The 72,089-nt window shown below is 45.0% G+C and overlaps 1 protein-coding gene across 1 annotated transcript; it reads right to left on the reverse strand.

Annotated features, from left to right (window-relative positions):
• Window positions 1–6,061: 6,061 nt before the first annotated feature.
• LOC147709395 (uncharacterized) lies at window positions 6,062–31,396 on the reverse strand. Its single transcript, XM_086925974.1, has 3 exons — window positions 31,103–31,396; window positions 29,354–30,351; window positions 6,062–6,136 (listed from the first exon to the last, which is right to left on the reverse strand). The coding sequence occupies exons 1-3, from the start codon at window positions 31,236–31,238 to the stop codon at window positions 6,062–6,064; spliced, it is 1,209 nt and encodes a 402-aa protein (XP_086782100.1). The 5' UTR covers window positions 31,239–31,396.
• Window positions 31,397–72,089: the final 40,693 nt, after the last annotated feature.

Consider the following 72,089-nt stretch of genomic DNA (forward strand, 5'->3'; position numbering starts at 1 on the left):
TGTTCAGGATCTCAGGGCAAAACAGTCACAATCAATTGGAAAGGGAAATTAATTTATAACCTTTCCATCAATACCGCTGATAGCGAGAGTTTCATGCAAGATCACACAGGAGAGTTGCATGGTAGTTCTTGTGGCACTTGTGTGGCCACAAAAACATTGGTATGCGGATCTGCTAGCAATGTCCATAAGCAAACCAGTACGGTTCAGAGTGAATGCGAACATGCTGACCAAGGACAAGGGCCATGTGTTCCATCCCAATTCAGAATCATTACATTTGAAGGCATGGCTCATGAAGTCTTAAGAGGTCAGACGCTTGAATTTGCCAGGAGATTGTAGAGATACTGTAGACGGCACAGGCGTGTTCGACAGTAAAAACCTATGATATGAAGTGGAAACATTTTGTGCGTTGGGCACAAGACCATCCGTTAGACCCAACAGGCATGGAGGCGCATTAATTTTTGCCTTTTTATATTGTAATTAGCTATATTTGGGTTAATGTACACATCAATGAAGGTTCATCTGGCAGCGATCTCACATTATCTTAGGAGGCAGAATAAAATGTCATTATATTCTCAGAGGATAATCAAAGAATTTATGAGGTTTGATTAGAGAATTTCCTCCAACTCAAAGGTTGGCACCTGAGTGGGAGCTTAATACAGTGCTAGCATGACTGCAGAAAACTCCATTTGAGCTAATTACAGAGCATCTTCAAAACATTTAACTTGAAAACCCTTTTTCTTTTGGCAATAACTTGTGCAAGGAGACTAGGAGAAATGCATGTATTAAGTTACAGAGAGCCATATTTAAAGTTCACAAAAAGTAATGTGACACTCATGAAAAATCCAAACTTCATACCTAAGGTACTAACTGTTTTTCATTTAAGACAGAAGGTAACGTTACCAATGTTTTTTGAAAAGCCAATATCAGTAGCAGAAAAGGGCCTTGCATTGCTTGGACATAAAAAGGTGTCTAAATCTTTATTTGCAAGCTGCAAAAAGGACATATGACAAACTGAACAGTTATTTGTTGCATACAGTATAATAAATAAAGGAAGGGCAGTACTAAACAGACAATAGCGAGGTGGATTGTTTCATTTATTAATACAACTCACATGTTGATGACCAGGCCAATGACAAGGAGAGTCAGGGCACATTCCATAAGGGCAATTGCAGCGTCAACAGCTTACTTTGCAGGAATATCCTTGGAATATATTTGTAAGGTTGCAACAAGAAATACAACTTATGTTTTTACAAGGCATTATATTGTGGATTTGCAAGGAAGCATCGATGGGCAAGCACTTTTACTACATTTATTTGTGTATGGTAAGCCTGATTATAAGGTAATCCTAACTATTTTCTCCGTCCCAACACCGAAATGTAACAGTTGTAAATTGTGCACTGCTATGTTAATCTGTTATTCTAGCATGTGAATCTATGAAAGATCCAATGCTGGAGATGGAAATAAGTTACTTACCTGGAAATCTGGTTCTCCAGTATTTGTATCTTTTAGAGATTCACTTGCAGCCCTCCCTTTAAATGAGGCTTTCAAAGGTCACAAGAAAAAGGTAGGAACTGTAGTTCTGCAAATCTGACAATTGGAAGGTTCAGTGGGAGATCAGCTGGAGGCACAGCATTATAATTGGCTGAAGTTTAGGTCATGATTAGGGGTTGCCAAAGATGCCTGTTGGTTTACAACAATATTATAGGCTGAGTATGCACTACTGTTGAAATACATGGGGGTTCCTAGTCTGACAACAGGGAATTATTCTAGTAAGTGAATCATGAAAGATACCAATGCTGGAGAACCGCAGTTACAGGTAAGTAACTTAATCCCAACTTTATTACCTGATCCATAATATGCAGGGCACACATCCAGGCTTGTATGAACATATAATCTATAGGACCTCTATGCTGCCCTTAGGTAAAAGTTAGGGAGACTGCCGAATTTGTTTCAAAATTTGAATTTAGGCAGATAAAACTCCAATCTTTTATACACTATTGGATTTGCTGACCCATGCTTGTTATTGCACATTTGGGTAATTCTGTCAGCCGGATGTTGTATGTAGCCAGCATATCGACTGTGATGTTATCATCTAGGTTACAATTCAAGCTGAGATTAAAATTCTGCAAGGCTTTTTTATCTTCTTGGTGAATATTTTTTTTTCTGGCTCTAGAACTTCTTGTACTTTACTCCTACTTAATAGTGGTAAAGTGCTTGCGGTCCTCATTTCAACATGATAAAATTGGTATATTGATTTATTTAACCTAACTATAAGTCCCTAGTCTATAGGACTAAGCATACCCAAAGCCTGTATGTTAAATGTCACTACTGGGCTACAACGCACTTTGTGCCACCCCTTGCACTGACAGTGTACAGCATGTCTCCAGGCGGACCATTGCAGCTTGGCGGTGCAGTTTTAAACTACAAATTTGACCTGTCAAATTTATTCCTTTTGACAGGTCAAAAACTTCCTTTAATAAGTGAACCCGCAGCACAGCTTATTGCCCATAAGGCAATGTGAATGGTATTAAAATGAAAAATATAAAAGTAGGGCATGTAAACGTATACTGGAAAACATGTCCTTCTAGTGAAAAGGCTCCAAAAGCAATTTTTACTGTATCAAGGTGGCTGCTCGACAGGGAAACACAGAATTACTTTAACACATTTAATAATGCTAATTTCCATTTGGTAGCTGCACAAAAATAATTCAAGGACTCTTTTTAATAGTTATTCACAATCCAATTAACTGGTAAAATTGAATTGTATATACTTTTAGAAAGTTACCTTTTACATGACCAAAGCCTCTGGAGACATATTTGTAAGTATTCAACTGTCACCTAGCCTCTTGATGGCTCCACTATGGTAAGGTGTGAACTTTTCCCAAGACAGAGACAAAATGTGTTGGGTGGGGGATAGTGTTGCCCTTCAATAGACAGGATGTCCTGGGGACTGTGCCCCGACCACCGCCATCACTTTCATGAACATTCGAGGGGAGGTGGTGAGGCCAAAGAGAAGCACTGCAAAGTGAAAGTGCTAAAGGCTGACCTTGACCGTAGGTATTCTTCCAGTCCCCCAAGTCTTAAGCAGGCAAGATGCAGGCTGGAATGAGAAATTTGGTTGTCCTTTCGCATAAAAGCAGTCAGAGGTCAAGGGTTAAAAAGTAGCCCAGTGGCGCCCTTCCTTTTTTTCATAACAAGGAAATAACCAGAGTAGCACCCTTCTCGAGTCCAGAACACTCTCAAGAGCAGCTTTAAATAGAAACACTTGCACCTCCTCTAAAAGAATGCTCGTCTGAAGATTCATGTGCTGAACAATTTGAATGATGTGCCTATCGGACGTTAAAATTAACTCAATATATTTCTTTTAAAAATAGAACAAAAGAAAAAATATTACATTAAATAAAATCTTTTATTTATTTAAATATATTAAATTTGAAATATTTTGCGGGAGTTTAAATCAAAAAATAAGTGCCCACTTACAGTAAAAAAAAAAAATTACATACCTTGGATATCAACATCAATGATGCATGGTATAATGTATTGCGATCACCCCACGCTTTTGCTCGATAACAATTGTATGTGGCTGTTGACAATAAAAATATTTCTTAAAATAAAAACCTAATATGTGGGATATGTGATCGAGAGATTTGGTTCTAGAGCTTGACTCTTTTATTTACCTAAAACCCAGGCTTTATTATATTAGCAGTTACGGGAAAGTTATGCTCATAAATCCTAACTAACTGAGTTGTGTCATGGTTTTATGTATATGAACAGAGAACCTTCCCAGATGCTCTTTAATGAGAATTTATTTTTCCTCATTAATATTTCACTTTTCCTTTCCATCGTCAGATTTATTGTTGGATATGTGAAATTTAGATGGATAGTAGGTTTTGTATTGTGAAACAGGCCCGTAGCCAGGACTAAACTGATTGGGGGACCTATATCCCAGTATTGACAACAGCAAAAAATAAAGGAAGTGTTTACATGAGGAAAGAAAATATTTGAAACACTGCTACAATATACGTACACAGGGAGCTACACAATTGATTTTCTTTTCTCGTTTTTTTAGTTGTTAATGTTTTCGCCAGATGTAATTTTGACAAGATATATGAACAGTAATAATTTGTAAAGCGTACTGGGCCACTAACATTGGTAAAAAAAAAAGAATAGAATTTAAATATAACTTGGGAGTTGTGACTCCAATGTCCAGATGAGAATAAAGCACATCGACAAGTCTTGATCAAAACGGAATTAATTTATTAGAGAGATATACAAACTTATATTTTCATGCAAGGGCAAAGACAATGCGACACTGAGGTGACATATCAATATACATTTGAAATAGAATAGCATTGTGAATGCTGCCATTGTAATATGTACTTTATATGTTGGGACACTGTGAATGCAGTCATAGATCCAATATTTCCTGTGGTGGTGTGTAGACTGAATCTGTGCACCGCCGTGGATAAATGATGTATTTAAAAACACATTTATGAGGCTAATAGTCCGAGGTTTGACGAGGCAGCAATAAAACATTCCAAAAATATTTAGGTTGCCAGGCACATTTCTCGTGGGTTGCCTGCTCTTTCATCGTTCTCACTCCTCAATATATCTGTTCCTCTAACACTTCATCAATCTCCTTTTGACTCTTTCCTTCTCCTTCACTTGCCTGTCTTCATTCTTACTATTGTCTCTCACTCTTTTGTCTCAATCACCGTTTCTCCTCTCACCTGCTCACACCTCGTTCCTCCCCCACCCCCTGCTTATGGTGAACCCAGCACCTACGACATGCTAACACGTAGTGTGAAAGGCTCTGTTACAGCAAGTAGCCCTGGCCAGAGTGCATTTTGACAGCGACACATAATAAACACAGGACAGTTTGGAATTTAACATTTGGCAAATAAATTTGCATCTGTCACTTTCAACATATTTACTGGACTGCGGGGCGTGCAGAGGGAATCTCCAAAGTGAGCCAAGAGTTCGGTGAAAGGGCCATGGTCATTTCTGTGGCTTCATCTCACACCATCTCTTTTCACTTCATCTCATAATCGCCATTTACGTATCTTTTACAATTACTTCAGGGGCTATAGAAAAGGCACGAGACGTTAATTCGGTATCAGTTTACAAAGTGTTTCTCTCCCGCTCGCGTTTGGGTACAATTGAAATTAAAACGGCTGCATTGCTTGAGTAATCTCGTTCGACAAAGTAGGGTGATATACGAAAGAACAATGGACAGCGAGTTTTCGAGCGTTTCGTTTCTGTCTGAATAGGCCTATTTTATTTTATCACTACAATGTAAATATGACCGTATTGGGCACGATCGAGAAAGCATTTTACGCAAATCAATCCTGTATTATCTTTCAAATATATCTCAGAGCTGCCGATATATATTGTTTAATCCTTCAGTGTTGCCTCATCCGAAGTGCTGAGCGGCCGCCTCCCGCTCTAATGGACAGACTGTGGAAACCGAGAAAGGACTGCTATATCCGCCAGTCTTGCCAGATTTTTTTTCACAACTTTCAAGCCCAAAAGCAACCAAATACTAGCCCAAACTAGCCCAATGCTACCACTCCATTAATTTATGTGTAGCCTTTCAAAATTCAACAAGCAATGGTAAATGCATTACATTTCGTCTATGTAATTAATAATAAATTTTTGGGGTAAGTTTTAAGTTGGTGAGCAGTTGGGTAATATAAGTTTAGAGAAACTTTGTAAAAGTGTTATGATTTGTTTTTTGAGAAAGGCAATATATGGTGCTGATTATATAAAGCGGTCCTGTACCTTTGGGTGCTGTTGTGAAAGCCAGATTGTCAGTCTTTTTATTGAAAAATGGCTTTACACATTGCCCACATTAATTTAATGTCTTTTCTTTCTTGTTCAGCAATAAAAGTTGGTGTCACTGTGTACACGGTGCTTGGGATTATTATGTAAGTATTTGATTTTGCCCTGCAACACTAGACCTGTTGATACTGCCAATGCTTGTTTAGCATGGATTTCCTCCACAAGCACTTTAAGAAAAAGGATGAATTGCCATATTTCACAGTTTTCAAACTGAGCCCTGTTTAAGACCCTGTTACTTCCACTCTTTTTCTCTGTTCGTTCTTGTCCCTGGATACTTGATGTAACTTCAGGAAACACTGTAAAATAAAATAAAAAAACGAAACATGAAGTCAAGAGTAAGGTCTAGAGAGAGAAGCGCACTTTAGTCATGCAGCGAATAAGAGTTGAGGTTTATTTCCTCTTATGGCCCCATCAATGTGCATACTAGGTTGTATCACTGGTATTTACAAACCAGATTCACAAACCCCCCCTAAAAGGCAATTTTTAAGTGTTCTTCGAAAGCCTATAGGTTTTGTCTACACGACATGACACAACATGACTTTGTCAATGTTTTTTTACACCTTGCACAAGCTGCTGAGTAACATGGCTTAAAGTAAAAAAACAAAAGAGCTAGGACGCAGGCACCATTGACAGCATCACAGCGTATTTTAAAACTGTAGGCCATGTTGCACATCATCTCCTGTTGCTGTGCAATGTGTGAAAAAACATAAGCAAAGCCACTAGATCTCGTAAAGGCAAAGCCTATTGGCTTTTTCAAAGCTTTCTGAGAATATAATTGCAAGTTTACTTGCCTGTAGTGCTGGTTTCAGGATACTCTCAGTGTGAAGTCTGATTCTGTGCTGACGATGGGTAGAATAGTACAGCAAGTTAGAGCCTCAGCGTCCGCTCAACATCCTGTGATCCTGGGCAAATCACGTCATCTTCCCTGTGCCATAAAAAACGAAATTGTGAAATGTAACTAGTGTCTATATAAAGTGTTGCAATACCTTGAGATCGAGTTGAGCTGGACAGGGTGTTTGGCAGTGGCGGAAGGCATGGTTCATGGGTGGGGTGGCAGGCGCGGGTAATCGCAGGGGGGAGAAGTGCGTGGGGGCATGTGGGGGGTCACAATTACGGGAGGGAGCTTAACAAAAAAATGTTTTACAAAAATGACTTAATTTTCCGCCGTGTCCCATGTCTCTGCTCCTGCTCTCCTGCCTCCGACTTTAGGAACAGGAAGCAGGCAGCCAGGCGCCCTCCCCTAAGCCAATCACAGCAATGCAACATTGTGATTAGTCTGAGTGCCATGACACAGCGCTCAGCCAGGGGCTGGAGTAGTGGGCATGTTCTGGAACACCCTCCTCATCTCCCTATGGCAGACCCAAGACCTGCTGATCTTCAGAAGACTCCTCAAGACCTGGCTTTTCGAGCAGTAGCAGCATTCTCCCCTTTGCCCCCCCTCCCCAGCGCCTAGAGACCCTCATGAGTAAGTATTGCGCTTTACAAATGCTCTGACTGATTGATTGATTGATTGATTGTTCTCCATGCAGGTTGTAATGCAGCCTGCATGGAGAAGGAGAAAGTGTGCATGACTGGTTTGGGCGGCCCTAGTGGCCCGACCAAACGGTCATTGCACACTTAGGAGTGGGTAAACCACATCTCCCCTCCTCTGTTTCGAGAGCAGAGCAGTCCCAACCACCTGCCGGCACACAAAGCAGCACAAACATAAAATGATAATAACAGAAAGTTATCTTAATTTTATTCATTCAAATACTTTATTTCAGTAAGGATGCCATAAAACTTTTCCACATTCACAGTTTATCACCAATGTACAGTATATGAATCTGCAAAAGTAAGCTATTGATGGGTATCTGATGGAGCAAGGTGGAGAAACAAAATTTTGTATACCCTTATATATTCATAACTTGAACTAATTGAGTGACGTGTGGAACTAATCAACCTAGAATAAAAATTGCACCTACACAGACATACGTGGGAACTAATTATGCTTATGTTGCAATTATAATTTACTAATCTTGTGATTCTGTCATGGACTAAACTAATAAGCGGCTTTAAGATAATGGAATGCGGCATAAATGTGCTTTTGTTTACATATTTTGTGGCAAAATCCGAAGGATAAGTGAGTATAAAATGCTTAAATGTGGCTAGGTCGCTAGGTAACTACTAATAGGGAAAATCTTAGAAAAAGGGAGGTAAACAGAAGGGCTACAATTCCTAAATTAACGTTCATTTGTGTTTGTTTCCATTTTTGACTCGTGAAGCCTAAGAAAAATGGAGTCACTCGATTAAAAGAAGTACGCATGCGCGAGCAAAATCCGAGTCCGAATGCGAGCTGCTTGTGCCTGGAGTGACTGAGTAGCCTGGAAGAATAGATGGCTGCCAAGATGATGAGCACAATGGTTCAGAACGTGAGAACTTTCAGTAAAGTTGCGAGTGGAGAACAGGACTAGGGCCTTGGGCCAAAGCAATGGACCCATTAGAAACCTGCGGACGGAAGGAAAAATAATATTTCGATGACGAGATGATGCTCATCCACCCCTAAATTGTTCAAACAGAACTTGAATTTAAGCTGAAAGTTACTTTTTTAGATGGATAGAGCGAGTGAAAAAGGTATAAGAAGTGCTAATTTTACTGAAGAAAAAAACTTCTTTTCGATTTCCACCAGAGATGCTGTCGGAATGCAGATTTTCCTGAGATGCAAGACTTTGAATAACTTTTCTATTTCTTTGAGGGAGATCTAAACTTAGGTGAGGCTGTTAGTCAGGGAAGTTAGGAAGTAGGAGCAAATACATTTTGGAAACTATCTGTCTTTTGCTAATACTTTCATTTCTGAAATTTAAATAAAATGCATATTTCTGAACTTTACTAAATAAATGGAATTAACTGTTTTGAAATTAAAAATCCATGATTTCCTTTTAAATGTCGTCTTGAATAAAGAAATAAATAAAGTGAATAAACTTTTAGGCAAGTTAAATTTGCTTTTAATAAAAATTAAATAAATGGAGAATGAAGCTGGTCTTGAGTTTTCCTACGCCTAATTTTTTACTAGCAGATTCGTCGACCACAGTGGCGGCGTGTCTAAAATAAATGTTTTGTTAAATAAAACCATGGTAAACTCATTCAAACTGCAGGTGTAAATAGTATAAATATTCTGTTAGAGTTTTAGGCACCCGCTATGATACAGCAGCTCTCCTTTGAATATCACTGATCCATGAGGTAGGATGAAAGAGTTTTGTGAGTGGCTCGCATTGTTATGGGCCCTACTGACGAGTAAATGTATGATTTTGTGCTTCAGGGAAAGGTGACATGGTATTAAAATGTATTTCCGGAATAGCGCTGCATCAGTAAATTAACTTGGTAGCAGAGCATTGGTTGCTATAGAATTAGCTAGGATTATGTATAAAGTGATATAAGGGTTTTATGTACAGAATTATGACTAACATCTGTTGAGTTTTGTATTACGTTATGTGTAGTCCTGGAAAAGCTTTCGAAGTTGTGGGAAGCTGGTGCCTCTGTCTGCAGGCAGAGGAAGTGTGGCAAGTGAAGTTGCACAGTGCATTAGTCTGTTTCAAAGGGTTGTATCGTCATTTACTACAGTGGTATTTGCACATATCACAAGTGGTGTCATTGCACATCACAAGTTTAGGGACCTTAGGTGTGAAAGGATAAATGTATAGTGAGGGCAGTCTATGAAATTTCAGCTTTCAAGTATAGGGATCATTGCGTATTCTGTTTTAAAACTTATCGCTGGGAGAGTAGTAGGACTTAACCACAGCTTGAAAGAAGAGTAAAGTGGGTGTGCTACTTTACTAACTATAGACAAATTCTGTGGTAGGGTAGAGGTAAGCGCTGCCTAATGGAAATACAGAATTATTGTATAAATGAATAGGGATTTTTCCGTGTGAACTTGTGTAAATGAAATAGCAATATGCGTTCTTGTGAAACTCTGGATTAGACTCTAAGGAGCATTGAAGTCTCTGTATGTGTCTTATTCCTAGAGAAACTGGTTCGTTATTGCCTGACAGAAGGGTAAGGTAGAGGGTTGTGCTACTCTATCGACGAGTCTAAGATCCTGTGGAGGTAAGCGTCGTCTACTCCAAATACGGGATACTTGTGCGATTGAAAATCTATCACTTTGTTTTAGCGAAACAGACAAATGGAATTGTTTTGTGTAAGTTACTAACTGATTCAGTTGAATATTTTGTAAATACGGCTTCACGAAAAACCCTTGTAAGGGAGGGGTCAGTCGCGCTGCTGGGGCCGGAGCACTGGTGACGTCAAAAGTGTCGTGCTGGGATTGGTCCTCGTGACCAAGACAGAGTAAGAGCTGATTGGTGCATCACGAAAAAGCAGCGAAACTATTGGTTAAGCACTAAAGAGACATATATTGTTCTAATTGGTACGCTAGTGTGAACAGCACTGTGATAGGTTGGTGTTATGGAACAGCAACAAGGAAGTGCGCGATCTTTTGAAAGACTGGAAATTTACAGAAAAATTGATTACTATTACGAAGAAAAGAAGAAACCTTCATGGTTTAAGAAATTGAAAAGTGTGTTTGTAAAGGATAAGGGGATAGTCACAAGAGAGGGAAAATTGCATCCTCCGCCGTAAACGCCTGCTTCCTATATGTTGTCAAAATATGGTTACCATACATGTTTTTGGTTAGAGAATTGGGCAAGGTATACTAGGAATGATGGTGTACTAGCGTTTCCAGAAGGAGGATCTTTTGATTTGGCAGTTTTGAGAAATTTGAGAGTAAAGATGATGAATTTTGTACCAAAAACCTAGACCGACTCAGTTTGAAGCTTTAGTGAATTGGGAGGATGAGATGCATGAATTGCAAAGTGAGAGATTGAGAGGACGTATCTGACCAAGAGGTAGATTTCGTAATTTATGGGGAGAAACACATGAAAGTAGAATGCCTAGATTGAGAAACGCTAACATGTGTGATGGCATGTATCCGGTCAGACTAGTCGAAGAATATGAAGTGCGGAAATGCACAGAAAAGAGGAAAAATACAGAAGCAGGGAGAGAAGGGTATGGTGACAGTGAATCAGAGGATGCTGTATTAGAAGAAATATTAAATAGAAGACCGCCACCATATCACCAGGTTCTTCATGGACTACACCTAATGCTCCGCCAGTAGAAGGTAGAAATAATGAAACCCCAAGACAATTTTCAAATTTTAGAGATGTACAAGAAAGAGTAGAAGTGAGATACAACCCAAATACCTCAAAGACAGAAACAAGACTTACTGGTACTCCCAAACAGAATGATGAAAGAGGAAGTGTGAGTAGAGCAGAAATACGAGTTGAGGAACAAGCTAGTACTACTGAGTATATACGATCTGCAAATGAATTAACAGAAAAGATACAAGAGCTTACGAAAAATCTGGAAGCGGTAACAGTCCCAGTAACAGTAGGACCTGTAATTCCAGTGTTTGAGAACAAAAGAATAAAAGAGCCAAGCTTAACAATCCCTTTACAGCAAAGTTTTCAAAAAGTAAAAGAAAATATTTATCCAGATTTGTCAGAAATCAGACGAGCAAGTAATGTAAATCCGCCTGACTTGACTTTCAATCAGAGTTCACCGTATAAATTTGCAACTGGAGCAGAATCTGATTCACCTGCTACACCTGAACGAAGTACTGAAAAAAAAGATTTGACACAAACCCCGATAGGTCCGTCAAAACAAGAATTAAGTGATTGGCTTAAAACTTTGAAATTAAAAGAAAATGAACCCAAAGTATTAGATGTTGCAAGATTAAAAGTTGATATGGAAGAATTAAATATTGGAACCATTGGAACAGACAGATTAAAAGCCTATCAAGATCACCTAGAGTGAATGTGAGTCCCCAGTACTGGTTACAAGAGGAAAATGGGAGTGAGTCGGATGAAAGTTTCTGATAGTGCCTAAGAGAGGGAGAAGAGTGTGTGCTTGGAGCCACTCTTGAGGTAGATCAGTCCGGTCCATTTGTAAACGGAAAAGTGAATGATGTAGAAATAACTTTCCTAGTTAACACTGGTGCTTCCCGTTCTACTATTAGATCAGTGAAAGTTCAGAATCTTCCTCTCTCTGGAGACCGCATCCAAGTTGTAGGTGAAGCTAATAGACAGATTAAAACCTCACTAACACAACCAGTTGAGGTAGAAATTGGAAATTTTAAAGACATGCATCGATTTGTTGTGAGTGATAGTAGTTCCGTTAGGACGAGACATTCTATGTAAAATTAACTTTGCCATATACTGTTCACCAGACGGCATAGAATTGCAAACTCCAGATGAAGACAGTCTGTATAAAATGACCATGCTCATGATTGAGGTAGAACAAAAGAAATTGTTTCCTGTGTTTGATCGGGAAAAGATACCGGATGAGTTGAAAAAGGTAGTGACAGTAAAGGTATGGGATTTCACAGGAGAATATATTGGGTTGATGAAAGATGTAGATCCTGTAAAAATCTCTATCAAAGAAGGTGCGAGTTACCCAAACATTCCCCAATACAAAATGACAGCAGAAATAATTGAAGGAATAACTCCGGTAATAAATAAAATGATTGAGCAAGGAAATCTGAGAGAAATAGAGAGTAGTCCTTTTAATTCACTGATAATGGGATTGAAAAAGCCAAACGGAACATTTAGAATTGTACAGGATTTGAGAAAGGTTAATAAGATAGTTGTCCCATGTTGTCCGATTGTACCAAATCCAGCAGTGATTCTATACCAAATTCCCCATGATGCAGAATGATCTCCTAGTACATCAAAGACAAAAGATGCATGTGTAACAGATACCATTGCATTGTTGAATCATTTGGCTGAAGAGGGACATAAAGTGTCTCCGTCAAAACTACAATTTTGTCAGAAAGAAGTGCAATACTTAGGTCATAAGATTGTGAAAGGAATTAGAGAAGTCCCTGCGTAAAGAATTAAAATGATACAAGGAATGCAGCCACCAAAAAATAAAAGACAGGTGAGGATGTTTCTGGGAATGGTGGGTTACTGTAGACAGTGGATTAGTGGATTCTCACTGATTGCAAAGCCATTTCAGAGATTAACAAGAGCAGATATCAGAAACCCTATAGTTCTGACTAAAACTGAGATGGAAGCATTTGAACAGTTAAAATTGAGCTTATGTGAAGCACCGATTATGTGATGTTTGTTGATGGTTCATGTCTGAGCACAAATGAGGGTGCTTTGAGCGCAGCCTACGCTGTTTGCACAGTGTACTGGAAGCATCTTGTTTGAAAGGAATCAGTTCTGCTCAAATAGCGGAATTGATTGCTTTGATTCAAGCATGTGAGCTGGGAAAAGAAATCAAAGTAACCATAGTGACTGACAATCAATATGGTTTTGGAGTTATCCATGACTATGGACAACTGTCGTCTCAGAGAGGTTATATGACCTCTGCAGGATCACCAATTCGGAATGCGGAGTTTGTGAGGATGTTGAATGATGCAATTCAGTTGCCTGACAAAACAGCTGTTGTGAAGTGTGCAGCCCACAAAAAGGGGATGACTACATCACCAGAGGTAACAGATATGTAGATTCAATTGCAAAATACTGTGCTAAAAATCTTGCATCCATTAATCGGAACTGGGAGAAAGAGCATGTTTCAAGTCCTTTAATGCTAACAAATGCAGTTGAAACTTGGCAGGAAGTGAGGCAAATGCAGGAGGAAGCTGATGAGGAAGAGAACGATGTCTGGTTAAAGGCAGGATGTAGACAAAGAGAGGAAGATGAAATCTGGGTTTACAAAGATGAAAGACCAGTAATGCCCGATAGCATGATCTCAAATATGGGCCGAATGTACCATGGTCAAGCTCATATTGGGAGAGATGCCATGCTTCGTTTATTCAGACAGATGTGGTACTCCCAAGTTCAGGATGATAGCTGAGAGTTTGTGCCAGAGTTGCCTGGTGTGCCAACAGTTTAATCCAAACAGAAGAACAATTGTGAGTTTGGGAACCATAGGACGGGAGGGAGGTCCATTTACACGAATGCAGTTAGACTTTATTTAACTTCCGCCATGTAACAGACTCAGATATGTTTTAGTGATCATCTGTTTGGTCTCTCGAGGGGTAGAGGCTTTCCCCACGAGGAGAAATGATGGGTTAATTGTTGCAAAGTTACTTCTACGTGAGATAATACCTAGGTACGGTTTTCCAGTAACGATCGAAACTGATCGTGGCCCGCATTTTCAAAATGAACTCATGCAAATTGTATGTGAAGCACTGGACATTCGTCAAAAACTGCATTGTGCTTACAGACCTGAGGCTTCAGGAGTAGTTGAGCAAGTAAATGGAACCATTAAAAACAGAATTGCAAAAATGTGTTTGGCAACAGGACTGAAGTGGCCTGATTCCTTGCCACTTGTTTTGATGACCTTAAGAAGCATACCTGACAGAAAAACTGGACTGAGTCCACATGAAATCTTAATGGACAGGTTGATGAGGCAGGCATTTGTACCAGCTGATAAGTTGTTAACAAATAATGATGACATCATACTGGATTACTGCAAAAATCTGTCTGATGTGGTAACTTCTGTGTTCCATCAGGTGGGAACTGAATCGAACACGAAAGAGAAAAATCCAGCTCATGATCTAGTTCCTGAAGACTGGGTCCGCATAAAAGTACATCTCAGAAGAAACTGCTTGGTACCTCGTTGGCAGAGACCGAGACAAGTCATTCTAGTTAGCACCACTGCAGTCAAGTGTGCCGGATTAAAAAGATGGGTGCATGCAAGCTACACAATCCGTGTGCCTGAACCTGAAAAACTAAACGAAGAAGGTGAAAGCACAACTGATTCTGACTCTGAAGGTGAACCAGAGAGAAATCCAGATACTGAAGATGGACAGGAACATCGACATCTGGAAGTATCAGACACTAGTTCTGCATCTGAAGGAGAAGGAGAAATTCATGAAGTACCAAATTCTGAAGATCAATCTGAAGATCGAGAATTGGTAAGGACTGACACCAGTAAGGACACTGAGCAAGGTGAAGATAAAACTGGTAAGACAGACAGGAAGCTCTGAAAGCAGGAACGAAAATCCTGACACTGGAAAAGAGGAAATAATTCAAGAAGAAGATGAGATTCCAAGTACCAGCTATGGAGATGTTCCTAACAGAGTGAAAGAGCTGTCAAAAGAGAAAACTGACTCTGTGAAGGGAAAAGAGGTTATAAAGGTCATCGTAAATGAAACTGTTGAGGACACTGGAAGTGAGACAGATGACAGTGCAGATGAAACTTCATTAAGAAAAAGTCCAAGAAAAAGGGCTTGGAGAGTGGAACATAACACCACGGAACCTAAGACAAAAAGATTTTGTAAAGGAGATAATTGGCCTAAAGGAAATGATGGACTGAGATTTAAACTGGTTAACAAAGAAAGAAAACAAGAGGAACAGGTGAATGAAATAACCAGTCAAAAAGAGACATTGGGACAGAAAATAGAAGTTGTTCAAAGGCCAAAAAGAGTAAGAAGACTAAATCGGAAGTACAAATCACCTGAGTGGACCTATATTCTTCTACCTCCAATTGAAGAGGTAAACAGCAGTCAAGAGAACTTGAATTGCCCAACGACAAATGGGAAAAGTGAGTAAAGGACTGAATTGCAAAGAAAAGTGGTACTTGATCAAAGAAATAATAATAAAGGTAAAACCTGAAATCCTGTTAAAAGAGATGGCATTGTAAGTAAAAAATAAAGTAGGTGACATAAGGTTGAAGAAAACTTGTTAGAAAAACTAAAAGCTTGCAGGTGACATAAGGTCGAAAAAAAACTTGTTAGAAAAACTAAAAGCTGGGGGCGTGGCTTAGCGGGCGTTGATGGCGGATGCAGCTTTCTAGAGCGCTCGCCGGCCCGATCTTTATCCGACCATTAATCCTGGCCCCCGGACCCGAATAGCGGACCGCTTGTGGGGCAATTGTGGCTGAAGGTGCCCAGAGTCTTCCGATGCAGCGAGCGGCGCTCCTACACCGACCAGCGAGGCGGAATCGACTGCTGTGGCTTGCGGCCTAGTCTCGGTCGGCAAGCCGGGGCCTCAATTTTGGCGTGCCCGAGCCGGAGAGCTCGCGTGAAGGCCGGCGGCGCTGTCCCTCTGCCTGAGCCAGAAGCTGCGTGTTGTTGGCGGAGCAACGGGTGGGTCCTTGACCATCCCTGCTGTGGCAGAAGGAGGAGATCGGTGCGCAGCGGACGCCCGTGGGGAGCAGCGGCCTACCTGGACCCGGCGGAGCCGGGGCCTCGAGTTTGGCGGTCCCCGCCTGATAGTGCTGGAGTCCGATCGGACAGAGCCGAAACACTGTGAGACCTGAGGAGCGGCGGCCCCTGGTGTATGGCCGCATCTGATAGCTGGGCACAGTGCGGCAGGGCACAACTGGGCCGCGGACTGGAGTCTGGCCAGACTGACCGGCGAGAACTGAGCCCGTGCCTGGCGACGGACGACGAACAGTGAGTGACTCCCCCGGGCCCCCCCCCCAGAGTGGTGTGCTTGACCAGTGGGCGAGAGTGGCCGGCGTGCCCAGATTGATATCACGCAGTGCGCCTGGGCACTCAACAGGAGCTGAGTGAGGAGCTGAGGCGTCCCTGGGCAATATTGGAGGACCACGAGGTGAGCTGGTACAATCTGGGGCGGTGAACCCTATCGGGAGAGGTGGTCCTGGCAGATCCTGGTCGCGCAGAAACTAGACCTGAAGAGTCTTGCGAGTGCCCCCCCGGTAGCAGACGGCGGCAGGGAATAGGAAGAGTGTGTGCCTGCTGCGTGGACATCTTGCCTGTGAACTATCCCTGGCAGTTGTTGGAGGTGCGGATTGCTCGCCTCGTAGTTCTGCGAAAGCTCCGAGGGCAGCGGCACCGGAGTGGGCCTCAGCCATGACCAGAGGGGGGTGGACCTGCTAAGCAGGGGCCCATCGACAAGTTTACGGGACCGAGCGGGGCCCCCGGAGCATCGGGGGGCCAGGGGTCGGGGCCAGATAACGCGGCACTGATGGCGGCGATAACTCAGTCCAGGGATATGTTGGATGCCAAAATTGGTGCGGTTGGAGCGGATGTGACCCTACTGCGCCAGGACTTGCGCAACGCTGTGGCGATAATCAGGAGACCGAGTCTAGGATTTCAGTGGTGGAGGACGATGTTGGAACCCTGAAGCAGAAAATGGCGGCGATGGAAAACATACAAAAGGGCCTAGCGCTTCGTGTGGAGAATACTGAAGGGCGGGCGCGCAGAAACAACCTTTGCTTTGTGGGTTTTCCGGAGGGTTGTGAGAAGGGCAATATGGAACAGTTCTTGTCCCAGTGGCTAGAGAGTTGGCTCCCCCCGGATGTCCTGTCCCGCTGTTTTGTGATTGAACGCGCCCATCGGGCCCTGACGCAGAAACTGCCCGTGGGTGAGCGGCCCAGGCCAGTGATTGCTAGAATCCTGAACTTTCATGACAGGGACACAATCTTGCGGGAAGCGAGGGCCAAAGACTCTCTTCTCTTTGAAAGCCAAAGGATCATGATCTTCCCCGACTACACCAGAATTGTACAACAACAGCGACACTCCTTTATGGCCACCAAGGCGAAACTCCGAGGCCTGAAAATTCAATACTCCTTGCTCTACCCGGCCCGCCTACGGGTGGTCTTCCAATCACGGACTCATTTTTTTGATACGCCGGAAGACGTTTTCAAGTGGACTGATGAAACGGTGAGGGTCAGGCCCCATGCTCAACCGGGCTTGGACCCGGGTCACTCGAGAGATCCATCGCAGGAACGGGGGGACCAGAATGCCCGTGGCAAAAGGACTAGGAGGTCTAGGTCTCAGAAAAATGCTCTACCTCTCGCAGTACAACTCGGTCAGCTGCGCCTACTGACTCTGATCACTCTAGAAAGGGCAACTGAGTAACTGTGGGGATCTATACCGTTCTGTAGAGGACATAAATGTAAATTGATACTTGTATAGCGCACCACTCACCCGCAAGGGTCTCAAGGCGCTTGTACGGCCATGTGCTCAAGCGGAGAGGAGTTTTGCAACTGAGTTCTGCTATACTACTGGTTGAACGCTGAATATATTGCCATGACTAGTTTGTTTTCCTGAACAATAGTGGGACTGTGGGGTAGGGTTAGGGGTGCCTCAATACAGGGGCTACTTGCCTCCTACGTGAGTGGGAGTTAACTTGGGAGGGGCGGGTTCTTGGTTCAGTGGGTAATTGGGATCCATTGGTATGGTTGGCCTTGGGCGCTCTGTTTTGGGCCCGAGGTTGCCCATGCCGCGACAGATACTTCAGTGTTCTATGAGGTATTGGGGTGGGGGGGTGTAGATTCGGGGATGGGAAGTTGAGGGGTTTGTGTTGGGGACAGGTGAAGGGGGGGTTGGGTGGGTTGGTTGGGGGTACACGCGACCTATAATGCCTGGTTCTGTGATGTGCTGTGCACCTGGGCCTGGTGCGGGGTGCTTTGGTATTGGGTCTCGTGGAACTATGGCTGAGGCTTCCACCCCAGGGCTCCCCAGGGAGTCAATACGTATAGTGAGCTGGAATGTTAGAGGGATGTTGGACAAGATCAAGAGGGGGGCGATACTGCGGTGGGGTAAGAGGGAAGCTGCTGATGTCTTGTTGTTGCAAGAAACTCACATGATGGGGACGAAAGTGCTGAGACTACAGAGGTAAGGCTACCAACAAGTTTTTCACGCGGGGTTCTCCAGAGGCTCCAGGGGCGTAGCTATCCTAATCCATCAAAGGCTGGCTTATGTGCATGAGAGAAAGTGGATAGACCCCCAGGGCCGCTATGTGTTTGTTCAGGGGATGGTAGGCACGGAATCGATAGTGTTTGGCTGTGTTTATGCTCCCCCCCCTGCAGTGGTCCCTGGCTGAGCGTTTGTTTGCAGTATGGGCTGACATTCCAGATTCCCTGGCGGTCCTGGGAGGAGATTGGAACGATGTGATGGATGTGTGTGAGGACCGTCGGAGGATGCAGGGAGCGCCTGCAGCTGCCGTCCCTAATCGGCTGCGCGCCATGGTGGAGGGGCTTGGCTGGGCGGATGTTTGGCGACACATGCATGTCAGAGCCCGTGAATACACATATGTCTCGGCGGTCCATGGTTCCTTCTCCCAGCTGGATTATGTCTTCGTGCCTTGTGGATTCCTGGACAGAATACGGGAGGCTTCCATACTGCCTAGGGGACTGTCTGATCACTCTCTGTGGCCGTGGTGGTTGACCTGCATAAGATGAGGCAGCCATTCCGGTGGAGGATGTCATCCTGGCACCTTCAGCAAGCCGAATACGTGCAAAACATGCATGGTGCGATTGCTAACTACTGGCGAGAAAATCTGGTGGAAGGCACTGACCCCGTGGTCGTCTGGAAAGCCATGAAACCTACCCTGAGGGGAATTGATATTGCGCGGTGCGCTGAAGCCCGTCGCAGGCGTCGGGAAGCTATAGTTGAGGCAGCAGCCCGTGTGGAGACGCTGGAACAACATTGTCGGGGGGAGGCGGACGCAGTGGCGGTGCGGCGGCTTCTACAGGCGCAGCAGTCATATGCGTCGGTGTTACTAGACGAGGCTCGGCAGGCGTGGCTAGCTATGCGGAGTAGGGTATATCAATGGGGTGACAAGTCTTGTACTATGCTTCACAGACTGTGCCAGCGTACTCTGCAGCTGCTTGCCCTGCCTGGGATTACGGATGGAGACGGCATCACCATTACGGACTCAGCGGCGCTGGCAGCTGGCTTTGCCAGCTGTTATGCGGAACAATATGCACCACTGGATTGCCTCTCGGCTGAGGCGATTGACAAATTTATCGCTGACCTGCCCCCGAGGGCGGTCTCCGCTGAAACCCGGAAAGCATTGGACCTTCCCCTCACGGCGGAGGAACTGGGTGATGCACTGGGGCAGCTCAACACAGGGAAGGCGCCCGGGCCGAGCGGTTTCCCGTGTAAATTCCATAAAAAGTTCCATCTACAATTGGGGTCCCATTATAGGATCGCACTGGAGGCAGCGCGGGAAGTGGGAAGACTGCCGGCTGACTGGCGACATGCCGAGGTGGTGGTGTTTCAGAAACCTGGTAGGCCCCCTTTGAGGCTAAACTGTTGGCTAAGGTGTTGGCGAATCGTCTCCTCCCATATGTGGCTGATCTGGTCCACCCGGATCAGGCGGGCTTCATGCCGCGTAGAGCGACGCAACACAATATTCGCAGGGCACAAAATGCTGTGGATGCGATAAGGGCCACGGGAGCAGGCGGCCCTGCTCTTGGCAGACATAGACAGGGCCTTTGACTCGGTAAGCTGGACATACTTATTCGCGCTTCTACCTCATCTTAATCTGGGCCCTGTGTTTATATCCTATATCAAACTTCTCTATACTGATATCACGGCGTCTGTGCGTGTTTCTGGAGCGATCTCGGGGAGGTTTGCCATCGGCCGGGGGACCCGTCAGGGTTGCCCGCTGTCCCCATATTTATTTGCTTTAATTATGGAGCCTCTTGCCTCTTGCCTCTTGGGTGCGCATTGATGCGCAGCTGCGGGGCTTTGTATGGGAGGGGGCCTTACCGATCAAATCGCCCTCTATGCGGACGATGTCCTCTTTTTCCTCACTGACCTGAATAGTTCTGGGCCCCGAGTGTTAGAGATAATGCGCATCTTTGGTGAGGTGTCGGGCCTTTACCTTAAACCGAGTAAGTCCACCCTGTGGGTGCTGGGTGACGGGGCGGACACGGGCTCATGGGCGTCAGCCTTGGGAACTGCGGCCGGGGGCATATTATACCTTGGAGTGTTCTTGTCCGAGTCTGCGACGGTCTCATGGGAGCGCAACGTGTTGCCGGTATGGGAGAGGGTACAAACGGATATCAAAACTTGGTCTCGGATGCCCCTTACCATATATGGCAGGTCAGCGATTTTTAAAATGGTTGCCCTTCCGCGCCTCCTTTATCAATTACAGAACCATCCGCACCCAATTGCACCACGGTGGTTCCGGCAGGTCAATTCCGCCCTGGGCCGCTTTTTGTGGGCAGGGGGAGCCGCTAGAGTGGCGCTACGCAAGTGCTTTCTATCCACGTATTGTGGGGGCCTGGCCACGTTGGACATCCTCTCGTATTACCAAGCTTCGCATCTGCTGGTTTTAAACGATAGGTGGTATGGGGATGGTGGCGATCCGGCATACGCGCTGGAGCGCTTACTGATGGGGGATAACACATTGCATACCACACTATATTCGGCTGGGCTTAGAAGGCGGCTGCCGTCAGCCACGCAAGTGGTATTTGCAGTTTGGAGACAGGCACTGCGTCGGATGGGTTGGTGGGGGAGATTGACGGCAGAGACCCCGTTGTGGCGGAATGGACGACTCCCGGCGCTGGCCTCGCTTACGGGGTTTGGCAGATGGGATTCTATAGGAATTTCCTCGCTTGGAGACGTTATGTCGGTGTGACACTTAAGTCATTCCAGGACTTGCGGGATGAGTTTCACATGCCTAACACTCAGTTCTTTCGATACTTGCAATTTCGCCACACATTAGCGCCTAGCCTGGTTGGGTTGGAGTCACTGCCGGAATTCAGCCCCGTAGAGGCGAAGGTCTTCATGGGCGATCTTGGGGACAAAAAGGTATCCTGCATATATCAGACGCTGGTCACCAACTGCTCCTACTCCTTGCTCCCACTGAAAGATGCGTGGGAAAAGGACGTAGGGCCCCTGGATGAAGACGACTGGAGGGAGGCACTGGAGTCCCCACGTGGGACGGCTATTGCGGTGCGACTCCGATTAATCCAATTTAAATACTTGCACAGGGCCTACTATACCCGAGAGCGACTGTGGAAGGTGGGCCTAATTCGGTCCCCGGAGTGCTTGCGTTGTGGAGCTGACATGGGTACCCTAATTCATACTGTGTGGTCGTGTACTGGCTTGACTAGGTTCTGGAATGGTGTGTGGAGTTGTTTGTCGGAAGTGCTGGGCTGGGATCTCCCCCGCACCCATCGTCTGGGTCTCCTCCATGTGTTAGAGGGGGTAGGTGGAAATATTTACAAACGTCATCTCTTGCTGTTGGGCCTGGTGGTGGCCGAGAGTGGAAGAATGAGCGAGCCCCCCCCGCTGAGTGCATGGAAAGCGGGACTGGACTATTTTATGGGTATGGAGCACCCAGTGTTCGAGGCCAGAGGTTGTCCCAGGAAGCATTTTAAAATCTGGAAGAGGTGGGCAGACTACAGGGGTTTGACTCTTGATCCACCGGCAGAGCCTGACGACGATCTAGATTTGGGTGATGGACACCAGGCCTAGAGGGCGCATGGCGCCGAACTTTCAGATAGCATGTACAGAGGGCTTGACATGATCCCGTGTACGGGGCTAGGGTGGGATAAGGGGCGGGTAGTGGGGTTCTTGGGTGGCTGTGGGAGTTGGGGGTATTAGGGAGAAACGTTTCTTTTTTATTGATTGGTATACAATGATGTGTTTATGCTGATAATCTTGCAGTGACCTCCTGATTGTGGAGTGCTGTATACCTGCTTCTACCTGATCAATTAATAAAATTTGTTGTGAAAAAAAAAAGAAAAACTAAAAGCTTGTAGGTGACATAAGGTCAAAGAAAATCTGTTAGAAAAACTCGCTGTGTAAAAAAAAAAATAATAATGGTTACTAATGAACATAAGACGAAATGTTCTATTTTTAGAAAATGGTGCAGGTCATGTCTAATTTGTACTGGATTACTAATATTGATATGGAAAATATTAGCTATTCTCATTCCTTTCCAGGATAACTTAGTAAAGTTAAAGCATAATGTGAGTTCAGGTGAACAAAATGTAGAATCAAAGTCTAATAAGCAGCATGTGTATAGGCCAGAATTACATCAGGATAGCTCAATTACTGACTTCACGAAGAATACATTTTCAAAATTGTTATCTGAATATGTTAGAACAATGGATGCTAGTGATTGCTATGTATGTGTAAAGTTACCTGCATCTGTTTCCAAGGGGGTGACATATCACCACCTTCCACTTACATATGGAGTCACGTGCAGTGTGATTGAAAGCCTGTTTTATCAAACAGGTATTCTAGAGTATCATTATTCGAATTCAGATGAAGTTTTTGCTAAACTAAAGATTGATAAGACACTAAAGAAGAAAAAGTATGCCACAGTTATAGGAGAATATTTTTTATAAATAGACGAATTGACCCACGATTATGCATTTAAGAATAATTTGACCTATAAAATGAGAGTGGAAGAAAAAGCATTTTTAGATATGGTTGAAAAGAGAAGAATGGCTTATAAACGGAAAGAAAAAGTAAGGCATGAAAAATCCAAATATTGGACATTGGATGATGAAAATCTTGATGAAGAAAACGTGAATGTAGCCATAAACATAGATACTCCATTTTTAGGGAAATTTTGTATTAGGAGAGACAATACCATGTATGATAATTATTTTGTAGGAGCAAGTCATATGTGGAAATAAGACTTATTACAGATTACCTGACCACTGATACGGGACATGTTATGTGGGTTTGGTCTTTCCTAAAAATTTTCATGTAGATAGAGGTACGAATGGCATCCATGAGCTAGGCAAACCTTTAAGTCGTAGAAAAAGAGCGAGTGTTATAGAAATAATAGGTGATATCTTTGGAGCACTGATACCAGCAGTGGGAATATCTTTCAATGCAAATCGAATTTGGAGATTTTCAATGATAGTAGATCGTTTGTCAACAGACACAGCAGGTGGATTCTTAATGGTAAATACTGAAAAAATTGCTATGAGTACTATGGTAATGCAAAATCATCTTACTCTTGATATAATATTAGCAAAAGAAGGAGGAGTTTGTGGAATGTTGAAGGTACAGCATTGCTGCACCTACATTCCAGATAAAAGTCAAAACATTGAAAAATACATTACAAATATAACAGAGTTGCATAGAGAAATGTAGATTTTCCACAGCCTACTGAAAAAAAATGTGGATTTTATTAAAGATAGGGAGGCTAAGATTATGCAATCTCCTTTTATTGCCAGCTCACACAGCAGCAACAATTAGAAAGAATTTAGAACTTTGAGAACATTCTGAACGTCTCTATGTAATCCATCACCAGGCAGCCATCTTCGTTCTTTTATTGGCGCTGCGAACAAAATAAACTTTAATCCGAAGAAATTCCTGTTGAATACATCCAGGAGATGAAAGGTTAAATCCATGGTCAAAATTGTCACTCTGAAAGAAAGGATAGATAAGACATGAATTTACCCGGGCGGGTATAAATGGTGGGATTTTTAATAAAATCCAGATTTTCTTTGCAGTAGGCTGTGGAAAATCTACATTTTATGGCATGACACAGAGGCCAATATTATGCAGGTTTAATTAAAGTGCATTCAATACATTGTTAATCACATTAGACATAGTTTTAAAATAGCAACTCTTAAACATGCTCTCGTTAGACCAGTCGGCTGCCCTTAAGATATCTTGTAAGCTCCCACCCAAGGTGAAAGCTTTGGAGGCCGAGGCACCTATAAGTGAATGAGCTCCAAATACAGAGGTATCCACACCTCCTTCAGCCATAACATCTTTCACCCACCTAGCTAAAGTAGGGGAAGAAACAGCTTTGTGGGGACCTCTGTGAGATATAATAAGTTGCACCACATTGTTCCTCAAATTAAGGGTCCTTCTCTCATCTTCTTTCAAACATTGGACCACACACAATCTAGGGGTGGGCGTAGTTTGTGAAGTAGCGTACCGAAGCTACGCGAAGTGCACTTTGCACTACGCAAACTTCACGTAGCACTACGCGAGCTGCGTAGTAGCATGTTCGCACTGTGCAAGATGCGTTTTCAATTATGGCACAGTGCGGACAAGCATCCGGCACTGTGCAATCATTGAAAACAGCACAGTGCGAGCTGTAGTTTTCTGCTGCTTGAGTAGAATTTTACTCGAGCGGCAGCTTTCTAAACGCGGACTGGTAGTTTCTCATCGCGAGCGGTCACAAGCATGCGCGACCACTCACAATGAGAAACCTGACCTCCCCGTATTGAGAATCTCGCCGGGATGTCATTTTGCTTGCTCGCGGTCACGAACATGATGTTGAGGACCGCGAGCAAGCAAAAATGACCGCTGCACTACGCTACGCTGTGCTATGCGTGTTCGCACTGTGCTACGTGCAGCTCGAGTAGTGCGAAGTTGCGCAAACTTCGCAAACTACGCGAGCCTAGCGTAGTGCTTCGCCCAGGGTTAATTACCATGAAAGTCGGGGTAGAAAATGGTGGAGGAAAGAGTCTTAGGGGTCCATTAGGATAGCGGGCGGTGGCACTACCGAAACGATGGCGGGGCGGAAAAACAGCTTTTTCCGCCCGCTAGCAGTGGAAATCACGTCCGCCACATTAGGATATGTAAACACAGGTCATTTCCCGTCCGCCGCGGAGCGCCTCGCTCCGCCATCAAGGTGCGCCCGCCACCGCGGCGGCTGCAGCCAATCGAGACCCTCCGCCGCGGTCGATGACGTCCGCCCCGCTCGACATATTAGGATGGGCCAAACAAGCTGACGCACCGCACCGGAGACACCGCACAGCTCTAGCAGGCGGAAAGTCTACAGCGGAGCACGCACGCCGAGATCCGACATGAACCCCATGGACCCAGCCCTCCACATGCATCCGGTCATGTACCTGCTGCAACACTATCGCCAGATGGGCCGCCGCGGACGCCGCCGCAGGTACGTCACTACACATATACACCACACAACACACATGCCGACACAGGTCCCAAGCACAACACTGGCATCCTGCTGGGGGGCACAACACATCCACATGGGCACCCACACATCACCCACCTCAGAACAAGGCACCCCACGGCATCCGGAACACACAACGTCGGCCAACCTGCAGCAACGTCACGGTCACGGACACGTCACCGCCGCGGTCAACACATGCGCACAATGCAGAAGGCAGGGCAACAGCAAGGCATGGACACATTCCAAACATCACAGCGACACACCACCCCGACCAACACTGCACACCACCCGAAGTAGTCACAGGCCAGGTGCCAATCCCGTGCACCCCCTTGCACATCAACAAGCACTGTAACAACAAGCACAATACACACACACTGCGACACACAACCAGGGACAAAGGCACAGCAGGATTGCCTGACAACGGACACACAACACCAGTGCACTCCCCACAGCCCACACAATTGAATACAAACATCCACACAGGGCAAGACAAAACATACAACAGGCATACAACTCCTGCCTGACACATGTGTGTCTCACACCATACAGGGGCACACATACATACACTACAAACTAACACCCTTCACACTGCACACCTCTGCCACACACATGCCATGTAAGCCATGCCACCAGGACCAAGGGCCAACACAAGACGACCATACACATACACGCCAGGGCACACAGAATGGGAAACACACACCTCATCACATCATAAACATCTACTACACCACAGCACAGCTGCACACCCTGTGCTGCCAGTGTCCCCCAAGGTGACCTGTGAACAGTGTATGCAGCAATAGCAATTCACCCACACGAAAACTGCATGGCCTGCCAAATAACCATCACAGAGTACAACATCAGCAGGGCCACAATGGACTGAAGAACCTGTCCCCCTGTCTAAAAATCATATGGCCACATACAACCTTGCAATGGTGATGTACAAAATAGACCATGGAACTCAGTCAAACAAGAAAATGACTTTAATCAGTAAGGAGACAGAGAAAACACACCATAATGTACTGTATTTATTCACATATTGCACAGATGTAGCTACACAACATAAGTAGACAACAGCAACTCTCAAAATCATGTGCAAATGCCATAGACTATGCACTGGTGAATCACAATCGGGAAGTGCAAAGTCCTTGGCAGGGCAGGGTACAGCACATCAGAGCAACAGGCCCAGAGTCCTTGGCAGGGGAGAGCACATCAGAGCAACAGGCCCAGTGTCCTTGGCAGGGCAGGGTACAGCACATCAGAGCAACAGGCCCAGAGTCCTTGGCAGGGGAGAGCACATCAGAGCAACAGGCCCAGAGTCCTTGGCAGGGGAGAGCACATCAGAGCAACAGGCCCAGTGTCCTTGGCAGGGCAGGGTACAGCACATCAGAGCAACAGGCCCAGAGTCCTTGGCAGGGGAGAGCACATCAGAGCAACAGGCCCAGTGTCCTTGGCAGGGCAGGGTACAGCACATCAGAGCAACAGGCCCAGAGTCCTTGGCAGGGGAGAGCACATCAGAGCAACAGGCCCAGTGTCCTTGGCAGGGCAGGGTACAGCACATCAGAGCAACAGGCCCAGAGTCCTTGGCAGGGGAGAGCACATCAGAGCAACAGGCCCAGTGTCCTTGGCAGGGCAGGGTACAGCACATCAGAGCAACAGGCCCAGAGTCCTTGGCAGGGCAGGGGAGAGCACATCAGAGCAACAGGCCCAGAGTCCTTGGCAGGGGAGAGCACATCAGAGCAACAGGCCCAGAGTCCTTGGCAGGGGAGAGCACATCAGAGCAACAGGCCCAGTGTCCTTGGCAGGGCAGGGTACAGCACATCAGAGCAACAGGCCCAGAGTCCTTGGCAGGGGAGAGCACATCAGAGCAACAGGCCCAGTGTCCTTGGCAGGGGAGAGCACATCAGAGCAACAGGCCCAGAGTCCTTGGCAGGGGAGAGCACATCAGAGCAACAGGCCCAGTGTCCTTGGCAGGGCAGGGTACAGCACATCAGAGCAACAGGCCCAGAGTCCTTGGCAGGGGAGAGCACATCAGAGCAACAGGCCCAGTGTCCTTGGCAGGGCAGGGTACAGCACATCAGAGCAACAGGCCCAGAGTCCTTGGCAGGGGAGAGCACATCAGAGCAACAGGCCCAGAGTCCTTGGCAGGGGAGAGCACATCAGAGCAACAGGCCCAGAGTCCTTGGCAGGGCAGGGGAGAGCACATCAGAGCAACAGGCCCAGAGTCCTTGGCAGGGGAGAGCACATCAGAGCAACAGGCCCAGTGTCCTTGGCAGGGCAGGGTACAGCACATCAGAGCAACAGGCCCAGAGTCCTTGGCAGGGGAGAGCACATCAGAGCAACAGGCCCAGTGTCCTTGGCAGGGCAGGGGAGAGCACATCAGAGCAACAGGCCCAGAGTCCTTGGCAGGGGAGAGCACATCAGAGCAACAGGCCCAGAGTCCTTGGCAGGGGAGAGCACATCAGAGCAACAGGCCCAGTGTCCTTGGCAGGGCAGGGTACAGCACATCAGAGCAACAGGCCCAGAGTCCTTGGCAGGGGAGAGCACATCAGAGCAACAGGCCCAGAGTCCTTGGCAGGGGAGAGCACATCAGAGCAACAGGCCCAGAGTCCTTGGCAGGGCAGGGGAGAGCACATCAGAGCAACAGGCCCAGAGTCCTTGGCAGGGGAGAGCACATCAGAGCAACAGGCCCAGTGTCCTTGGCAGGGCAGGGTACAGCACATCAGAGCAACAGGCCCAGAGTCCTTGGCAGGGGAGAGCACATCAGAGCAACAGGCCCAGAGTCCTTGGCAGGGGAGAGCACATCAGAGCAACAGGCCCAGAGTCCTTGGCAGGGCAGGGGAGAGCACATCAGAGCAACAGGCCCAGAGTCCTTGGCAGGGGAGAGCACATCAGAGCAACAGGCCCAGTGTCCTTGGCAGGGCAGGGTACAGCACATCAGAGCAACAGGCCCAGAGTCCTTGGCAGGGGAGAGCACATCAGAGCAACAGGCCCAGTGTCCTTGGCAGGGCAGGGGAGAGCACATCAGAGCAACAGGCCCAGAGTCCTTGGCAGGGCAGGGGAGAGCACATCAGAGCAACAGGCCCAGAGTCCTTGGCAGGGGAGAGCACATCAGAGCAACAGGCCCAGTGTCCTTGGCAGGGCAGGGTACAGCACATCAGAGCAACAGGCCCAGAGTCCTTGGCAGGGGAGAGCACATCAGAGCAACAGGCCCAGTGTCCTTGGCAGGGCAGGGTACAGCACATCAGAGCAACAGGCCCAGGAACACACCCACATCGCTAACAATGGTGTACTGTAGCACACCTATGTGTGGCACAGGCGTCTGAGGGTGTTGACAACTCACTCCTGGCTGTCATGTGGAGTGGAACCTGGCTGTGTGTCAGGGACTGCAGGTCGACTTGACTGGTGTGACAGAGGGACATGTGGTGTGGCTATAACAGAGGGCCTGCAAGGTGGAGGGCTGTGCGGACCAGGGGGCACCGTGGCACGTGGAGGTGGAGTCATGCACGCCCTTGACACAGTGTGGGTGGGAGAGGTTGGAGGGGTGCCCTTCCACTTCTTTGGAATATGAATTTGCTTCCCTGTCATGGGGTTGATGGGAAGTGGCGTTGACACCACCTGCACACCCCCCAACTGTTCCACTTCAGGGGCAGACACTGCCACTCCCTCTGGAGAAGTGCTTGATCCTGCAGTACGCTTGTGCTGGCTACGCCTCCGGACCACTTTAGCCTCTCTGGAAGGTGTACCCCCCACAGTGACCACCTTCCCACTTACCCCAGGGATGGCCACTACACTGCCCTCCTGTCCCTTCTTGCCAGGGATGGCCACTACACTGCCCTCCTGTCCCTTCTTGCCAGGGATGGCCACTACACTGCCCTTCTTTGCCACAATGACTGGGCTGGTCACAACAGGGCTTCCCTCCACCTGCCTCGATGTACTTTGTTCTGGGGTTGATGTGGTAGGTGGGTGTGTCCCTGTGTTCACCCCAGGTGTAGTCATGACATCCCACACATCCTCTGTGGGCATAGCAGAGTCAATATCTGGTGATGGCTCAGCAGCATGTGAGCCTGATGTCTGACACAATGTTGTTCTGGCCTTGCTCTTCTGTGACTCCACCTGGTCTGTGCATATTGGGGGGTCCCTGCCCTTCTTTGGGGATGGAGTCTGTGGACGGGATTGTTTGCTTTGGGTCTGAGCTGTGCTCCTAGTGTTGTAACGTTTACTTGATGTATGTCCCAAGTGCTCACTGTCATCTGATGTGGCCACTGACTGGGTGGACGTCACAGGCACCTGAGCTGCAAAGGGGGCATGTTGGAGGGCTGACGTCACTGTACCTGACAATGACAGGAGTGTACGATGTAGGCCACCCACGTCAGAGTGTATGCCCTCCATGAATGCCAGAACCTGCCCTATTTTGTAATCGTGGGCACTGAAGGCATTCAGCAGGGCGGTCTGGCCCACGCAAAGTTGCCGCAGGAGCTCTACGCACTCTGCACTGAGGGCAGCAGGGGGGACAGGTGCAGGTGCTGCGGTGCCATGTGTGAATGTCACACGTCCCCTCTTAGTGACACGGATACGGCCAGCCCCAGAGGAAGTGGATGGGAGGGTGGGCAGTGGCCGTTGGTAGTCAGATGCAGCAGCAGAGTCCCCATCCCCTGTGGCTGCTAACAGGGACTCATCCCCCCTGCCATCAGATGAAGTGGTACTCTGTGTCTCAGCCACAGATTCCTCATGCATACTCCTGTCACCCTCAGTAGCGCTGGTGTGGTCAGTGTCACTTTGCTCCGTCTCACCCTGCTCTGCTGCCGCTGTCGTGCTGGTCTCCCCACCACTTTCAGGATCATGTTCCGCCGTGGTGTCTTCCGAATCTGCATTAGTGACAGAAACATGGTTGTATAAGTGTCATAGTCTGGTCACACGATATCAGAGCAATGCAGCACATGAGAGGCCTAGAGCTACATGGTAACCACCACACCCTCAAATCATTGTGCTGCTACACACCAGTTACACCACAACTGAGCCTGTCATGCGGACAAACAGGCAGGAGTGGACCAATGTCGATGACACACAGCACTACACCCTGCCCATGGATGGTGTTCCCCTAGCCCACATGGACCTGCCCCACGGACATGATGTAGCCACAACTAACATCACCACTTCCAGAGCCTAAAGGGATCCAGAGGGGAATACACACACCTGTTTTGTCTACACATGCCACATTGTCAAATAGGCCATTACAATCACCATGTACCAATGTGGGTTCACATTGTTGTCAGATGTGTGGGCCACTACCATGCAGGTGCATGCAAAGTAGACTGACATGGTGTAACACTCATTAAGTGGACACAGCTGTACAGCATAATAGGGACTACACCCACCATCACAAAGAAGAGTGACCATGTGGACAACAAAATATATGTCAAGGACTGAAAACTGCAGCCAGGAGCTGCAGAGTAAGGCCATGGTGGGCCAATGCCTCATACAGACACACATCACAGTTGCCACTCACATCACATATCACAGCATGGCAGCACACGCACATCACATGTGTCACCGCAGACACAGGCACTCTACACATGCATCCACTCCCAGACAAACTCTCCCTCCCCGGATACTCACCATCGCTGTCTTGCTGCTGAAGCCCCTTCAGACGTGCATCCAGGTCTGGATAGGTCACTGCCAGTATGCGTGCCATCAGCGGAGTCATGGTGCGGCGTGCCACACGCCCTGTGCGTGGTACCATCCCCAACTTCATCTCTGCCACTTGCTTAGCCAGCCGGCTGATGTCGTCCCACCTCTTGTGACAGTGTGTGTGTCGTCTGTTTGATACCCCCAGGGCTCGCACCTTTGCTGCTATGGCCCTCCAGACAGCCTTACGTTGGTGTACTTTGAGCTGCAGGTATGAGAGTAAAGAAGGACTAATGAACATTTACACATTGTCATATGTCAGCATCTATCAGTACAGCAGCCAGACACTGAATCAGGATGCACAGTGACCCCCCTCCCTCCAGAACTGGGGGTACCCTCACAAGGCCACTCTGCATGGCATAAACATTAGTGAATGCATGCACACATTGAGCTTCGTAGTCTCCATGATTATCACACTGAAGAATGATGATTCAACACAAATGCATCGACAGCACTGTGTAAATCATAAATTGTACAGGGCATTGATGTGGCATATCCACTAATCAGTGTGCAGCAACTGTAGCATGTAAGTTGGCTGATGGACAAACTTTGGAAGGGCAGCCACTGAACCTACTCTGTGGGGCACACTGACTATGACTACAGGGGCACCCTGAAATTACATCACAAGCGGACACTGTCCAACCAGCTACAAGGCAAACAACCTTTGGTCATGTCTGCCCCAAAAAGTAGCACATCCCACTCACACATACAAGTATTGGCCTAGGACAGAGTCATAATGCAAAACACACACTCCCACCACCTGCAAACATCTTGTCTGTCAGTGTTTGTCAGCACCACACATCCAAAATAACATACAGCTGCATCATGAATACACGTCTGACACCACCCTGCCCTACTGCTCCCTACATGGTGACTTACCACGACATTGGGGCCACCAAACAGCCGTGGGTACTGTGCCAGCACCTCGTTCACAAGGACATCCAGCTCCTCACTCGTGAATGGACTGGCACGGATCTTATCTGTTCTTGACATCCCTGTGGATATGGCAGACCTGTGGCGGAAGTGAGTTGTGAGGTGTCCCAGGCAGCAGGCTCTGTGAGCAGCAGGAGAGGGTCCCAGGCAGCAGCAGGAGAGGGTCCCAGGCAGCAGCAGGAGAGGGTCCCAGGCAGCAGCAGGAGAGGGTCTCAGGCAGCAGGCTCTGTGAGCAGTGGGAATGTGTGGCTCACTCCCACAGATTTATAGGCCCATGGGGTCGTTAGGAAGCTGATAAGGTGCTACAATTGGTTGTCTGGGTCAGCCTTATTCATAAGCATCCAATGACCGGCTCCGCGGCGGCGGCGCGCCGCTTCCGCATTATTCAAATGTGCATCATGCCACATTGAACACCCATGCCATTGGCTGTATGCAATGCACCATGGCGGTGACGCACCGCGGGTGTCCGGGGTGCGCTACCGCGATGGTGCATCATTCAAAAGCATCCAATGACCGGCTCCGCGGCGGCGGCGCGCCGCTTCCGCATTATTCAAATCTGCATCATGCCACATTGAACACCCATGCCATTGGCTGTATGCAATGCACCATGGCGGTGACGCACCGCGGGTGTCCGGGGTGCGCTACCGCGATGGTGCATCATTCAAAAGCATCCAATGACCGGCGCGGCGGCGGCGCGCCGCTTCCGCATTATTCAAATCTGCATCATGCCACATTGAACACCCATGCCATTGGCTGTATGCAATGCACCATGGCGGTGACGCACCGCGGGTGTCCGGGGTGCGCTACCGCGATGGTGCATCATTCAAAAGCATACAATGACCGGCTCCGCGGCGGCGGCGCGCCGCTTCCGCATTATTCAAATCTGCATCATGCCACATTGAACGCCCATGCCATTGGCTGTATGCAATGCACCATGGCGGTGACGCTCCGCCGGGGACCGGCGGTAGGTACCGCGACTGATGCGGCGGAGCCTAGCCAGCGGCATGGACACCAGTCCATGTGCCAATGGCTACCTTGGCTGGGTAGATGGTGGTGCTGGGGTCACACCGCCAGGGACTGGCGCTAGGTTCTGGCATTTTCGTACACATTGCTGTGTATGTCAATCATGGACAATGTATAAGTGCCATGCAGCTACATGGTGTAGGGCACATCATTGTACACACGATGCCACAGAGCCATTGCATCCACAGGAGGACGCACGTTCAGTCTGAGCCACTTTAGCATGTGTTTGTGCCATTTTAGTAAGGCTTTTGATGGGTGCTGATAATTGACAGACGTCAGGTGCTCTACATAGATGTAGTGAGGTTTAATGTGTTGTTGGTCAGTGCAGACCTTGACCAGGCTGGTGGCACTGCATTGTATCGTACCTGACTTGTGCATAGGGTGACCAACCGTCCGTAAATTTCACGGACAGTCCGTAATTTTGGCTGTCTGTCCGTTGTCCGTGAAGGATTCTTTAACGGACGCCATTTGTCCGTAATTTTAACCGGGCACAGCTTTCCCCCACCTCCCTTCTTGACTCCGATGCTGCATGAAAGCTCAGACCCCCAGCAGCACTGTAGAGGCACAGCGGGATGGCAACCCTCACACCTCCAGCCCTTGATGAGCTGTTAAGAGGTGCTTGAAGGTGACAGAGGGAGGGGCGCAGGTTCAGGAGCAGGGGGCATCCATTCACATGCAAACAGCCCTGAATGCGTCTTGTATCTGCTATTTAGAGGGGGGCTCGCACATTCCATTTCTACCCAGGGCCCCAAACATCCGAGACTCGGCCAGATTACACCCCTGATTACACCGAGGCAGCACCTGCTTCTCTTCACCGAGCTTACTTACTGTCACTAATTTGTAAGCAAACCTCGGTTCTTCAAACATGCATAACGTAATACAATAAAGAAATGGCACAATCGCACCCACACTGATTAACAAAGTATGGAGGACAATCAGTTCTCTTAGAGTATCTCCTGTAAGTACTGTATATCACAGTGGGGGATGGCATTTTGGAGCTTGTGCAGGAGGGGGCGAGAAGCCCAAGATGATACTAGAATACTGCATGGCCACCCCTGTGCCCACCCTGGTGGATCACGTTCCCTCTCCTGTGATGACTCCTGCTCCTGTCCCCCATGTTGTGGCTCCAGTCCACCCCCTCCTGTGATGGCTCTTGTCCCCCCCTGTGGTGGATCCTGTCTCTGCCCTGGGTGGCTTCTGTACCAGTCCTGGAACGGCCCCTGCAGCGAGGGTGAAGTTCTTGATGGGCCTCTTCTCAAAAGGGCTCAGCTCAAAATTAATATGGAAAGGTGGGCGAGTAAGTAAGTGAAGGGATGTGTGAATGGCTGGATGAATTAGTGAAAGGGTGAATGGATGAATGAAAGATTGACTAAATGGATAATGAGAGAGGATAGATGGATTGATGAGTGAGGGGAAGGATGGAGAGAAAATGTAAATAGCTGGATGTATGGGTGGAAGGGTAGCTGGATGATTGATGAGGGGAAAGATGGATGAGGGGAAGGATGATGGATGGAGGGGAAGGATGGATGAGGGGCAGGATAAATGGATGGGATGGATGGATGGGTGAGGGGAAGGATGGATGAAAGGAAGGATGGATGAAAGGAAGGATGGATGAGGGGAAGGATGGATGGATGACGGGAAAGGATGGATGATGAGGGGAAGGATAGATGGATGGATGATGAGGGGGTGGGTGAACGGATGGATGATGAGGGGAAGGGTGGATGGATGGATGATGAGGGGGTGGGTGAAAGGATGGATGGATGGATGATGAGAGAATGGATGGATGATGAGTGGGTGGGTGAAAGGATGGATGGATGAGTGGGTGGGTGGATGATGGGGGGTAGGTGGATGAGTGAAATGATGGATGTATTGATGTATTGATAAGTGCAAGGGTGAATGAATGGACATATGAGTGAAAGGGTGGGTGTAAGGATGGATGAGTGAGTGAAAGGGAGGGTAGATGGACAAAAGGATGAATAGATGTGTGAAGGAGTGAAATGATAGATGGATGAGTGATAGGGGCAATGGATGGATTCATGAGTGGATGAGTAGATGGATGGATGGATGGGTAGTTGGATGGATGGATGGAAGGAAGGCTAAGTGAAAGGGTCGATGGAGAGAGAAAGGGAGGATGGATGGATGACTAAAAGAGTGGATGGGTGGAAGGATTAGTAAGTGAAAGGATGGCTGGATTGGTGAAAGGGTAAATGGCTGAATAGGTGAGTGAATGGATGGATGGGATGAAGAGTGGATGGATAAGTGTACAGATGGATAGGGTGAAAGGGTGGATGGATGGATAATGGAGGATGAGTGAAAGGATGGATGAGGGGATGGATGAGTGAAATGATAGATGGAAGGATACATGATGGGTAGGTTTGCAAATGGTTGAATATGTTTGGAAATGGCTGGGCTTACTTATATACTATTGCGCGACCTCTGATGTGTCTGTAAAACGTACCTATTGTCCTGAAGTTTAGTCCTGAATTTTGACCTCCTATCCTGAATTTGTGTCCTGAATTTTGACCCTTTGTCCTGAATTTTTACACTCACCGTCCTGAATTTGGACCAATGCCAGTTGGTCACCCTACTTGTGCATTCAGAACTGATCATGCACACAACCAGAAGTGTCCCTGCTATTGTGATCATTGTGTTGATGAATGCTTCCACAATGTACATGATGCATTGAGGTCTGGCAGGTACGGCAGATGGGTATGACAGACATGTTAAGTCACATTAGATTTGTGGCTCTTGTAGCTCCATGTCTGCGCATGTCACTCGTTTAATCATTGTATCCACATTATTGTCACTTGGGTATTGTCACTGGAGAGGCCTGCCCTCTGTGTGTAGCTATTGGGCAGCCATGTAACCAGATGTGCCATGCAGCTTTCTGGCCATTGTTTTTTACCCATTACATCAATGATGTTTTGTGCTATGGCCATCTCATGATGCTTGTCATTGACCTATTGTTTTTAATCCTAAACTAGGAGGAGGCCAGATCTCCTACGTCAGGTGATTGTGCTTGAGGACATGGAGAATGAGGCAATCATCAGGAAATTCCGGTTGGACAGACCGACATTGAAGATCTTGTGTGATCTATTGGAGCCCCACCTGCAGCCTCGCCGTCACTATCCTACGGCATTCACACCCGCCCACAAGGTAATGGCAGCACTACACTTCTTTGCGACTGGTTCCTTCCAGGAGACCGTGGCTAACGCTGGGGGAATGTCGCAGCCCATGTTCAGCATGGTGCTGAGGGATGTACTCGAGGCCATGATGATCTATCGGAATCGCTACATCCATTTCCCCCGGGGACGTGAATTGGCTGCCGTTAAGGGGGACTTCTATCCACTTGGGCACATCCCACATGTAGTCGGTGCGATAGATTGCACCCATGTGGCTCTGGTGGCACCGCAGGCGACGGAGCACATTTTTCGAAACCGGAAACACTACCACTCCATGAATGTGCAGGTGGTGTGCCTTGCAGACATGACAATTTCACATGTGTGTGCTAAGTATCCCGGTTCGGCACATGACTCTTTCATCATGAGGAACAGCATGGTGCCACGGATGATGGAGAATCTGCATCCCGAACGTGCCTGGATTGTGGGTGAGTTACACAACTGCTATCGCGTGCTGTGTGTCACTGCCTTTACTGTGGCCGTACAACATTGCAATGTGTATTTTTTTTTCCACAGGGGACTCGGCTTATCCCAGTAGGCCATGGCTGTTGAGCCCACTCCGTAATCCCCAGACACCTGCAGAGATCCGCTACAATGAGGCCCATGGCAGGACACGACGGGTAATTGAACGTACTTTTGGGCTGCTGAAGGCAAGGTTCCGGTGCCTTGACAGGACTGGAGGCGCACTTGCATACTCGCCTGGGAAGGTGTGTAAGATCGTTGTGGCATGCTGTATGCTACACAACCTGGCCATCCACAAGGGGGTCCCCCTGCTCCTGGATGACGGTGAGGAACCAAGGCCACAACCTGCTCAGGGACCTGAATCCAGTGATGAGGAGAGTGGAGAGGAGGAAGGAGTTGACCAACGGCAGCAGCTAATCCAACGCTACTTCACTTGAAGGTGTGTGACAAGTTACAACGTCTACATAGTCTAGTGTCTTAGCTTATTTTATGAATGGTTATGCGCAGATGTTCCCAATAGCCACATGTTCTGTCACCTATGTATGGGATTGTTGGAATGGACGTTACGTCCGGAGATGTATTATGGACGGCATTACAGCATTTCAGATAGACACTGTGTAGGGTACCTGTGATAATTAGGATATTTGTGGATCAGTGATCTGTGTGTGTTGCCACGATGAGACCAGTGACTGTAGTTCTGTTGTGTCTCCCTAGGTTCTCCAGCGTGTTCCTGCCCTGCATACTGTACATCATGTTTACATATCATGGACATAATCATCATTGTAAATTATGCACTAAAGAATTCACTACACAAAATCTGGATTGTAAGGTATTTTATTTACGGGGTGGACATGTGAATTGTGCGTGAATATTTACAGGAAGGTGGGGAATGAGCAGTGAGTTGACAGTCATGGTCGCTGAGATGCAAGAGTAGACACCACATGAATGTGGTGACCCAGTCCAACAGACAGGTGCCATTGCCAAGGCAATGTGGGGAAAGATAGTCCAAAAGAGTCAATGCAGTTGGGGAGAGGGTTGTCTTCAAGGCTGGCTCCGTGACTGGCGTGTGGCAGGTGCTTGGCTTCCAGAGACTCCCAGGCTCTTCTTTGGACGCCCCCTAGATCTTTTTGGCGGTGGGGGGCCTGCTGAATGGCCAGCGGCATCAGAGGACTCGCCCCTCTCTGTTGGCGCAGGGGAGGAAGGTGGACTGGCATCCTGCTGCACAACAGGAGGGGATGTCGGTGATGGTTGGGACACAGGCCTGTCCCTCTGCAACGCCACTTGCTGGCCCATGAGGTCCACCATCTGTCCCATGTGGTTATTGATGGACCTCATCAGCAGGATGAGCTCCCTGAAAAATTCCTCCGACCGGCCACTTTGTCCCTGGACCTCTTGATAGGCATCCACAACTCTGGTGAAGTGGTCCAGGGATGGTGTCCACTCCGCCTGAGGTCTGGTGTTGGCCCTGGCCCTCCCACCTGCTCTGCTGCCACGAACCTCTTCCCTCGCCACTGGTGCGCCACGCACTGGCTCCCTGCCCTCCACAGTTGTTTGTGTGGGCTGGTCATCCCTAGGGACAGGGAGGGTGCGGGAGGTGGTACTGGTGGTCGTGGTGGTGTTGGTGGCAGTGGCTGCGGTGGTGGTTGCGGTGGAGGCAGAGGCTGTGACAGCAGGGGTCTGCTGCGTTGTCGTTGCAGCAGAGGTGGTGGTGGGGAGGATGGGGGCCTGGGACCTCTGGGTGTGTGGAACACCGGATGTGCCGGGCTGGAGCTCATCGTCCATACTGTCCTGGGAGTCTGCATCTGTGAGTCCATGTGCCGGAGGTGGAGACTGGCTCTGCGGGTCGTTGGTGTTGTCCCCAGCAGTGAGTTCTTCATCACCTGTGGAGTAGATGGGGAGTGGTCAGTGTTTGTGTCATCTGTGTATCATCAGCTGTGTGTACACTAGTGCATTGTGCTGTCATCAGTTGTACAAATCATGGCAACATCGTGTTACATTACATAGTGGATAGTTAGATCATGGTGTCCTAAAGGTTGATTGTCTATGCATTTTGTACAATAGTAAATAGATTAATACACACACACTTCATGAAGATAAACGGTAGTTACATACCTGTAAGGTGAGCGTGCAGGGTATAATGGCTGACACTTGCTCCTGGGTGGGGGTAGCCTCCATGCTGCTGGGCTGTGGGACAGGGGGCATGCTGGGAGTAGTGGTACAGGCCTCACCCCCACAAACACCCTCCAAGTGCAGATGGCTACCAACCTGTAAGTTTGTTTGTTAAACAGTGCAATGGCTGACACTTCCTCCTGGGTGGGGCAGGCCTCCATGCTGCTGGGCTGTGGGACAAGGGGCATGCTGGGAGTAGTGAGACAGGCCTCCCTCCCTCCCTCGCACCCACAAACACCCTCCAAGTGCAGATGGCTACCTACCTGTAAGTTTGTTTGTTACACAGTGCAATGGCTGACACTTTCTCCTGGGTGGGGCAGGCCTCCATGCTGCTGGGCTGTGGGACAAGGGGCATGCTGGGAGTAGTGAGACAGGCCTCCCTCCCTCCCTCGCACCCACAAACACCCTCCAAGTGCAGATGGCTACCAACCTGTAAGTTTGTTTGTTAAACAGTGCAATGGCTGACACTTCCTCCTGGGTGGGGCAGGCCTCCATGCTGCTGGGCTGTGGGACAAGGGGCATGCTGGGAGTAGTGAGACAGGCCTCCCTCCCTCCCTCGCACCCACAAACACCCTCCAAGTGCAGATGGCTACCTACCTGTAAGTTTGTTTGTTACACAGTGCAATGGCTGACACTTTCTCCTGAGTGGGGCAGGCCTCCATGCTGCTGGGCTGTGGGACAGGGGGCATGCTGGGAGTAGTGGTACAGGCCTCACCCCCACAAACACCCTCCAAGTGCAGATGGCTACCAACCTGTAAGTTTGTTTGTTAAACAGTGCAATGGCTGACACTTCCTCCTGGGTGGGGCAGGCCTCCATGCTGCTGGGCTGTGGGACAAGGGGCATGCTGGGAGTAGTGAGACAGGCCTCCCTCCCTCCCTCGCACCCACAAACACCCTCCAAGTGCAGATGGCTACCTACCTGTAAGTTTGTTTGTTACACAGTGCAATGGCTGACACTTTCTCCTGGGTGGGGCAGGCCTCCATGCTGCTGGGCTGTGGGACAAGGGGCATGCTGGGAGTAGTGAGACAGGCCTGCCTCCCTCCCTCGCACCCACAAACACCCTCCAAGTGCAGATGGCTACCTACCTGTAAGTTTGTTTGTTACACAGTGCAATGGCTGACACTTTCTCCTGGGTGGGGCAGGCCTCCATGCTGCTGGGCTGTGGGACAGGGGGCATGCTGGGAGTAGTGGTACAGGCCTCACCCCCACAAACACCCTCCAAGTGCAGATGGCTACCAACCTGTAAGTTTGTTTGTTAAACAGTGCAATGGCTGACACTTCCTCCTGGGTGGGGCAGGCCTCCATGCTGCTGGGCTGTGGGACAAGGGGCATGCTAGGAGTAGTGAGACAGGCCTCCCTCCCTCCCTCGCACCCACAAACACCCTCCAAGTGCAGATGGCTACCTACCTGTAAGTTTGTTTGTTACACAGTGCAATGGCTGACACTTTCTCCTGGGTGGGGCAGGCCTCCATGCTGCTGGGCTGTGGGACAAGGGGCATGCTGGGAGTAGTGAGACAGGCCTCCCTCCCTCCCTCGCACCCACAAACACCCTCCAAGTGCAGATGGCTACCAACCTGTAAGTTTGTTTGTTAAACAGTGCAATGGCTGACACTTCCTCCTGGGTGGGGCAGGCCTCCATGCTGCTGGGCTGTGGGACAAGGGGCATGCTGGGAGTAGTGAGACAGGCCTCCCTCCCTCCCTCGCACCCACAAACACCCTCCAAGTGCAGATGGCTACCTACCTGTAAGTTTGTTTGTTACACAGTGCAATGGCTGACACTTTCTCCTGGGTGGGGCAGGCCTCCATGCTGCTGGGCTGTGGGACAAGGGGCATGCTGGGAGTAGTGAGACAGGCCTCCCTCCCTCCCTCGCACCCACAAACACCCTCCAAGTGCAGATGGCTACCAACCTGTAAGTTTGTTTGTTAAACAGTGCAATGGCTGACACTTTCTCCTGGGTGGGGCAGGCCTCCATGCTGCTGGGCTGTGGGACAAGGGGGCATGCTGGGAGTAGTGAGACAGGCCTCCCTCCCTCCCTCGCACCCACAAACACCCTCCAAGTGCAGATGGCTACCAACCTGTAAGTTTGTTTGTTAAACAGTGCAATGGCTGACACTTTCTCCTGGGTGGGGCAGGCCTCCATGCTGCTGGGCTGTGGGACAAGGGGGCATGCTGGGAGTAGTGAGACAGGCCTCCCTCCCTCCCTCGCACCCACAAACACCCTCCAAGTGCAGATGGCTACCTACCTGTAAGTTTGTTTGTTACACAGTGCAATGGCTGACACTTTCTCCTGGGTGGGGCAGGCCTCCATGCTGCTGGGCTGTGGGACAAGGGGCATGCTGGGAGTAGTGAGACAGGCCTCCCTCCCTCCCTCGCACCCACAAACACCCTCCAAGTGCAGATGGCTACCAACCTGTAAGTTTGTTTGTTAAACAGTGCAATGGCTGACACTTTCTCCTGGGTGGGCCAGGCCTCCATGCTGCTGGGCTGTGGGACAGGGGGCATGCTGGGAATAGTGAGACAGGCCTCCCTCCCTCCCTCGCACCCACAAACACCCTCCAAGTGCAGATGGCTACCAACCTGTAAGTTTGTTTGTAAAACAGTGCAATGGCTGACACTTTCTCCTGGGTGGGGCAGGCCTCCATGATGCTGGGCTGTGGGACAGGGGCTATGGTGGGAGTTGTTGTACTGACATTCCGGCCCCATACAGGCCTCCTCAGCAGAATGGCTGGCTACATCTTGTTTAGGGATGGACAGTGTATTGGTGGTTGGGTATTGCAAGGAGGTAAAAGTCAATGTGGTTGTCTGTACTTACCAGCCTCCGCTCCCCCGGCTACTCCTGTGTAACTCTCAGGTAGCAGGATACCAAGCACCTTCTCCTCCCATGGTGTGAATGTCTTCATTGGGACGGGAGGGCCACTGCCAGTCAAGTTTGCCACAGTCCAGTTCTTGCTCCTCTTCTCCTTGACAACCCTCTTGAGATCATGCCAACGCTTCATGATCTCCTTCTTGGATCTTGGGGTGGCCCCAACTGCATTAACCCTTTGGACAATCCTTTCCCACATTTGTGTCCTGGTGGCTAATGGTGTCTGTTGGACTAGGTTCCCAAATAGTTGTGGTTCTACTCTCACAATCTCGTTGACCATGACTGTCAACTCACTCTCTGTGAATTTGGGCATTTTTTGTGAGGTCATGGTGTGGGGGTGTTGAGGTGTTTGTGGGTGCAGGGGTGTGTGGGTGCAAGGGAGTGGTGATGAGGTGTGTTCTGTGCTGGGGGTTTGATTGTGATGGTGTGATGGTGGTGTTGATGGTGGTGGTGGGTGTTGTGTGCGATTTTGCCTCTCTCAGATGTGGTGTGTGGCCTTCTGTTCTGGGAAGATGCAAAGGATTGTGGTGAGTGGAGGGTGTGGATTTGTACTCAGCTGTGTGGGTGTGTCCAATTGGATAGTGGTTGTCAGGTGTGTAGTGGGTGTGGTTATGTAGTATTGTGTATTTCTTTGCCATTTCTGTATCTGTGTGTGTGTGTTGTATGTATTTGTTGCTGGGCTACTTTGTTTATGCAGTATTTTGCATCGCTGCGGTGCTTTGACATCGACCGCGATGGATTTCGTGTTCGTCCGCTGCGGTGACTTTGCTGGTGCTTGTCCGTCATTTCTCCCATGCAATCCTGCCTTCGACCGCGGCGGTCGGTGCCTGCCGGTCCGCACGCGCCACCCTCGGGGATATCGTAATTTCCTGTGCGGTGTCTCCGCTTTCCCTGTGGGCGGTGTTGTATTTCCAGCTGCTTTTCCGACCGCCGCGGTCGGAGTTTTGTCATCACCGCACACGTCGGGCGGTTTCATTTTCACCGCTACCGCCGCGGTCGGTCTCTAGTGGCGGTCGATCCTAATTTGTCTGCCGGTTGCACCGCCTCCATGGCGGGCGGTTGTTTCCCGCATCCATGGCGGGCGGGGTGGTTTTCCGCCCGCTATCCTAATTGGGCCCTTAGTCCTTCTTTTAATGTAGAAACAAACTCCTTCGGGCTGATAGGCCCTACTGTTGATGTCCGGAGCTCTAATATCAGACGTACGTCTAAAGGAAACCAGGCATAGAAGGGCCGTGAGTTTATAAGAGAGTCTTTTGAGTGACAAATGACGATTATCACCACAGTTGTCTAAAACTTTAAGAATTAGTTTAACATCCCAAAGAGAGGTGTACTTTGGGATCGGGGGTTTAAGGACCCTAATGCTTCTCATAATTTTCCTCGTTAATGTACTTTGACCTACAGGAAGTCCGCCTATTAAGGAGTGACCAGCAGAAATAGCTGACCTATAGATATTAACTGTCCTATAGGATAATCCAGAATCAAATAATTCTGTAAGGTAATTTACCACATGGACTATGGGGATCACTGAAATATTATCGACGGGCACATTATCGACTTACCAAAATATCGTTGACAAATTATCGACGACAAAAATATCGACTTACTATACTTATTACACAAACTACAAAAATATAGAGTAAAAAATATCGAGTACTAACTATATCGAATACATAAATATCGCTTAAGTAAATATCGACTACAAATATATCGTTGGACATGAAATTAGCCTTAACACTACAAAAATATCGACTACAAAAATATAGACTACCACAATATCGTAAAAAAAAAAATATCGAGTTCATGTTTGTACACTTTTCTTTCTAAAATACCATCTTTATCATCAATAAAAGTCATTTCTCACTAAAAAATACATTTCACATATAATACCTGTTACTTACATAAAATTACTATTATTCCACATTTGCTATACATTCTATTACATGCATTTTATCATTTTCTACTATTCTTTGCATTTAACTAACATTTTCATTACTTATTTTCACATATAAATATATTTCATTTAAACACGAACCTGCTTTAATGCGGGAATGACCACATACCACCATTCTCACATCAACAAACACTCCAATTAACTTAAAAAAATTCAAACTAGCCTATACTATGCTTCCTTACATCCTACAACCAATCAAATCAAAGCACACATAACACATATACTATAAAAGGGATACATGCATTCTACCATTTGTTGCTGCTACCTCTCTGGAAAGTAGATGGCAACACTTTGAAGATTTTGTTGCAGAATAAACATCTTTAAAGATCCAGCTCACTAGCTAATTAATCAAGTAAGTAACACAGCATTTTTGTAGAAAACTAAATTAGAAGTGCACTATTTTCTTTACATCTCCTAAGTCTTACACTTATTTTATTTTCATGTCTTCCTACTTTTCTGATAGAAACTACTCCAACACAATTCCTATTAGATGGTCATATTTCTTCACGTGCAAAATCAGATAGTAAGTATATAATAATTCTCTGTTACACAACAACTGCTGTTTTTAAACACTAATTTACAAGAGTATTTAATTTTTAAAAACATTATATTTACAGATATCCTGAAATTGTGCTATTTCTACAGCAAAAACGATAAAACTACACTAATTACACATGTAAGTATAGATGTGTTTGTTATAAAACTGCCAATTTCATTAATGCACATTTTTAAACAACATATCTTGGTTTTTACATCTTCCCTATAGATCATTTGAAAAATCCAACATCAACTATACCAAAACACAAGAATACCCTTCTGAAAAATGTAAGTATAATTGTAATTTGCTAAAAAGTGGGCACAAAAAACGCTAACTATATTCTTAATGCCATGTTATATATTTTGAATTGCCTCTACAGATATTCAGAAAACATCATACATCTATTCTACATATCATATGAAAACATCCTACTCAAAATATACCAATATACAAGAATAGCCTTGTAAAAAATGTAAGTATACTTGTCATTTCTCTAAAACTGCCGAAAATAACACAGACTATGTCCTTAACAACATGTTATCTATTTTATATTTCCTCTACAGATATTCAGAATACATCATACAGCTATTCTACCTACAACAAAGAAAACGACATATTTAGAAGTTAGTATACGTTTAAATCTGTTACATTTCCAAACCGTTCAGTATTAAAATTATAATATTTTGCTTTTATTTCTTCTATCTACTCTACAGATCATACCTGTACTAAATTGATGTACTCCAGCAATTACTACTATTCTACTATTTAAACAAGTAAGTATATGTAATGTTTACATCAAATGCACTAGTAGGCAAAAATGACAACTGCTTTTGAGTAGGAAATACGTTTGTTATATGTAAACATTAACGTTGCTTTTCTATATTTTCATACCAACAGCAAATAAAGACATACATACAAGAACATCATTGAAAAGACATTTCTGCTTCTGTGACTACTACTTTGATTAACTGTAAGTATAAATGCATCAATAATGATGTTAGCACCACAAAAGTAAAAAAATGTGTTCTGATTTTGTTTCTTTCTACTCTTTCCTAGAACAAGTAAATCAAAATGACTGAAGGTGCAGAATTTGTCATGTCTCAGAAAAATAAATTACTATTATGCTACATGGGTTATGTGTACAATCAGGAGAGACAAAGTGGTAGAAAGGTTTTTTGGAAGTGTACAAAATATTACTCCAACAAATGTTATGGGAGGGCCACTACTGAGGAAACTAATGTGCTATTTACTAGAGAACATAATCATCCCCCAAATGTCACAGAAATTGAAATTAGAGATGCTTTAGAAAGTATTAAAAGTGCTAGCACACAAAGTGACAAACCCACCACACAAATCCTTAAGGAAGAACTGGTAAAAATCCCTGCCCATGCTTCAGGTCAACTACCCTCTATTGACTCCCTGAAACGCACAATTGCACGCACTAAACGACTCACTAGCACAACCCAACCCAACCCAACTTGTTTTGAGGAAATTATTATTTCTCCCGAAATGGCCATCACACACAATAAAGATAAATTTATTCTTTTTGATAATGAAAGCAGTACAAACAGAATAATTATGTTTGCAACTGCAAGTAATTTACGAAAAATCCAACAGTGTCCCCAATGGATGATGAATGGAACATTTAAACCCTGCCCAAAACCTTTTTACCAACTGTATTCCATCCACGGTTTATACCATCATTCTAACATACCTTTCATTTACTGTTTGCTACCCAACAAACAGCAAACAACTTACACCGAAATTTTAAATGTTCTCAAAACGGAAATCAATAATTATTTTCCCGAAAAAATAATTATTGATTTCGAATTAGCTATGATTAATAGCATTTTGAGAACATTTCCCCACACAGCAATCCAGGGTTGCTATTATCATTTTAATCAGAGTATATGGAGGCATCTCCAAAAATCTACTTTAAGTATACTATACTCTACAGATAGCACCTTTGCCTATCAAGTTAAAAAGTTAATAGCCCTGGCCTACGTCCCTGTTACAGATGTTGCTGAACATTACAATTTATTAATTGACAGCGCATACTATAAGAGGAATGAGGACAAACTAACACCATTGCTAGACTATTTTGAAGACACTTGGGTGGGAAGGTTGCACAGATCAGGACATCGACGCCAGCCCAAATTCCAAATCCCTTGGTGGAATGTCTATCTCAGTACTTTAAACCAAGAGGCTAAAACCAACAACAGTGTTGAAGGGTGGCATAATGCTTTCCAAGCAACTACAAACCGAGGCAAACCCACATTCCATAACCTTCTAGAAGCTTTGAAAAAAGAACAAAGCTATCAGGAACTAAGAATGGAACAATCAGTGTCACAAATAGGTCCAAAACTCACTAAACAAACCCAACAAATGTTCCGACTACTTCAAAGTCAAGTCACATTATACCCTACAACTAGAGGATTAGAATACCTGGCAATAATAGCAAAAAGTCTACTATAAAAATGTAAAGTAAATATACGAATGTCTTCTTACAATAATAATAAAAATTACATGTCATAAACATATATAATGAATTATAAATAAAACATATTTGTTTGACAAACTTTTTAAATTTATTTTAAAAAATTCGTAACAAATATGCAATGTTTATAATTTTTTATAACATACACATAACATTAAAAATCGACATTTCCCACCCAATCAAAATTGTAAAATAAATACTTACAATTTTTGGACTTGAGAGACGCAATCAAGGAAAAATCAATCCATACAATCCAATCCAATATCTTACTATTCCAATATGGGAAACCCTCAAAAACCCGAAAATAAAAAGTAAAACGTAAAAAAACGCTCCAGGAAATCCCGAAAACAGTAGTGTGGACACTTTAGGATTTAAAGTTATATACACACTATTTTAAAAAAACGGTCACGCATATCAATGTATCAATCCGAATCGAAACCCTCAAAAAAACCCGAAAAAGGTTTAAAAAGTGTAAAAACCGCTCCTGGCAAACACGAAAAATAGGAGATAAATGTCAAAATATAAGCATAATAACTTAAACATTTGTTTCTCCGTTAAAAAACACGCTTCCTTCCATGTAGTTTTCATGCGAGGAACCGAAACCTGTAAAATAACATACATAACGAAAGCCACCCACAAATACCCCCTTCACATTTGTAAATATACTAACCATTAACATTAACCATGTAAGAAGACATTTCCGAACACTTAAAATTAGACTTGAAGGAAAAAAAGCACGACACATCCATAACGGAGACTTTTCACCAAAACGCTACTTAAACTATTAATACATACACCAAAAAACACTACAGAGTTCGATTATACCCTCAAACATGACCACTTACTTATAATTTGTAGTTAAAAATAACCTTACCTCTCTCCACGCGAAGCAACTCCCAACCGCGAGCTTCTCCAGTCCTGAATGGAGCGCAATAACCTTACGCGGTAAAAAAGTAGTCCCCTTAACCCATTTGTGTAAAAGGATAATAGAATAAACAATGTCATATGGAAAATATATAATACATACACATGTATAATGTAACAAATTAATACACTATACTCATGACAATTTTCCTTTATTAACAAAAATAAATATATTTAATAGAAATTAATATATAATATTTATTATATATTAATAATATTAAATAATTATGTAAGACTTTGAATAAAAGATGTAAATATTTTGTTATTGTGTATATTTATATGAATAATTTTGTGTATAATTTTAATAAAACATTATAAATGTTTATGCTAATAATTAATAATGATAACTAATATAACTTATTTATTGTTATTAATATAACAATTAGAACCATTTTGTATATAAAGAATGGCCTGAAAAAAAGTATCTATTTTATCTGTGAATGTATATATTTTTGTTAATAATAAAAGAATGTTTATGTTTATTAATTAATAATAATAATAATTAATAAAATAATTATTATTTTTATTAATTATTACAAACAGTTTTATAATTATTTCTAACTATAACAAAAGTATATAATTGCTTTACTAATATTTGGTCAATACCAGATATTATAATTAAACATATTGTTTCCCTATACAATTATAAACTTTACAAACAAATCGATTTATATGTTTTATGTAAAAACAACATTTTGTGAAATATACACCAAGGAAAATTTTTTTTGTATTTCAATTTATCCTAACAAATGTAATAATAGTCATGTTACTTGTTAAAAAGAAAAATGTATTATATATATTTTATTATATTAATATTTAATATTAAAATTATTAAATATTAATGTAAGAAATGTATAACAAATCATTGTTTTATGTATTTCTATATAAATACTTTAAATTGTAAGTGACTGATGGGAATATGTAAAATTTACAGAAAGAATCTAGTAATCAAAATTTTTTTTTACATTGACAACATGTATATAAATGTAAAGATGTTATTCTGTGAATAATAAAAGTCAAAAAAAATTGATGTTATATTTGTTTGTGATTGTATTGTAGTACACAATAAAAAATTAAAAAATTGTTTAATAAAGTTATTTGAAAACATCTATGTTGCATTAATTTTTAATATTAAAATACAGTAATGAACAAATGTATACAAATGTGCTGCACACTGACCAATTTTATATATATTATTACTACTCCAGTCAATCTAATATCATAGAAGCTGCAGGACACTAGCAAAAAATTATTTACTATTCCTACTACACTCAAGGTAATACCATAAAATGTGGTGGAGACTGACCAATGTTTTTTTAGTAATCCAACTCCAGTGTAGGTAATATTACTGATGGTGCTGGACACCAACCAATTAATAATTAGAATTCCAACTCCACTCTAGCTACTGTCTGGAAACATGCTAATACATATATTTATTTGATCAAAATAAAGCGTACTAATGTAAAGTTATAATAATAGGTATTTTTGTGTAATAGATTTAATATATCAGTGTTAAGTTACACTATACATCAGCACTCTAAAATACCCAAAACTGTCCCAAACCACTAAAAAGACCCCTTCACCCTAAAGGCCAAAACTGACCCAGAACCCTACAAATACCCCTTCATCAACAAACTGAAAACTGACCCTGAACCCTACAAATACCCCTTACCCACAAACTGAAAACTGACCCTGAACCCTACAAATACCCCTTTACCCACAAACTGAAAACTGACCCTGAACCCTACAAATACCCCTTTACCCACAAACTAAAAACTGACCCTGAACCCTACAAATACTCCTTTACCCACAAACTGAAAACTGACCCTGAACCCTACAAATACCCCTTTACCCACAAACTGAAAACTGACCCTGAACCCTACAAATACTCCTTTCCCCACAAACTGAAAACTGACCCAGAACCCTACGAATACCCCTTTACCCACAAACTGAAAACTGACCCTGAACCCTACAAATACCCCTTCACCCACAAACTGAAAACTGACCCTGAACCCTACAAATACTCCTTTCCCCACAAACTGAAAACTGACCCTGAACCCTACAAATACCCCTTTACCCACAAACTGAAAACTGACCCAGAACCCTACAAATACCCCTTTACCCACAAACTGAAAACTGACCCTGAACCCTACAAATACCCCTTCACCCACAAACTGAAAACTGACCCTGAACCCTACAAATACTCCTTTCCCCACAAACTGAAAACTGACCCTGAACCCTACAAATACCCCTTTACCCACAAACTGAAAACTGACCCTGAACCCTACAAATACCCCTTCACCCACAAACTGAAAACTGACCCTGAACCTCAAAAAAACTCCTTTACCCACAAACTGAAAACTGACCCTGAACCCTACAAATACCCCTTTACCCATAAACTGAAAACTGACCCTGAACCCTACAAATAGACCTTTACACAAGAACTGAAAACTGACCCTGAACCTCAAAAAAACCCATTTACCCACAAACGTAAAAATTTCCCAAATCCCACTAAATACACCTTTACTCACGAACAGAAAAATGACCCTGAACCCTAAAAAAGTAACCTATAACAAAAACTATGAAACTGAGCCAGAACACTATAAATAATAATGAACACAACATTAAATATGAATATATAATTAAAAAATATATATTTTACAAAAACAATAATAAATTATATTATCACATTAGCTATAATAATAATTTTGATTATTTAATATTGTTTAATTCCAATTAATTAATTAACATCAACATAAATTAACACATTACATTTAAATGTATCCAATTAATGTAATTAAGTCATTATTATAAATTAATTACCAATTAAGTTTTTTAAATGATATGCAATATATTAATTACATCATTAACTAATTATAATTAATGTGTTAGCAATTTATAAATGTAAATAATATGCTAATTCTTAATAAAATAAATCACTAATTATTAATAATTAATAACCAATATATCAATTAAAATCATATACAAATCAATTTATAAAAATAATAATTATTAATAATTAATTAATCAATTAATCAATTAAATTATATGCTAAATAATCAATTAAACAATTAACTAATTAAAATTAATTAATTACCAATTAAAACAATTACCAAACATATATTAAATAATTAATTATTATTAAATTACTTCCCACCCTATTCCCCTATAAACCCACAACCCGCTCCTAAACATTAAGTACTATTTATTTATATATTATATATATATTATTGTATAAATTCAATATTTTCTAACATTTTCTCGATATTTTTTACTTTCACTATATTTCGATATTTTGTCTGGTCGATATTTTTGAGTCGATATTTTTGTATTCGATATTTTTGGGTCATTTTTACAGTCGATATTTTGTCCAACGATATTCCTATAGTCGATATTTAGTTAATGTCGATATTTTTCCGTCGATATTTTGTCCATTCGATATTATGTAGTCGATATTATGTCCAGTTACCGGACTACATCAGTTGAAACTGGATATATTGCTGTTGAAAACACCAGCAAATCCATTTATTCCATGCCAGTTTATAAGCTTTTCTTGTGCCATAAGCCCATGACTCAGATATGAGTCTGAAAGCGTTTGGCAAAAGGCCAGGGATTTCCCACTGTCTCCAGAAATCTTCCAAGCCATCAGTGTGAGGGAGCCCTCTTCTATTAGGGGATGTATTTCTCCTTGAGGGCCCAAGACTATGGTCTTGAATTGGGGGATTACTAGCGGAAAATCTATTGACATTTCTAAAATTACAGGGAACAATGCCTGAGATCTCCAAAGTGGGGTGACCACAGCTGCTGTTTCTCTGAATCTACGAGTTTGTAAGAGGAATCTGGGCAGCATGACAAATGGCGGGAAGGCATATAGCCTCAGAACTCTCCAATTCTGCAGGAAGGCATCCAAGCCAGCAGCCTGAGGGTCCGGCTTCCAGCTGAAAAAGTGAGTCAGTTGGGTATTCAGCCTGTCTGCAAATAAATCCATGTCGAAGGGACCCCAGAGGCGATTGATGAAGAGGAATATTTTCCTGTCCAATTTCCAATTGCTGGAATCCTTGACATTTCTGGAGAACCAGTCGGCAACTACATTGCTCAGACCAGAGATGCTGTCGGAATGCTGATTTCCCTGAGATGTAAGACTTTGTATAACTTTTCTATTTCTTTGAGCGAGATCTAAACTTAGGTGAGGCTGTTAGTCAGGGAAGTTAGGAAGGTAGGAGCCAATGAATTTTGAGAACTATCTGTCTTATGCTAATACTTGTATTTCTGAAATTTAAATAAAATGTCTATTTCTTAACTTTCCTAAATAAATGGAATTAACTGTTTTGAAATAAAAATCCATAATTTCCTTTTAAATGTTGTCTTGAATAAAGAAATAAATAAAGTGAAAAAACTTTTAGGCATGTTAAATTTGCTTTTAATAAAAATTAGATAAATGGAGAATTAAGCTGGTCTTGAGTTTTCCTACGCCTAATTTTTTACTAGCAGATTCGTCGACCACAGTGGCGGTGTGTCTAAAATAAATGTTTTGTTAAATAAAACCATGGTAAACTCATTCAAACTGCAGATGTAAATAGTATAAATATTCTGTTAGAGTTTTAGGCACCCGCTATGATACAGCAGCTCTCCTTTGAATATAACCGATCCATGAGGTAGGATGAAAGAGTTTTGTGAGTGACTCGCAGTATTTTGGGCCCCACTAACGAGTAAATGTATGATTTTTTGCTTCAGGGAAAGGTGACATGGTATTAAAATTTATTTCCGGAGTAGTGCTGCATCATATCAACATAGATTAGTAAAAATACAAATGTACAAATTGATAAAATACATATATGTAGTAGTATTGCTGTTAAAATCTCGAACTATGAATACAAGGAGAGACAAACACCCAGGGGATATCTTATTTGCGCCAGTTCTACCTAGTGCTCATTAATACCTCTTGGAGCAACATAGTTCTATTATCAAACACTCAGTAAAACAGTATGAAGGAGATATCCAAGTCAGATTTTGAGATGCGCAGTGCTACTCAATGGCAACGGGTATCGAGGCACTTACAAAGAGGGGCTAACCAGCTCGAATTTGGGGCTCTATAAAGGGGACAAGCAAAACTTAAGTAGGATATTGATTAAACAGCTAAGGGACATCTTGGACAAAACCCCAGTTGAGTGGGAGACTTTCGCCTGGAGGCTGTGAGCGACTTTGCCGGAATGAAACCAAATCTAAATTGCATGTAGAGCTTTCTCTCCAGTAGACATGTAATGGCCTCCAAGTATTTCTCACATTTTCTTGTCAGTTTGAACTTAAGAAAATCCGATGTTGTTGATATATAAGTGTCTTATCTGTAACTAACTATGTATAAATGCAATTCTGAATGCAACAAGTTTTCAATCAATAAAAAATATTGATTAAAAAAAAAGTAAATCTGATGTATAATGAAAAAAATACAAGCTTAACCCAAGCCTCTTGACCAACCAGAGTCCTCTCTCAAACCTGCTTTGCATTGGTAAAGCCATATAGAAATGAATCTTCATAGAACTCCTAGACTAGAATAACAAAAAACATATGCTCCATTAACATTCGTTTGGTTTCAGCTCTGGATGTAGCATTGACATGGCAACTCCATAAATCCTAGATTATCTCCATTGAGTGTAGAGTGGGGCTCTCTGCTAACTCTACTGAATTTCTGATTAGCTATAGAAACATGTAATTATTCCCAACTAATCTCCATTCAGGAACACTGCAATGGCTTGTAGTGTTCAACAGGGCCCTATCTTAGTTCCCATTTCTTTCAGTTTGCATCTTGTACCACTGAGTTGGCTAACCAAGGAATCGCGGCCTCCCTACATCAGTATGCTGATGACACACATTAATATCTGTAAAATACTCCATTCATTACATTCTCCCTCTCTTTCGGCATTCATCAAACTAATTTTATTCTCATTGTCACTAAGCACAAGAATAATTTCCACCTACGTGTTCCTCAACAAACTCATAGTAAACAGCTTCTGAACCCCCCTATTACCAGTGGTGAAATCTCTAGGATGTATTCTAGAATCTCTAGGACATATACTAAGCATTTGAAATACCATCTGTGATGTAATCAGTGATGTCACTGACTATGTCATGAGTGAGGTAATACTCGAGGTCATAAGCAGTGCATTGCGATGGCATAAGTTATAGTTAGCTCAGGTAACTTTAACTGCTGAATTTCTGTGGTTTTGTACAAGTGAAATCTGAGCCTAACTATAACGTTCCTGTGACTTTTTTTTTTTTAAGTGAATCTAAGATTTTTTAAATGTTAGTTCCTAGCTATGACATCCCTGTAACCTTTGTTATTTTAAGTGAATATATCTATATATTTCTAAAAATATATAATGAAAAGCTGCCTGCAGGGAGCAGCTAAAACTGCTGCTTCCTGCGGGCGGGAGTAATATGGAAACAGATGTGACATTTGCTCACTGCTTTTGGGAGCATTTTTAAAGCTCCTGCCAGCAGGAGCGGGTTTCGTGTTTGCCAAGTGAGAGCAAACACAGGTTTCCCTACCCACACAGTGCAGGGCACCCAGGAACATAGTGGGAGCCTGCCCTGGGGGATGTGGTCCCCAAAGTCATTATTGGCTCTGAGAGGGGGGGCTGTGCGCCTCCCCCTCTCCTTTGTTATTGCAGTCAGTCCCTGGGGGAAGGGGTCTCCAGGGTCGAAATTGCTAAAAAAAAAATAAGAGTGGGAGACCATACTTGTTTTATTGTTGTTACATTTTACTGTGAATCATTTGCAAAGTCATGGCAAGATTTTAAATAACAAAAACGTTCTTGGTCCCAGGCGGAGTCTCTGTGGGACCCCTCCATCAGGTCTATGGGGTCAGAGTATTCCTACCCTGCCCCTTTGTGTTTATTTTGTATTTTTCTTGGGACTCTGGTTGAGTCCATAGCCCCATGATGGCTGCCACCACTCTCTGGTTGAAGTGGTGGCAGCCAATCATATCTCAGCATGAATTCAATCTTATCTGCGGACTCTCCATGTCCCTAGATATGCATCATTTTTTTTAATGAATTAAAAACTACTGAATGGATTTACACCAACTTACAAAATAAGATCTTTCTGGATCAAGATCTAGCTTACTGCTGAATTTAATGTACTTCCGTTCTGTGGTTCGTGTGTAGCTATGTCTCAAATCCCTATTGGAAATTGCTTGGGGAAAACGTGTTTTGAGACCCCTCTTTTTTTTGGGCCCCGATTGAGGAATCACCCTGAACCTTTCCAGACAACAGATGAACTGACTGGCAAACTAGTTTAGGAAAAAGAAGCGAAAATATGTCAAATAGTGCCAAAGTTATTAGCAAAACAAAAACGCTTTTCCTATGGAAACTAGGTCATAACTATACCTACTGCTGACCGCCAGCAGGTAATATATACATATGGACACACACATATATCAGTCTTTTGTGCCCTCAACAGGGCAGACCTGCGCCTGTTTTGGGAGGTGTCCGTTGATGGGGTTGAAGGGGAAAGGCAGAGAGTTTGACAGAGCCCAGTCCCTACTAAACACTGACAAACTCCTGAATGAGTCGCCCCAGTGCTCTCCTCGGAACCACCTCAGTAATATGCAACTAAAATTAATTGTGTTGCCCTAAGCATATTGGAAAGATAGGGAAGGAGCCCCTAGACCCTCTCATGTCCTTCCCAGGATCGAGCTAGAGGATGGGGCTCAGGGCAGCTATCACTGCCCAAGCTCCCCTCTAGCCCACCAGACTGATCCATTTTTTCAGGTGATGGGGAGGAGTAGGGCTGACAGGGGAGGCAGGAGGAGCCTTCCAGCTCCTGTTACCCTTCCTCCCACCATCGCTTCTAACACATCAAGAGAGGAAAAAGCCCAAGAGGTGAGGACTGTAAGTGGAAGGACTATGATTGTTCCTAATTCCTGTCCTTCCAGTCCCTACTTCTTGATGCATTTCTCACAGCTTGCTGGGATGAAAATGTTCCTTGTATGATATAAGAGCATGTTCCCCTGCTCTGAACGAACAACTGCATGTGAACTTAGTATCCTGACTTTTTTTTAAGCCCTAGCATCATGCTAGTCTGGCTTGTGCAGAGAAGTTTAGGGCCTTATTACGAGTTTGGCGGTCCAATTGACCGCTGAACGCATGGTGGCCGTCCGCCCGCCGCATTAGGACTGTGGTGGTTGGATTGCCACGGGACTGCTGCCGCTAGAGATACATAATATTAAGAGTTTCCTTACTGCTGTACTTTTCATGATGGTGCGACTGCCATGAAAAGTGTGTTTTGTGAGACACAAGATTTCAGGCTGACATCCCAAAATGTAAAGTGTTTGTTCGTGTACAATGAGTCTATAATATATGTGATGTGTGATACTAGAACTCTGTGCATGTGTGAATCCGCCTACTGATGGATGTAGTATCCATTTTGGATGGCCCAGGTTTAGCATGCCACAAGGTGGAGATACCTTGCTAAATTATGTATAAAGTATTGAATTATTGTTTTGGAATGATACATATTTTTGGGTTTATGAGTTTCATTGTTATTATTTTAAATTGTTATTTTATTGGATGACTTGATGTTTTTAATTGTTGAATAAAATATTGGAGTTTATAGATCTGCTTTTCTGAAATTTTTAATATAAGGCACATGTTTTTTCAAATCCAGTAGATATTTTGTTATTTTTAGGATTTTTCTTACATTTTCTTCGAATGCTTTTTAAGTGTTAAAAAAGGTGGAGTTCAATGTTTAAGTTCATATATATTTTTTAGAAATGTTTGCTTAAATTAAAAAATATATTGGCCGTTTAATATTTTCATATGTTTGAAGTTGTATGTCTTTGTTCACTGTGAAACAATTTAAATTTATATATGACTACCTTAAGAGTTGAAAATATTGTTACAAAATGTATTTGAAACTATTTTTGTATTTACTAATTATAAAATTAATATTTAATTGTTATTTAAAAATAGAGGATTATTTTAGGATACTTATTTGAAAGGACCCCCCATTTAATGATTTTGCAATTTGTTTGATTGGAGTTAAGAGAATAACTCAGACCTCAACTTATATCCCATTCCCAGTGTCTGCCCTTTCCACAATGTTTTTGAAACTGGAGTTAGAATATTAAATCTGCCTGCCCATTCAAATATATGCACTGTTCTCCATGTTTTAGGATTGTAGTTACAACAGTAAATCTGCCACCCCATGTATATGCACTTTCCTAAAAATTTGTGGGATGCAGAATAGTAAGTCTGGAACCCCCTCACAATTATATGCACTTTCCCAGTGTTTTAGGACTGGAAATGGAGTGCTTTATCTGACCCAGCCCCTCTCCCCCCAAAAAATAAATACTTTCCATAATGCTTGTGAAATCGAGTTAGAATAGGAAATTTTATGCCATACCCCCCCTCCCCCCCCCCCCCCCACACACACACACACAGGCACTTTCTACAATGTTTGGGGAATTGAGTGAAAAGAGTAAATCAAATTCATTTTACATTTACATTTTCACTCATTTCATTTGGAATGGAGTTAGAATAGTACATCTCACCATACTTATTTATGCACTTTCAACAATGCTTGTGAGACCGTTGTGAAACTCACCTCACTGATTTATTCAATATTTACAGTTTTTGTATAATTAGAGTGAGAATAGTAAACCTAAATCCTTTTACTTATGTGTGTTCCTCAATTTCATTTGGATTGGAATTACAATACTACATTTTGCCTGTCTGATTTATGCACTTTCTTTAATGTTTATGAGACTGGAGTTAGAATGAAAATATGAACCCTTTTAACTTATGCATTTTCCTCTTTTTATGCTGGAATGTAGTTAGAATAGTAAATATTAAACTTCTAACCCCAATTGATGGTTAAGTGTTTGAAGGATTGTAAACATCAATGGATGTTTAACTATTTTATTATATTTTATCCCAGTTATTTTTCATTTGTAGTTGAAATCTGTGAAGTATGATAGATATGTTATGTTGTTTATGAAATAGTTAAAAAATAATATTTAATAAATAAATACATAGATTATGTAATTGATCATGTAAGATGTATTAAGCTTGTGATAAAAATCGATCTATGGTCTTAAATGTGTTTTTCTAAATTATCCTTTTAAAATGTAAAATGTGTATTTTATGTTATGCTTTAATTGCACAAGTATTTTTATGTCTACTAGGAAAACATTCCAATCTATAAGATAGTTTGAAAATAATTATCTTTCATTTTGTTTTTAGATAGAATTGATTGCAACAAATGTTAATGTTATGTTTCCAATATTTTTGTACATTATATCTTTGTAGTAGACATTTTGCTCAAGTCTAATGCATTCTTATAGATGCTATATTGTTATATTAGATATTTCGGTAGCAGATATTTTTATAATTATGATATTTTTTCCTGTCAATATTTATATACTTTACATTATAGATATATGAAATGGTTCATTTTCATATAAGTATCTTACATCACAATATTTCTGTAGCAATTTCTGTGACATACAGTTGTACAGTTGAAGGGTAATAGTTAAATAAATGAGAAACTACTTAATTTGATTATAATCAGTAATGTAGCATCTGTTGAAGAACAGTTAAACTCCAAGTCCTGACAGGGTTCATAGTAATGTAAAATCTACTAACAGTGGTGAGCTGTCCTTCATATGACAAAGTTTGAGGAAATCCTTGAAACTGGCCTGATTCCGAAATCGTGGCAAGGATCACTGATTAAAGCAATATTTAAGAACAGAAGAGTCAGGGACTTGGCCACCTATACTCTCATATGGCCACCTTCATACTCTCCTGTTAATACATAGGGCAGAAAAGAATCTTTGCATGAAATGTTTTCCAACATTTCCAACAGTGTGTGGTGAATACGCATCAAATCCACGAATAGGTCAAATTCAGACCAGGACCCAGATGTTCTATTTGACACAAGACGGTGCAGCAACCAAAGTTTCTGCATTGCCTTGCTTCAAAAGGAGATAGAAAAATGCACCTTATATACAGCAAATGTTTTCTCTCCCACAGCACTGACGTACATTTGACTCTCATCCGCCAATGCGCACACCCTTGCACTAGAGTTCAAGGGTTTATGTGCATTCTCTAAACTATAGGTTTTGTACTGAGATTGGGTCCTTCCAGTACAAAAACTATGCTTTAAAACTTTTCCCACTTTTTATGTGTGGTGCAGAATGCAGCACACATGCAAAGTTGGAAAATTTAGAAGAAATAAAAACATTTCTCCTTGTTAGCCCTACCTTGAGGACGAGAAAGGTTTTGACACAGATCCCTGTCTCCCAATGTAGTACATAGAGATTTAAATCAAAACCCATGGGTGTTTGCATTGGGAAGCCCATGTACCATCCATGGCATGCCCCCTTGTTGTATGGTGCAACTTTGTGTTACTTTGGGATTTTTTCAATACAAATCCTGAATTGCATTGGATAGTAAATCCCACTCCAACTCTTCCTGCTGGTATTGCGTCATAGAAGTAATGCAAACCCTGGGCAAAGCAATAGTAAATCTAGGCCTAGATCTCTGTGCTACTTACAAGTATTTCTCATTGTGGTTTATAAACCAGAAGTTAGAGAAACTTGATAGGGGACATCTTTTCTGCTACTTTGTTGACTTACAGGTATTATTTGATAATGTGCAAAGGAGAATCATGTGTAAAAAACTGGAGGCAATGCTGTCCACTGTTGAGGTAATGTTTTGGGCATTATTAAATTCTAAAATGTGTACTATTGATATTGCAAATGTCGAAATCAATATTGCTACTATGTATATTGAATTATGGAGAAACCTGGTCACACCAGGACTGCTACGGCTGTGGATAATAAACATTTGTTGTGAAACAAAACTGGAGGCAATGCAAATACCACTAGGAATTTGATCAGTTCTGTATTCATTGCACTCAGGAAACTAAGCCCAAGTCAGCAAAGCAAAGAAACCAAATGAACAGCCAATATGATGAATAGAAACAGCCTGAAGCAGTCAGTGTCTTCATATTCATTTTGATGACTAGCTATTGGATGAGCGGCATAATGTGCTAAGGCAGGTGCCAGGAACTGGTAACCACATCCTTGTTAGTTCCCCGGGGCTGGCTCATCTGCTTAGAATACTAAGTCTTGTGAACTGTTTACCAGCAAAGGACTGCAACTTAAATATGATTGGTCTCTCTTAGGCCTGAATGCAATTTGTCTGCAGTGCCAAATGACAGAGCTAAAGACAGAAGGCTTGTTTTTAACAAAATAAAACTCACATGATGTGCTTTTGGAGTTAAAAATAAAGAACCGTTCATGGCTTAAGGGTAGAAAAGTTGTGATTCCAACACTTATTTGCACGTTCTTAATGGGCCAACGTCAGGCTAATTGTACAAATAGGCCCTTAAAGGTCCAAAATGGCTTTTCTTATCAGCAGCACCAGCTACCTTGGCTTTCCTGTCAGGAACTAAATTCAGAAACTCCATACAAGCTCTAGGGCCTGATTTTGAGTTTGGCAGTCAAACGTGGCAGAGTACCCTGACTTCTAAGCTACTGGTTCTCCTGCTCTAGTTAGAGTTGGGTACATTTTTATCTTTTCCTCTGACAGCGTCCCCAATGGCGGAAACTCCACACCAGTGGTACAATGGACTTGTGGCCATCAATGTAAATACATTAGTGTTTCTACCCTATTGACAGGGCCACTTTAATTATGCAGAAGAGGGGGGGTCAAATTATGCGACAGGATTGTGTAAATTATGCAGCACGAAGAGCCAAATTATGCTGCATAATGCAGCACATTCTGTAATAGTATTAATTTTTTCCCACTTTTTACACCTGTTAACTTAGATTATGTGACAAATGCAGAAAAACCATCATTTTGCAAAAAAACACCACAGCTGTAGATTCACATAATTTCAGTGGCCCTGCCTATTGACAGCGTAAGGTCTGATATACTTTTTCTCTCTTCGAGACAACAATTAAAAGCCTTGCGGTGTCAAAGAGAAAAAAATGACCCCACAACCTAGGAAAAAAAATCAGGTTGTCATAGTCATTGGGTTTTGTTTCACAGAAACAAACTTCAAATTTGGAAGTCTGTTTTTATAAAACAAACATGTTTACAGAGCAGCCACATGGAACATCTTCTGAAGGCATTGAGATCTCTTCCAGGTCAACGATAATCTCTAAAGATAGTAGTCGGCAGTCCACAAGGGAAGTGTAGGGTATTATCGATGTTGCCCTTGCAAATTTCTAAATTGTTACCTTTGTACATAAATGGGATCTTGAAGGAGCTAGCCATGCAGAGGCTAAATTGCACAATGTGTAACCAAGAAATCGTCCTCAAACTCTAGCTTCCTTGCTTTACCAAACTTAGGGGCTGATTATGATGGAGGGTTTTCCGCATCCTCCGGGCCGGCAGAAGCCACCGCTGGCCCGGAGGATGCTGAAAATCCTCTGCGGACCCACCAAAGACCCACCGCCACATTAGGATGGCTGGTAGGTCCTGGTTTCAGTCCGCGCTTTTCCGCCGGAGTTGACTTACAACCGTGGCGGAAAAGCTGTAACGTGGCTGGCGGTGTCTATCAGACACCGCCAGCCACATTAGGATGGTGTAAAAGAGATGCCTTTCCACGGCGGCTTTTCCGCCGTGGAAAAGCATGTGTAAATTCACTGCGGGGGCCCGTTGCGGGCCCCCGCAGTGAAGGGGGGGTGGAGGGTGCACCAATCAAACACTCACACTGAGTCAACAGATCTGGGTTTAATCCATCATTGTTCTTTAGCCCACTCTTCCACCCCAGTTCAGACATGGCCGGCCATATGCAAATCAGTCTGACCCTGTGCCTCATGGGAACAGTCCAGCCCGAAATGCCAAGCCATGCCTTCACTGGACCGGAAACAAGCTTCCGAGGACCGGTTTCTGGCATTTCAGCCGTCTTCAGCCCGGCTTGCTTGAATCCAGTGGCAAAGTGAGCAAGGCACTCACGTCTGAGCATACCCTGCCAACTTATGGCGAACAAAGCGGTATAAAAGGGGGTGGTGATGGACGGAGCATCTGAATCAATCAAACACTCACACCGAGTCAACAGATCTGGGTTTAATCCATCACCGTTCTTTAGCCCACTCTGACACCCCAGTTCAGACATGGCCATATGCAAATCAGTCTGACCCTATGCCTCATGGGAACAGTCCAGCACCAACTGCCAAGCCATGCCTTCCCTGGACTGGATTCAAGCTTCCGAGGACCAATTTCTGGCATTTCAGCCGTCTTCAGCCCGGCTTGCTTGAATCCAGTGGCAAAGAGAGCAAGGGACTCACGTCTGAGCATACCCTGCCAACTTATGGCAAACAAAGCGGTACAAAAGGGGGTGGTGATGGATGGAGCATCTGAACCAGTGGCAGAGTGGGCTAAAGAACGGTGATGGATTATACCAAGATCTGTTGACTGGGTGTGAGTGTTCGATTGGTTCAGATGCTCCGTCCATCACCACCCCCTTTTCTCCCGAACAGCGGCATCGTGAAAAGGGCTTTATCTCTCCGTCGCCTTCTCCTTCTCCGCAGGCGACTCCAGCCCAGTCTCTGGCTCCCAGGGATTCTTGGCGCTCAGGGATTCTCCGGCGCCCAGAGGCTCACCGGCGTCCAGGAATTCTCCAGCTCCCAGGGAGTCTTCTCCTGTTCCTGAGGCTTCATCTGATTAAGCCCCAATGTCTCTGGCTCCTCAGCCTCAGCCCCTCGTACCGCCTCAGATGGATCCAGACCAGAGAAATTTGGATCCGTATCCTCCTTTCCCAGGACCAGGAACAGATCCTTCGTAATTCCTTAATGCAATATTTGGCATGTTTGCCAGGGCATTGTACCCTACCAGTGCGCCTTCTGTCCCCGTGGGTCAGCGTGCCTTTAATTTGGGAATCCCCCAGCAGTATGCCCATGCACAATTTGTGCCTTTTATGCAGACCGCTCCATCTTGGCATTTCCCGGCACTGAGGTTTTCGACTCCGATACCTCAATCATCGGCGCTGTCTGGTGTTGGGCCGGCGTCATCCCAGATTCGATCGGTGCCATTGCCCACTTTGGAAGGTCCTCGTTCGACATTGGTGCTGTTGGCACTGGCGATGCGGCTGACGCCGCAGACACGATCCAGAAGCAGCGTTCCAGGAGGGAAGTGCAAAGACTGCTGGAGGAAGATGAGTGCCAGCAGGAGCAGGAGGAAGGGGAGATTCTCGATTCCGTAGACAAATTCAAAGGTCTTCATGAGGCTAGTGGCCTTGGTACTTCCCCGGAGTTGGAGCTTTCTTCTCCGAACGCTTTACCATCAGAGGATGTTGCTCCTTATCACTTGGTCTTCAGAAAGGCTGCTGAATTGTTGGACCTTCAGTTGCCCTCAGCTGAGGTAAAGTCAAATATTCTGACTGAAGTGTTAAATTCTTCTTCCTCTTCTAATGAGCCTCTATCGCCTTTCAATGAGGCAGTGACGGAACCAATAATGGAGGTGTGGCAGAAACCCTTGTCTGTCCCTGCAGTTGCTAAAAAGTGTAGACGTGCTCCTGGTGATCCAGCTTTCCTTTCTGCTCACCCATCTCCAGAAAGCTTGGTTGTTCAGGCTTCTTGTTCCAAGCAGTCAGCTGGATCCTTCCCTTCCACCCTGGGGGTTAAAGACTCAAAGAAGTCGGCCAAAAAGGTGTTTTCTTCAGTAAGTAAGGATCTGAAGTCAACAAATGCCACATGTTTGCTAGGAAGGCACATTCTCTAACGGACTCTGTCAAGCAATTGGCTCCTAAACTTCCTGAAGATGATCGTGTTCATTTTCTTGCGGCACTTTCAGCATCACAAGCAGCAGCCCGTCAGGTCATCCAGTCGGGTTTGATTGCCAGAGTCATGGGTTCTTTGATTGCTGCTGGAAGACATGCCTGGCTTAGATCTTCAGGTTTCTTGCAAGATTTTCAGGCTACTTTGCTGGATCTAACCTTACATGCGTCAACGTTGTTTGGTACCAAGACAGACTCTGCACTGCAGCGGTTCAAGGACAGTAGGCCTACTGCAAGATCCTTGGGCCTGCAGTCCCAGCCCAAGGGCTATGAATACAAAAGGTATTGAGTCTTAGGGAAGGTGGCTTCCTTTCAAGGCCTTCAGCAGCCTCAGCACCAGCAGCAACAGAACCCTATGATTAGGTCGTACAGAGGAAACAGTAGAGGCCAAGGACTTCTCAACAGCAGTCTTCCTCCTCCTCCTCCTCCTCCTCCTCCTCCTCCTCCTCCTCCTACCCTAGCTCCAAACTGGTACCACAGGAAAGCAGCTCTAGATCCCCCATCTTAGAGTATGCTGTTCCTGTTGGCGGTCGGGTGTCCCATTTTCTACAAGATTAGAAAAAGGTTACCTCAGACCTTTGGGCTTTGAATCTTGTGGAAAATGGGTACACCCTACCTTATCAAGAGTTTCCACCTCCTTACCCTCCTTGCCAGGACTGGTGTTCCAGCAGGAAGTTCTTGCCTTACTACAGAAAGGTGCGATAGAGGTGGTTCCGTAGCAGGAAAGGGGTCAGGGATGTGACTCCTGTTATTTCCTTATTCCCATACACGCCGGCCAGCTAAGCTCTATCCTGGACCTCAGGGTATTACATTTTTACCTCCGGCAACAAAAGTTCAAGTTGTTGACCTTAGCTCAGGTTCTTTAGGCACTGCAACAGGAAGACTGGATGGTGTTGATCAACTTACAAGATGCTTATTTCCACATTCCTATTCTGAAGTCGCATTGCAAGTATCTCTGGTTTATGGTTGGGTCGCAACATTAGCAGTTTGCTGTCCTCCCATTCGGTCTCACTTCCGCTCCATGGATCTTCACAAACGTGATGGCAGTGGTCTCATTACATTGCAGAAGGTCGGGGATTCCTGTTTTCCCCTATCTGGATGACTGGCTCCTCAAAGCAAAATCACCAGAGATGGTGTTGCGTCACTTGCAGGCAACAATGCAATTGTTTTTCAACTTGGGTTTCTCAATAAATGTGCCCAAATCTCACCTGGCGCCCTCTCAGCACAGCCTGTTCATATAGGCAGTACTGGGCACTACTGTATGTCGAGCTTTTCCACCACTGCAGAGGATTCTCGGCATTCAGAAGATGATTCCTTTGTTTCACGATGGAGCGGTCGTTCCAGTCCTGAAGGTCCTACGCCTGCTCGGTCTGTTCGCTTCCTGCATTCTGTTGGTCAGCCATGCAGGCTGGCACATGAGGGCGTTCCAGTGGTGCCCCCTCAGGCAGTGCTATCAGCACAATGGAGATGTTGGGGAGAAGGTCAGAATTTCCAGAGACAATGCAGTGGAGCTGTCTTGGTGGAGTGTGCAGAGCAACCTGTCTCAAGGAAAGCCCTTTCAACCTCATCCAGAGGTGGCCACAGTGATCACGTATGCCTCCACTCTAGGGTGGGGTGCTCATCTGGAGGATCTGGAGATCAAAGGTCTGTGTCTTTATTTGAGTCTCCCATTGTTATGAGGTTCATTAGGGGCCTCACCAATAAGTATCCTCCCACTCCTTTCATTATGCCTCAGTGAGATTTGAATTTAGTGTATACTTTCTTGATGGGTTCTCCTTTTGAACCTCTTCATAATTGTCCGTTGTTAGAAATTGGGGTCTCTAGTTGGCAAGGGTTTGCACCTTTGTCCAAATAGGGACCCTTCTTCCTAATCAGGATAAGGGAGTTACACTCCTAAAATAACCTCTGCTCACCCCTTGGTAGCTTGGCACGAGTAGTCTTATTTTGGAGGCAGTGTGTAAATCATTTGCACATAACCAATAGTAATACAGTGTAAGCACAAAAAAAGGACACCACACCAGTTTAAAAAAATATCCAATATTTTTATATACTTAAGACAAGACCAAAAACGAGAAAAAAATCCACAACACAGTACTTCAAAATCTTCACTTATCATGATATGTTTTAAAAATAGTTCCTTGATGTCGATAGCTCCGGCCGGTGCCATCACGGCATCGTGAGCAAACAAATACAAACAGTTCTGGATGACCGCCGTGTCGCGGGCCAGCTACGTTGTCGGGAAGACCCGCAAATAGTACCTTTTAGAAATGCAGGACGTCGATGACCTCTCGTTGAGCTTCCGAAAATTACGGTGTCCCAGGCGTCTGTTCCGGAGGTCGGTGCAGGAGTCGTTGGGTCCTTGAAGTCACACACTTTGCAGGTCGATCTCCTCTCTGATGGAATCAGGAGCGCTGGCATCGGCAGGCGTTATGTGCTGCGGTGCGAAGTGCAGTGATGTGACGTGTGGTGCCCTCAGGAAGCATGCGAGCAGCGAGTCGGTGGCGGCATGAGATGGCGTTGTCGGTGAGACCAGGGTTGCAGTGCGAGATGAAGGCCGTGCTCGTCACGGCGCTGGCAGGTCAAGGTGCAAGCAGCGTCGTCGTCATGGCTGAAGCGATGTCGTCGGCTGACGAGCTGGAGTCGATGGCGCCGGCGTCGGTAGGCCAAGGCTGCGGTGTGGGATGAGGACGGTGGGTTATGTATCTTTATGAGCAGTGCCCTCGAACCACAGTGCAAGCAGCGGCGTCGATTTCGGTGTGGAGCATCAGGGATACCAAGGCATCATCGTGAAATGAGGAGGTACAGAGTGTGGAGCCCACAGATCGCGCTGCAAGCGGTGGTGGCTTCAGCAGGCGTCGTCTGTGAGACCAGGGTCGCAGTGAGGCGTTGCTGTGGTGCCTTTAGGAAACGGAGTCGGCACCGGCATCGTAGACGTCGTTGAGTTGCTTTTCTTCTGTTGCAGCACAAAACACACAGTCTCCAGTGCTGAGGGCAGAAGAGCTTGAAGTATTTGCTGTTCCTGAGACTTCTTGAACAGGGGGCAAGCTCTATCTCAAGCCCTTGGAGAAACTCACAAAAGTAGATTGCAGAAAATTCAGTCCAGGCATTTCACTGCTCAAGTCAGAAGCAGCCACTGCAGGTCAACACAGCAAAGCACACAGCAAAGTGGTAGTCCATCCTCACAGCTTCCCCATCTCTTCTTCTTGGCAGTCTTCTCGATCCAAAAGAGTTCTAAAGTTATATCCCAAAATCCTTTGATCTCTTGGGCAGAGAGTGTCTGTGCCCAGCCAGAACCAGTTCTGCCTCCTCTGGTGTGATTTCCTGGCAGGAGGTGGAGACGGCATTGTCAGAGGCAGACCAAGCCCTTTGAGGTGCAAGGAAATCTCCTCCCCTTTCCCCCATTACAGCCCTTTCCTGACCCACCTAGACTATCTGGAGCCACTTCTGCTCTCCCAGCTTTCTGTCATCCAAAACCAAGACAGGCAATCCACATCCCAGCATAGGCGCACGGGATGACTGAGCAAGAAAACACCTACTTTCTAAAAGGGGTATTTTCAAACACAGAATGTAAAAATCACCTTCACTAAAAGATGCATCTTTAGATTCTGAGTTGTAAATGTAAATGTAAATTGTAAATTGATACTTGTATAGCGCACTACTCACCCGCAAGGGTCTCAAGGCGCTTGTACGAATACCGCTGTGGAACCCATCCTGGCTTTCCCTGTGAGGCGTCCACTCCTGGGCACCCCCAAGGTGGAGGCCAGGCATCCTTAGCATTGTGGGGGCCGTTGTGGAGATTAAGCAAGCTATTGCCCAGAGTTGCAGAGTGGGACTCCATGATTGGAATAGGCACCGAGGCGAGAATGATCAGGTCCGTGGAATTTTGAGCCCAAGACCCGCCGAGGCGGGGAATTAAACCCTGGTCCCGGGCTAGACCTCTGCATCAGGGTCTGCCGCTCTAATCATTGAGCCACAATTCTCCATTCTAAACTTTATTTTCGTACCTAATTTCCCAGGCCAGTTATATTTATAAGATATTATAAACAAACTTCCCATTCTGTCCTATGGTGAACAGGTAGCCTTGCAATAGTGAAAAATCAGGACATGCCACACACACCAGGGCATGTCCTACCTTTCACATACACTGCACCCTGCCCACAGGGGTACCTTGGGACTACCTTAGGGGTACCTGACATGTAAGAAAAGGGAAGGTTAGGGACTGGCAGATGTGTGCACTGGCCAAGTAGACATGGCAGCTACAAACTGCACGCAGACTCTGCAATGGCAGGTCTGAGGTACCTTTACGGGCTGTTGGGTGGGTGGCACAATCCAACGCTGCAGCCCACCATGGTTGGCGATGGTGGAGCACCTGCGGAGGATGATGGACTCAGGACAGACGGCGGCACTGATCCTTTTGGATCTCAGTGCCGCTTTCGACACTGTCTCCCACTCCATCCTTCTTCAACGGTTGCGAGAGGCCGGTGTGGAGAATACAGCATTTGAATGGTTTTGTTCCTTCTTATCAGGACGCACCTTCAAAGTATCTACCCCTCCTTTTGAATCTGCCCCACGCAACATTTCCCAAGGGGTCCCGCAAGGTTCGGCACTCAGCCAGACCCTTTTTAACTTGTACGTGCAGCCGCTAGCTACTGTCGCTAAGAGATGGGGTCTAACTATGGTGTCGTCAGTCGACGACACCCAGCTAGCGGTTGCACTAAATGGGGACCCTGCGGTTGATGCCTCCAAATTCCAGACGGCCCTCAAGGAGGTGGCTAGTTGGATGACGGAGAACTGTCTCCAACTCAATGCAGCGAAGACAGAGGTCTTAGTTCTGGGTAAACAGGTTCATCTCTGGGGAGACCGCTGGTGGCCACCGGAGCTAGGTCAAGCCCCTATCCCTGTGACAGAAGCTAAAAACCTTGGGGTCTGGCTCGATTCCAACTTGACTTTCATCCCTCACACTAAAAAAGTTGCCGGCACCTGTTTTGGTGTCCTTCAGAGCCTTAGACCCATTTTCAAATTTTTTGATGCTCCTACAAGGCAACTCATTGTCCAAGCTACAGTGCTCTCTAGATTGGACTACGCCAGCTCGCTTCTTTTGGGCGTTAACCAAGCTGAACTGACACGCCTCCAGCGCGTGCAAAATGCGGCTGCCAGAATGCTGGTAGGCCTGCCTAAATTCTGTTCTGCCAGACGTACCATCCATGACCTACATTGGCTGCCCGTCGGACAGAGGATTAAGTTCAAAGCCCTGTGCCTGGTTTTTAAGATCTTAAAGGCCTCATCCCCCCCCATTCTCGCACAGACAATCTCCTACTATATTCCTTCCAGAGTGTTACGTTCAACGGGTCAATTTCTGGCCTGTGTCCCTCGTTTCAGGAAAACCAGAATTGGTGGACGCTCCCTCGGTGTCCTGGCAGCGAGTCTCTGGAACACTCTACCCGTTGACATTCGTGCCCTACCGGATCTGCTGTCTTTTAGAAGAGCTATCAAGACCTTTTTGTTTCCACTACTTTAAATCTGTCCCCTCGCTCTATCTGGTCTTTCTTCTGGTTGTGTTATTCTCCAACATAGCGCCGGGACGCCACTTTGCTGTGGCAGCTGAGCGCTCTACAAAATTTATAACATAACATAACAACATAACATAACACCAACAGCATTTGATCTACAGGCCTGCCACATGTAGTGCACGTTACTAGGGACTGACACATAAATTGAATATCCAATCATGGAAACACCAATCCATAACAGAATTTACTACAAGAGCACCTGCACTTTACCACTGATCAGCAGTGCGAAAAGTGCGCAGAAAGCTATGCCAGCAAAAACAGAGTAAAAAAACGGGAGGTCAGAAAGGAAAAACTCAGGGGAAACACGCCAAAAGATACCAAGTCTAACATCCGCTGAGGCTTCTTTCTTTTAAGACGGTCTTTCTGATCGCCATTATCTACCCAGGAGGGTAAGTGAGCTTCAGACTCTTAGTTCTAAACTACCGTCCTTGAACATTCATGCAGAAAAGATGGTTCCCAGGACCAGGGCTGCTTTCCTGCCTAAGGTAGTTACTCCTTTCCATTTAGGACAGTCTATTACTTTACCTGTTTTCTATCCTCCCCCCTCACCCTTCCAAGGAGGGAGACTTCATCGCCTGGACCCTAAGAGGGCTGTCAGCTTCTACCTGGACAGAACCAGGGACCTAAGGTTGGTTGATCAGCTCTTCATGGGCTACACCTGACGAATGAAAGGCAAAGCTGTCCACAAATAAAGACTCTCCAGTTGGATCATCTTGTGTATCAAGATCTGCTATGCCCTGGCCAAGAAGGAGCTTCCTGAAGGTATTCAAGCTCATTCCACCAGTAATAAGTCTTCTTTTTCTGCTTTGGCTAGAGGTGTTCCAGTTTTAGACATCTGTAAGGTGGCAACTTGGGCCTCCCTCCACACTTTTGCGAAGCATTACAGCTTGAATTTGGAGGTTAGGAGGGACAGCCATTTTCCACACTCTGTATGCACGATTTTTTTGGTATAGACAGGTGGACAACCTCCTCCAGGAGAGGGACAGTTTGGGGATTCAAGTCAAGAGGTAAGGAATCCACAGGCAGATGTATCCATCAGAAGAACAAGTTACTTACTTTCGATAATGTTTTTTCTGATGGATACAGTATCTGCTTGTGCATTCCTCACCGACCCACCGGCCTCCCAGTTGTCCTCCTGCATATACCGAAAAAGTTCTGTCTGTATGATGCTGTCATTTTCTATTTGTCATTTTCCTGCATACAGTTTATTGCTAGGAAATGCTTTGGTTATTGGCTTTTCCTTTCTACTTATGTATATACTATATGTATTTGTATATATATTTTGTATGCTAGGTATACTTGGGTTATGTTGTCGGTCCGCCCTTTCGCCTCAAAGGCACAGAAAAAATGGGTGGAACTGATGTCTGCACGCCGACAAAGTCTTCTTATGGCTGTGGTGATGTCATACGGAGCCTCGAGAGGAGCGGGGCTATTATGACGTCCTCGTCGACGTAGAATGCTGGTGCAGGATTAATTCAAAAGGTGAGGAATCCACAGGCAGATACTGTATCCACCTGAAAAAGCATTCCCAAAGGTGAGTAACTTGTTTGTGGGGTCCTTAAGTAATTTTCACGTATACAGGGGCCCTGTCTGGGATTGTTTCATAACAATAATCAAAAATACATCTGTAGGATGCCCTCCTAGGCCAAAATACTGGTACTGCACAGGCACACTGTAAAACAAATGGCCATGTGTTTTCAAATTATATTCAGTGACAGTGATGTGTGCATTATTTTGTGTTCCACAACAGCACCTCCTCATCATTATCACACCTATTAATGTCTGTCACACACTTCTTTTGCCCTTTCTCACTTGGCTGCCGTGTTACTACTCATCTTTGCACATCAAGCAGCTTACCATATGTCAAGTGTTGGTAAATTGACATTGAAGTGATTACAACTTTCATGGGGCCCTCTCACTGCAACTCTAACCAAGATGCTAGACTCCTTTTGCCCCTTCGCACTTGACTACCACGTTACTACTGATCTTCAACATTATGTAGCTTACCATATGTCAAGTGTTGGTAAAGGGAAATTGAAGTGACTACAACTACAACAAGGCCCTCTCACTGCAACTCTAACCAAGATGCTAGGCTCTTGTTGCCCCTTCTCACTTGTCTGCCATGTTACTAATGATCTTCACACATAATGCAACTTACCATTTGTCGAGTGTTGGTAAAGTGACATTGAAGTGACTACAACTACCATGATGCCTTCTCACTCCAACTCTGACCTAGATGCTATAGTGAATGTGACACACTCACATTGCAACTACTCACCCATGAGGGTCTTGAGGCGCTACGGGGCGGGGGGTGGGGGGTCTGCTGTTCAGTGGAAGAGCCATGTCTTGAGGCCCTTCCTGAATTAAGACAGAGATGGTGATTACCTGTGAAGCAGAGGAAGGGAGTCGAAGGCCCTTGCAACGAGGAAGGAGAAGGATCTTCTTCCAGTGGTAGTTCTGCGGATCTGTGGGGTGGTGACTAGCGCCTGATGAGTGGAATTGAGATATCCGGTGGGGGGGGGGGGGGGGGATGGAAACAGAGGCGGTGGTTGAGTTATGGGTTCTCTGGTACAGCTCTAAATTGGACTCTCACCTATCACCCACATGAAAAGGTAATGTCAGTCAATTGCATTACATAGAATCAGTGTGAGAAGCATCCTAAGGGTACAATGAAAAACTTCACTGCACGATAGCTATGCCTCTATCAGGGGGAACCCTGAAAGGCTGAGGCACATTATATTTAGCACATGTTTGAAAATCTCCATGTTCACTGGACCTGGGAGATGAAGTATATCAGGGACAACTAATAGCAACACCAACTGTCATGGATGTATAGGCAATGGGTAAGTGCAACTTATGAAAGCAAACAGCACTAACAGCATGTGGCACACATCTAGATGAAGTAGCTGTAAGGTACACACTGCAAAATGAACACATGTCAATGCAGAACTCCGCCAAGGTGTGACAAGTTGATACCCTCTATGTGCAGATACACAAATTTCTAACTTCAACACATCAAAC

This window comes from Lissotriton vulgaris, chromosome 6 (assembly GCF_964263255.1).
Source record: "Lissotriton vulgaris chromosome 6, aLisVul1.2, whole genome shotgun sequence".
NCBI lineage: Eukaryota > Metazoa > Chordata > Amphibia > Caudata > Salamandridae > Lissotriton > Lissotriton vulgaris.

Excerpts from the sequence above, each read along its gene's own strand:
- LOC147709395 (XM_086925974.1), bottom strand. The coding sequence starts at position 31,238 with ATGAAGTTGGGGATGGTACCACGCACAGGGCGTGTGGCACGCCGCACC. Across the intron at positions 30,352-31,102 it reads TCAGCAGCAAGACAGCGATG|ATTCGGAAGACACCACGGCG; the intron begins GTGAGTATCCGG and ends TCACTAATGCAG. Across the intron at positions 6,137-29,353 it reads TTGTGGCAAAGAAGGGCAGT|TGTTTCCTGAAGTTACATCA; the intron begins GTAGTGGCCATC and ends TTTATTTTACAG.